The sequence below is a fragment of the Lolium rigidum genome, chromosome 4, assembly GCF_022539505.1.
Source record: "Lolium rigidum isolate FL_2022 chromosome 4, APGP_CSIRO_Lrig_0.1, whole genome shotgun sequence".
NCBI classification, from domain to species: Eukaryota; Viridiplantae; Streptophyta; class Magnoliopsida; order Poales; family Poaceae; genus Lolium; species Lolium rigidum.
In genome coordinates, this window is record NC_061511.1 from 38,001,819 (window position 1) to 38,073,907 (window position 72,089).

The following is a 72,089-nucleotide window of genomic DNA, read 5'->3' on the forward strand; positions in this document are numbered from 1 at the left end:
GGAGACTCCTTGTCTCACGTGTGTAAAGGTGGAGTGTGTGCACCGTGTGGGTCTCTTAGGCTATATTTCACAGAATACTTGTTCACTGAATTATGATTTGAGTTGGATGTCTCTATGAAATTGTGGTGTGTTAGTACCTCCTATGAATTCTCAAAGTGCAGCGTGGGGAGTTCATTAGTACTTTGGAATACATCATTAAGGTTTGCTTTTGCAACCCTACGCGGTGAATTAGTGTGCGTTATCCAACCAGAGAGTAGTTCAGAGTAGCATAATGAAGTGCTTATATTTATATTCCTTTATGATATCATTGTTGAGAGTGACCACTAGTGAAAGTATGATCCATAGGCCTTGGTTCCAAGCATCGAATCACCGTTTATTTACTATTTTACTGCATGTTTACTTGCTGCCATATTTATTTCAGAATGTTATTATCACTCATATTCATTCATCCATATCACTTGCATTTTACTATCTCTTCGCCGAACTAGTGCACCTATACACCTGACAAGTGTATTGGGTGTGTTGGGGACACACGAGACTTCTTGTATCGTAATTGCAGGGTTGCTTGAGAGGGATATCTTTGACCTCCACCTCTCTGAGTTCAATAAACCTTGGGTGTTCCACTTAAGGGAAATTTGTTGCTGTTCTACAAACTCTGCACTTGGCGGCCCAACACTGTCTACAAGAATAGAAGCGTGTGTAGACATCAGTGCGCATCCGGCATGATGCCAATAAGCTATTAGTCGCATGCCCTCATCCGGTCCGCTACCATTTTTTTTTTTTTGCAATTTTAAAAAAAGCTGGGGCCAGTGCCCAGCTGTCCACGTGATTTTACACAAAACACCCAAAAAACAAAAGCAATCGAGTCCATGTCACCTCTTTGTGGTGTTGACGAGATCTAGGAGAGGATCTAGTCGCCGATGCAGGGAATCGGTGGTGGCGGAGAACAGCGTCGGAGGTGGTCACCGTCGTCTGAGAGGAACAGGTCGTTGACGGTGGTAGAGCGGTGGCGGAGCAGGGAGTCGGAGGTGGGCGTCGAAGGTGGTCGTCGGAGAGGACGTGGTTACCATTGTCGGAGAGGAGGTCATCGTCATTCATTGCCGGAGAGGAGGTGGTCGCAGGAGGTGGTGGTCATCTTTGGGTAGAAGAGGAGTGAAAGAATGGGAAGAGGAGGAGGGAAAGCAGGGGAAGAGGAGGAGGGGAGAAGGTGGAGGAGAGAAAGAGGAGAGGAGGAGGGAAATAATGGGAAGAGGAGGAGGGATAAGGTGGAGAAGGGGTAGAGGAGGAAGGGAGAAGGTGGAGAGAGGTAAAAAAAATTAAAAAATCAGATTTTGATTTTTTAGCGAAATCTAAAACCTCAAAAAATTATGTTTTTCTTTTTGATTTTTGGGAATCTAAAAAATCGATAAACGCGTGGAGGCAGATGAAATTGGATGTAAAATTTTGCGAAGATACATTTTCATATAAAAAGATTTTTATCGGAGGTCATATGCAACCAGAAAAGTCGTTTTACCGAGACATGACCCTATTTTGCATAATATATCAAAATTCATGGTTTTTAATTTTCCTTAAAACTAGATGACATAACACATGGCCATCTAGAAGGATTTTATTTTTTTGAATTTTCTATCATTTTCTATGATTCTTTCAAAACTGAAAAAGCGATATTGATGCACGGGGTGCAAATCTTGAAACAAGTAGTAGGGTGCCCAAAATAGGGCACGCTACTACTAAGTTGATTAGTAAGCAGCGTGCCCAAAATAGGGCACGCGACTAGTATTTTGGCTCATTCATGTCCATCGGCCCAATATATTGGAAGCAGGTGGGCAAAGGCACACGCGATCGGTATGGAGATAGCAGCCATGTGCCCCGATTGCCGTGCACTGCGGGTACTTTCTGGACCCAAGTACAGCCGGGAGTTACCTACTAGTCACGTGCGCTACTCTCTGCTATGTTACCATTAATGAGCATTGCCCTATAACATTTTCCCTACTAGTGTTAAATAGATCTCTTCCCCACGAGCTCTACAAATCTTGACGAATCATGCTGCAGCGCTCCGCCTCGCATTCTTCCCCTGCCGAGCGCTACGGTTTCCTCTCTGCTGCCGCATCGCCATCTTGACGAAGCGAGCCTGCCCGCCGCCTCCGCCACTTTTCACTCCACCACACGAGCATGCTCACCACCTCTGTCGCCGCCACCTTGCCCTCTGCTTCTCTAACCCGAAGACCGCCACGCTAGCCTGCCCTTGCCTACGCTATTACATGCGTCCCCGCCCACCAAGATGGCAAGATCCAGTAGCAAAAATGCATCCTTAAGGCATGAGATGTATCCAGGAGTTCAGGTCTGTATATATTGAAGATCGGAGAATCCATTTTAGATCAATATAAAAGCGGGAGTGGTGTTTTCGAGCATACGCTTTCTTTATTTTGAAATGAATCTTAAATATGTTTTGAAATTTTTGAAAAGTTGAAAAAAAATTAGCACATGGTGATGCTATGCGCTCACAAAGTCATTTCATGAAAAAATAGACTTGTCGTGATGTGTTAAAAAGACAAAATTCGGTGCTAAAAGTAAGACTTTTCACATGATAATTTTTTTCTTTTTTACAAAGACCACAAATAGTATCGGTTTTCGTGAAACTTGACGAACACACATATATTGTGGAGATGTACAGGTAGATTATTTTGTCAAAATTTTTTAACACTTCAAAATATATTTTTTGGGTAGAGGGAGAATATGCACCCGGGAGCCGAATTGAGTTTCCCATATAAAACATACTAAAATACATTTATATATTTTGGCCTCAGTTGGGCTACTTATGCAATATTTTTAAATTAGTTTATATTTAGTATATTGCCCCAAATCAATTCAAGCAATGCCAGAAATGCACATAAAAGTAGTGTGTTCATTGTAGAACATCGCAAGCCATTTCACTATTTAAATGAAAATGAAGAAGTCATATTATCTTCTCTCTTGTGAAACATGTGTTTCTAAAATATTTAAAAAAATACAAGAATTCAAATAAAAAAAGTCAATAGCAAGAGGGCATATCAAAATATTACTCTGCCATAATTTGGGAAAATCATTTTAGTCCCTCTCTTTAATATTTTAGGTATGGTTTGATACTTATTTTAAATGTCACTAAGAATCCAAATAGTTGAAACAAAATACAAGCAACTTGGATAGTCATATTAATCCACTCAGGTAAAAGTTGCTTTAAGACGAGGTTGAGAAAAGTCAAACAAGTTTCGAAAAGTTTATTTTCCTTTGAAATTTTGAACAAAGCCAATCAACTGAATCAACTTATTTTACTAATTTAACATTTCAATTTTTTGGGATGCTACAGGTATATTGATTACCACCGGCGCACCAATATAGCCGTGCACCGGTGGTAAGTGGTGACATTTTTTCTTCGAGACGACCATGTATTATGTGTTCTAGTTGTTAGGAAAAATAGCAAACATGAATTTCAATAAATTATGCAAAATGATGGCATGTTTCGGTAAACGGCTTTTATGGTTGCATACGACCTACGATTTTTTCATATGAAAATGTATGTACGGAAAAAGTTATATCCGATTTCAACGACCTATGGTCATTTACCGATTTTTTATATTCCTCAAAATCAAAAAGGAAATAGGAGTCTTCTGATGTTTAAGATTTTGGTGCAAAAAAGTTTCAAAAAAAACTTACAGTCGGCGCATGAGCATAGTGGTGCGCCGGCTGTAACACCACTATAAATTGTAATCAGCCGGCGCCCTTCTCCTGCTCTTCCAATTTCCCCTCCCTCCTCTTTCACTTCTCCTCCTCCTCTTCCTCCCTCTGGCCATCTTCTCTTCTCCTCATCTTCCCCTTCTCCCTCCTCCTCTTCCACTTGTACCCCTTCTTCCCCCTAGATCCTCCATCATCTCCCTCCCTCCGGCGAGCACCTCCTCACCGGAGACCAACTCCTCGACCTCCCTCTCGGTGATCACCTCCTCTCACTCTAGCAACCACCGCCTCTTCCTCCTTCATATGACAACGACGACCACAACCACAGCGACGAACATGGTCACGACCTAGATCTCTACCTAGATATAGATCTAGATTGAGCTTTTTTTTGAATTTTGAAAAAAATACCGCCGGCACACCTGACTGGTGCGCCGGCAGTAACAAGGCTACCACCGGCACACCTGGCTGGTGCATCGGCGATAAACCGTTACCTCCGGTGTGCTAGCGCTGGCGTGCGTTGGTGCACTGACAATAGGCAATTAAGGTGTGCCAGCAATAAGGCTTTTCCTAGTAGTGATGTGTTGACTTGTGAACAAGAAAAAACATCCGGGGAATCTAATTACTAATGACAGTGGGAATAACATAGAGATCATCCATAAAGCACATACATTATCCATTAACAGAATCCAACTCGTGAATCTCAATATAGAAAAGAATACGGGTTGTGGTCAAACAAGAATTAGAAACATGGTACAAATAAATGAACGAAATGAATGGGCACACAAGAAAGGATGACTAGAACAGCACACCAAAGAGCACGATACTACGAAATATTGTTGTGACTAGTCCAGGGCGTCAAGATGGCCAGACCGTCAACCGGTGTAGGTAGGGCACTAGGTCTTGTTGATGAACGCGCACGTCTTCCTGATCTCGCCCTCGGCGCTGGTCTTCACCCCGATGTAGCCCATCTTCACCATGGCATCTTCGAAGTCATGGTACCACACGATTGGGCCTAAGAACTTGCCACTCAAAAATTGACGGTTACCGGCATAGAACTCCACCAGGTCCTCGGTCTGCGAGGACGTGGTGAGCGACGCGTCGGAGTTGAAGAGCACATCGCGGCTCATGACGTTCTTGTAGTACTGGTTGTCCAACCTGTCGGGGGTCACAGCATCCTGCGGCACGTTTACGCTGCTGCCGGCGCTGCAGGTCGCGGTCAGCTGCCCGGCGAGCTTGGGTTCCATGGCGGTGCTGGAGTTGGCGGCCGGCGGGAGGCGGTCGGGGAAGGAGGAGCAGGCTGAGCGTCCGATGGAGTGCGCGCCAGAAAGCACGACCATTTCGTTCTGGTTGAGCCCCTTGGCGGCGAACATGGCCGTCGTCAGGGCGAGGTCGCCGAAGGGCGGCGGCAGGTTCTGGAAGGTGTCGTTGGCGCGCGATACTTTCCCGTCGTACCGGCCGGCCGGCACACGGTAGTTGATCCTGCCGTAGCTCAGGCTGTAGCTGGCGTCGCGGCCGGCGAAGGCGACGATGTCGGCGCACGAGACGATGCCTGGGCAGTGCTTCTCGAGTTTAGCCTTTGCCTCCTCAATCAGTTCGAAGCCACGCAGGCTGAGGTTGGGGACAGCCGTCCTCTCCGTGTCCGTGCCGCTGAGCAGGACGGAGCCGTCGCAGCCCTGAAGAGAACCATGACAGCAGGGGCAACATTTGTGAGCTAGCTACTCTAATTACCTTACATTTCATGCACAAACTATATATACGAAGAATACCGCAAGAAATGAATACCTCAACGAAGCAGTCGTGGAAGAAGAGGCGTATAAGCCCGGCCTTCTCGCCGGGGGTGGCTTTCTCCACGACCTTCCTCACGATGTCCTCCGCCCGAGGGCACTTGTCCTTGTCGGCATAGTAGCCGACCTTAAGGCCAGGGGCAGGGCTGAGTGGAGGGCAAGCCGGTGGGAGCGGATAGGGCACACTGGGATTCGGGGGTGGAAAGCCGTAGCCGGCATAGATTGGAAATTCGCAGGACACGGCGCCGAGCAAGGAGAAGAGCACGGCGAGAAGGGCAAGCTTGGCCATCTTCCTAGCTTCCTGCTCGGGTCTTGGGGTTTGCTCGAGAGAAGATGGGATGAAGCAAACTTGCTGTTTTGCATGTGTATTTATAGCCGTACCCCGGCCAGGTGAACTTTTGCAGCGGATGTTAGAGTTTGGTGGTAAGTCAACTTGCCAGCTGAGAACCGTGGTGCATGCGAACACAAACAAACAGGCCGATGAGCGTGCATCGCGGCGGCGCCAGCTTCATTGCTCCTCCATTATACATACTTCGACTACCTGTCCAGGCTCGATTTGAGTACATGCCTTGCGTTGACACTCGAACACGTATTACAAAAGAATGGTGTGCATGGACCTGCATGGAACCTAAACATGTGCAACTAACGGCTGGTGCATTACGACAGGAAGTTTCCCGGCCATGCATACATGTGGAACTAACTACCTGTTGGTGCATTACGACAGAAAGTTCCTGTGCAGAGAAAATGCGTACGTAGAAGATGCACCCAATTATCGTCCAAACAAATGAAACCAGCGCGCCGCCCTCGCCAGAGCACGTCAAATCCAGCGCGACTGCTCGACGAGTCATTCAGAGGAGACTCCACAAGTGAAAATTGCCGACTCTGCGTTATTTTACTGCAAGGCTCCTTAACATTTCCTCTGCGTAAGAAGGGAAAAAGGATACAGCAATTGGCACAACACCAAACTCGCCACAATGGTTCCCCCTCTCCAAGCAAGTGATCCCAAAGTGCGAAGAAGAAATCCTAACATGCGGACATTGGCAGGTTCGCACTGGTCATTAGACCAAAGATCAAGGTCTTCAGGCTAAGGAGAGTCAGAGAGGTAACCAAAAGCGATAAAGAATAATACCGGAAAGAGCCGGTCAGCACAGATTTTCCACGCGAAAGAAAAGGAACATAAATCCTAGCCGCAGTAGCACGGAGCACATTATTGATTCTCACATGGAAATCATCAAGATTTTGAGGATTGAGTAGAAGAACAGAGAGTGGGGTGAAAGGGGAATTTTCTGGACCTTGCCCGATCCATCTCTCATCTCTTCCATATATAATTTGTACATTTTACATTAAAAACCTTTAACAACTATTTTATTCCAACCCACACCAACACTCCCCCTCAAGATGGGGCGAACACATCAAATAGACCCATCTTGTTACAGAAGATAGAGAACAATTTATCCGGCAGACCTTTTGTTAGAACATCTGCTATCTGATTTGCTGAAGTCACATATGGCATACAAACTACCCCTCTATCCAATTTTTCCTTGATAAAATGGCGATCAACTTCAACATGTTTAGTACGATCGTGTTGTACTGGATTATTTGCAATATCAATTGCTGCTTTGTTATCGCAGTAAAGCATCAAAGGCTTACTCTGACACAACCTCAATTCCGATAGCAGAATATGCAACCATAATAGCTCGCATAGACCATGTGCCATGGATCTGAACTCAGCCTCGGCAGTTGATCTAGCTACCACATTTTGTTTTTTACTTCGCCAAGAGACTAAGTTTCCCCCAACAAATACACAATAGCCAGAAGTGGATCGCCGATCATCTAGAGAACCAGCCCAATCCGCATCTGTATAGCATTCAATTTGTAAATTACCTTGCTTCATATAGAGAAGACCTTTTCCCGGGCACCCTTTAAGGTACCGTAGGATTCTATTAACAGCATCCATATGAGCCGTTCTCGGATTATGCATGAATTGACTCACAACGCTCACAGCAAATGCAATATCAGGACGAGTGTGGGAAAGATAAATTAACTTTCCCACAAGTCTTTGGTAGCGTTCTCTATTAACCGGATTCCCCACATCACTACTTAATCTGTGATTTTGTTCAATGGGAGTAGCTGCTGGTTTTGAACCATACATGCCACTTTCCTTGAGCAAGTCTAAGATATACTTTCTTTGTGTTAAAAATATACCTTTTGGACCACGCAAGACTTCTATGCCAAGGAAGTACCTCAAGTGTCCCAGATCCTTCACTTCAAACTCTTGCGCGAGATGATGCTTCAATCCAGAAATTTCTTTGTTATCATTGCCTCGTAATCACAATATCATCAACGTAGACTATCAAAATTGCAACCTTTTTATTAGCATGTTTATAGAATAATGTATGGTCCGCGTTGCTCTGTCGATAGCCTCTTTTCTGCATAGCTTGTCTGAAACGATCAAACCACGCCCTCGGTGATTGTTTCAACCCATACAAGGAACGATGTAGGCGTAGTACTTTTCCTGTATTATGGCTGGACTCAAAGCCAGGTGGGATTTGCATATAGACCTCTTCGTGAAGGTCACCATGAAGAAATGCATTTTTTACATCCATCTGGTAGATGCTCCAATCAAAATTAACTGCACAAGATATGAGAGTCCTCACAGAGTTCATCTTTGCCACAGGTGCAAAGGTTTCCTCATAGTCTATACCATACGTCTGTGTGTACCCTTTGGCTACAAGGCGTGCTTTGTATCTGTCTACCGTACCCTCTGGTGTATGTTTAATAGTAAACACCCATTTGCATCCTACCGGCTGCTTACCTGGCGGTAGATCCACAAGCTCCCAAGTTTTATTTTTCTCCAATGCTCTCATCTCATCCAACATCGCTTCCTTCCATTTTGGGTCTTCTAAGGCTACTTTCCAGTCATTTGGTATGTAAATAGGATCTAGAGAAGCAATAAAAGTTTGGAGAGATGGACTACAATATTCATAGGAGATATAATTGGCTATATCATATTTGTAGTCTTTAAGATATCCTGGTGTGTTTCGAGTTCTAGATGATTTTCGCAAGGCAATAGGTAAACTATCTACAGAGGTAGAAAGTTGATTATCACTGGGCCCAGAAGTGCTAGTAGGAGCTACAGAGTTAGAAGGGATAGTACTGGTACCTGGGTCCTCATGCATTTCGGATTCCTCACCATGAGATGGAAGCGATAAGTGTCCTGTAGCATCACCCTCATCTCCACAACAAGAGTTATCATCTCTAACACCATCATTTTCCTCCCCCTGATTTTGAGAGTTATTAGTAGACGGGGAATTAGCTGAAGTGGGAGCAAGAACAAGGACAGGACCTTCACTCCCCCTTTCTTGCTGCTCATCAAGTGGAGACAAGGAAATACCAGACCCAACATTTGACCCATAATACGGTTCATTTTCACGGAAAGTTACATCCATGCTCACAAAAAAACGATGCTCCGAAGGGCACCAACACCTATAGCCCTTTTTTGAGGGAGAATAACCCATAAACACGCATTTAAGAGCACGCGGATCTAATTTTCCAACCGAATTTCTATAATCATGCACAAAACAAACACTCCCAAAGATCTTCGGAGGAACCACAAATTCATTAGAATTCAAAAGACACTCGGCAGGAGTTTTGTAGTCCAGAACACGAAGAGGCATGCGATTTATCAAGTAAGTGGCAGTCTTAACTGCCTCACCCCAAAGGAATTTGGGAACATTCATTGTAAACATCAATGAACGTGCAACTTCAAGCAAATGTCTGTTTTTACGTTCAGCAACACCATTTTGCTCTGGTGTATTAACACATGACGTTTGATGTTCAATACCATTCGAAACAAGAAATGATTCAAACTCGTGATTAACATATTCAGTACCGTTGTCTGTTCGTAAAATTTTAACAGTAGCTGCATGCTGATTTTTAATAAGGGCACACAAGTCTTTGAAAACAGACAACACATCGCTCTTATGCTTCAAAAGATAAAGCCAAGTGTATCGACTAAAGCAATCAATAAAGGTCACAAACCAGCGATGTCCAGAAACTGAGTGAACCTCACAAGGTCCCCAAACATCAGAGTGAATTCTTTCAAATGGTTTTTTACTTCTAAGGCCAATACTAGGATAGGACCCCCTAGTATGTTTAGCTAGTTCACAAGCATCACATACCAAATCCTCTTTAGGACATAACTTAAATAAAGCGGGATAAACACGGGATAAAATAGCAAAAGAAGGATGTCCAAGCCTGCGGTGTTGCAGCAATAACTCTTGACAGGAAGGCAAACATGATGCAAGAGCCACTTCATCACTTCCATCATCAAGATGATAAAGTCCTTCATGCTCGGTCCCAGTCCCCAAGATTTTCCGAGTCCCTAGCTCCTGAAAAGCACAAGAAGTAGGATCAAACCAACTTCTACAGTTGCGAGATTTATTAAGAGAACTAACGGATAATAGGTTAACCGGTAACTTGGGTACATGTAGAACATGAGATAAAGACAATGACTTGGTGCACTGGATGGATCCACACCCCGCAATAGGTACCATGGATCCATCTGCTACACGGACTTTGTCTTTACCTGAACAAGGTGTATAAGAGATAAACAGGTCTGAAGCCCCTGTCATATGGTTTGTGGCTCCGGTATCAATAATCCAAGGTTTTGATTTGGTGGTGGTGTTGGCTTGATAAAGTTTCATACCTTGATAAGAAGTCGAAATGAGACCGGAATCAACCTTAGAGTTGCCCTGTGAGGAAGCTGAGCTTTCTGAGAGTTTAAGCTTGGAGTTGAACTCCTCAAGAGCTCGTACATCTACCACTGGTGGCTCCCGCAGAGATGCGATGTGGTTAGCTTGCCTTCTATTCACACTTTGAACTCCCCCTGGCCGAGTTTTTCCTTTTTCCCACCAAGAGGGGTATCCATGCAGCTCAAAACATACATCCTTTGTGTGTCCATTTCTTTTACAGTGATCACAAAAGAACTTGCTTTTTTCTATCTTGCCAAAGGGCCTGGGAGTACGGCGGTATTGCATAGATAAAGCCGCACGATCATCTCCACATTTCAGATCATCCTCCTTAGGTTGACCCAACCGAGTTTCTTCCTCAAGTATACTAGAAATGATATTATCGAGACTAGGCCATTCCGGTTCAGAAAATATGAGTTGTCGCCGAAGGTTAAGCTCCTGGTTTAGTCCATCTAGAAATAGCTTGCCCACTATTGTCTCAAACCATTTATGATGAATGGCTAAGTCCTTCTTGTCAACTGGTTGAAAAGGATGATAGTAGTGCAGGTCCCTGTATAGCCGTTTCAATTCACCGGCATATTCTGTTATAGACTTTGTACCTTGATTTAGATGAGTTAACTCCTCCATGATGCGGGTTGCCTGCATTTTGTTTGACTTCCCAGCGAATTGCTTCTCCAAGGCGGTCCACACCTCAGATACTCTTGACATTATTTCGACTTGCTGTCGCACTATTGGTTCCATGCTTCCCAATAGCCAAACTAGAACTCTATCATTGATCATTTTTGGGTGAGTATCACCGCTTTTCTGCTCCTCTTCATCATCAAGTAGGTTCTCATAACCATGGGAACTCAGTATCAGTCGAGCATGGCGTGCCCAACTGACATAATTACTTGGACCTGACAACTTCACTGGATTTGGTTCCAGAGCATACCTGACTGTCTCTGGTACTGCTTTAAGCTGTTGTTGTTCAAGCAATTTACTGAAAATTTCATACATCTTATCTATGCTTGAATCCCCTGACTTGTCCTTAGATTGTTCTGCCATTTTTCAATGCAAAGAACACACGCCAAGAAAGTTGGGCAAGTGCTGGATTACTGCAGCACACTACTCTAAATCAACTTGGATTCTTCTTTGTTTGTAGTGGATACCTCACAGCATGAGAATGGCAGCCAAAAACAGAACTTGAAAATAAGCTAGCTGTTTGCGTGTGAAGTACCAGGGAGATGGACGGTGGACTTGGGAAGAAATTGATCTCGTTGCCACCACTTGATCTTGCTCCGGCGGACTGCAGCAGGGATCAAGAGAGGGACTAGGAGATACTGCACCACCACGCACGACCTCAAACTCCAGACTCCAGACTCCAGCGACACAGCACCTTGTCGGCGGCCAATCTTTGCTCAAGATTGCGGGGAGAACACTCAGGAACTGTCCCGCTCTGATACCATATTGATTCTCACATGGAAATCATCAAGATTTTGAGGATTGAGTAGAAGAACAGAGAGTGGGGTGAAAGGGGAATTTTCTGGATCTTGCCCGATCCATCTCTCATCTCTTCCATATATAATTTGTACATTTTACATTAAAAACCTTTAACAACTATTTTATTCCAACCCACACCAACACACATCTACACAAAAAATGCCAAACGCATCGCCAAATGATTGGCGCAAATTGCCATCTACAGTTGCCCAAAACTCTCTGGTAAAAGCAAACTTTTGTAACTTTTAAAATGGTAATAATACAATCATCATAGGGGTTACATTACATGATACACAGCACGGTGGCAGCTTAATAAGACATCTACACATTTAACTGCGGAGGACAGGGGCAGAATTTAATTCACGAGCAACGAAGTTGGAACGTATATATCGATCTCATCCAAGGATGGGCGGTCGCACAGCTTCAAGCTGTGTTCATTTGCCAGATGCAAGAGACAGATGAAATAAAGGTGTGGCGAGATGTCGGTTGTTGTTACATCTGGGTTACTGCACGGAAGATCATGCAGTACCTTCGTCAGGCACAGGGATGGTTCCGTGCCCTCTCTTTCCTGCTGGACCAACCAGGAAAATGAAGTTAAAACAATTCTGTGCCCAAAGACAGGATAACAATTCTGACGAATCAGCAAAGCCTGCTGCAATGAAGGAAATTATATTACCAGTGACAAATGTAATATAATGTGCACACGTGATCATGCTTTTACACAGCTTTTTGCACACGTGTTCTATTTCCCTTAATGAAATGTACGTGTGTTCTAACATGTTACTCCCTCCATCCACAAATAAGTGTACTTATACCTCTTGTCTTAAGTCAAATGTTTTAAAGCTTGACCAACTTTATAGGAAAAAGTGACAACATTTATGGCACCAATTTAGTATCACTAGGATCATCTTAGAAATCCATGCAGAATATGTTATATATGTTGCTACTTTTTTAAATAAAGTTGGTCAGAGTTTTAAAACTTGACTTAGGACAAGAATTAGAAGTATACTTATTTGAGGACAGAGGGAGTATGTAACTAGGGTTATTTTGCTCTCAAAAAGAACTAGGATTATTTTGAAGCAATTTAAATGATGTAAGGTGATATTTCAGTATGCAACTTTCTAAGTATTATGTGCATATAAACATAGGTTGGTCAATCTAAGTTCCTTTTTTCAAAGTCGCATGGTTGGTTGGAACTCAAATTCCTCAACGTTTTTTTAAGTGAACTTTCCAAGGCAAATGAAAGATATGTGGCACTTGAAAGTATGTAAAACCATGACAAACTTATTTTCATTGTAGTTCTACAGGTATCTAAATTTCTGTACTTAAATGTTGAACCCACCCAAATCAGTTTGCAACATCCACTGGTGAGCGGTAAAATAATGCAGGGGTATTACTTGGTACAGAAAGCCAGAAACAAAAAGAATATCCTCTCTTGTTTAGAAATATAAAAGATACATACATGTCAATGCTAAAGCTCAGATCCAAACTGTCACCTAAGTCAAAGAACTTGGTTTCAGAAAACTCTTTTGGACCAAGAAAGTCAGTAAATGGTGATAGCATGGTGGGGATAGCATGGTTGTTACTTAGGGTGTGTTTGGTAGCCCGGCTCGGTCCAACTCGGCACTGCCAGACTCATACGGAAAAGAGCTCTCAGCCAGGCCGGGTTGCGAAGCTAGAATCGAGCTTCGCGGGTCGACCGAGCTGACCTCGTCCCGCAAATGACTGTAGCAGCGGCCCGCAGCACCCCCAGACCCCCAACCCCCACCTATTTTCCATTCCATTTGCACCCTCCGGAGCTCCCGTGGCCACCCTCCGCCTCTCCCGTCGCCACCCTCATCCCGCGTCCCCAGCCACCTGCGCCGCCGCCTCCTCCGAGCAGCATCAACGGCCGCGCCGGCGCCCTCATCATCACGCGACAGCCGACCTCCAGATCCCCCGTCGGCCGAGGCCGAGCTGAGGCTACTCGCGACGGCCGCCTTCTGCCTCTCCAATCGGCCGCCCTCCTCCCGTGTCCTCAGCAACCCGCGCCGCGTCGACCAGCAACGGCCGCGCCGCTGACGACCAGCAACGGCTGCGCCACCACCGAGCAGCAGCGGCGGCACGGAGCAGCAGCAACGGGCGCCCTCTTGATCTCCCACGGAGCAGCAGCAACGGGCACACCACCGCCCGCTGGCGCGCCGCCCACCGTCTGCCACCTCGCGCCTCCGGCGCTCCACCGCCCACTGCCGTGTTCTTCCAGATAGAGGGACCCGATTGATTTTTTTAATTTTATTTTGGGTCTTTTGTGTAAAATTTTGGACTGGTCTGTAATTTCTAATGTTTTGAGCCAATCTCAACCCAGAGATGCTGCCAAACAATGTATTGGCTCAGATTCTCTCAACACAAGCAGGCTACCAAACACACCACAAAATCTCAAGACAGCTTGTATAGGTGAGATATCTCAAGTGGGAGAGTAAATTCGAGGTGATACGGGCTACCAAACACACCCTTAGTATACATTAGATTACAGCACCACAGTGGGGTTGCTAGAAAATGGCATCATGCTAATCGAAGAGAAAAGGGTTGTAATCATGACAGGCACTTGTCATCAATAAAACTGACAGGAATTGTTGTGGTACGCAAATACTTCCAAAAGGGGATGTCACAGCTAATCTGTATACAAAAATGACAAGTAATCATAGTATTTTATGACCGTAATCGAAGTTTATGGCTTACCAGATCATCAGTCTCAGCAGATGTATGAATGTGATTCCAGAGCACCTCCTTTAAGGCATGAACATCGACTTGTTTCGATACCTTGTCATATTTTATATCTATCTTATTGACCTATGATTCAGAAAGGAAATAGACATCAGCTCAGATCTGCAAACACAGGCCCAAAAGTACCAGACATGAATAATCATTGATTTGTGAAAGTGAAAATATCAAAATACAATTGAATGATACAGAAAATATGTCCATACTAAGAACAATCTGGGACTGTATCTAAAGAACAAGAGGAAAACATGGACAACATCAGCACAGGTTCGTGTTTTACTATATAGACACATAACATGTCATTTTCTTGTCTAGGGGACTATTAAGCAGCACAAAGCAAAGCTTATGCGCAGGTTCATTATGAGGTGAACAAGTTAGCTCATCAGGATCATAGATAAATCATCCCAATTCCTTAAATGGGATCATTTGGCCTTCAACCCACCTCCTCTTTTGCACAACGCAAGTCCACTAAGTGTTGTTTTACAATGCAAGACGTGAGGAAAAGTAGCATAGATGCCACAATTGTTTCACTTCCTGCCCCTGCTTTAATGCAGTATAAGGGACCAAATGGTTCTTATATGTGAAATAGGGTGGTCCAATATAATATATATTTTCTTCAATTATGTGCCCCTTTGTTTAGTGCATACTATGGCATGGACATATATTATGAAATCGAGTACTTCAGTAACGTCTGGCTGCAGTTTACACTTCTGTGTATATACTCTAATTCAAACAACATGCATCTACCAACACACAAATCAGATCCAGATTCAGATTCAATCCACACCAAGAAATAAGAAAGAAGATTTTAATGGTGCATAGTACTCCTTCCATCCGAAGAAACATGTCTGAGATTTGTTAATCAGATGTATCTAGATACTGTTTAATGTCCAGATACATCTAAATTTAGACAAATCTTCGACATGTTTCATGGGGCAGAGGGAGTACTAAATATTGCAGCATGAAAACACTGTTCATTTCAGATTTGTTAGAGTATAGACTTAATGGTTAGTGCACAAAGTGGACCAAGTCACCGTCTTGCACCTCAAACAATTAATTGAAGTGAAATGGAACTGCATAGCTTGAAGGTTCAAGCCATGAAGCAAACTTCCAACAGTTTATTTCAATATTGGTTGTTCTATATGTATTCACCTTTGATCATTATAATAGTGAAGTTGTAACATAATAATATGCAAAGCTACACAAGCATTGCATACAGTAGAATCATAAAGCTGAATCTTATAAACAAACAAGTCAGACAGCCAATGATAGTACTAAGCAGGTTCAAGCCATGAAGCAAACTTCCAACAGATTATTTCAATATTGTTTGGTCTAGATGTATTCACCTTTGATCATTATATTACAGTAAAGTTATATCATATAATAAGGCAAGCTATCATTCGCAAAAAAAAAAAAAAAAAAAAAAAAAAAAAGCAAGCTACACAAGCATTATATACAGTAGAATCATAAAGCTGCATCTTATGAACAAACAAGTCAGACAGCCAATGATAGTATTGCTCAGTCGAGATCAGAAACAAAATATTGGAAACCACTATCTACCAATTATTAAGTCTATAGTAGTGCAACAAATTTAAGATCCTTGTTAAAATATTAAGCCTGAGTGAAAGGTGCTGTTATTGCATTGCTCATCAATAATCATGAAGGTAGGAGGGCTGTATATAGCCATATCAACTGAACTTTCTTCATATGCACATAGAAAGATAAAAAGACAGAAGCACATCCCAATATAGTATACAAAAACGAATGTCTTAAAAGCAGAGAGGAACAAGGATGAACACCTGTCTTGGTTTAGCAATAAGATTTACTGACTCTACTACATCACTAGCCGCATTTCCTTCATCAAGATGATCATTGCACAAATTATCATCATCCCAAGGTCCAGATGCCATAAAGTCATCATTGTTGTCCCTTGAATCATCTACAAGGATGGGGCAAAGGTGCCATGGTTACCATCATATCAAAAAGAGATAGGTGAGCATTGTTTTAGCAGAATCATATCAACAGGAATATAGGCAGTCCACAGTTGGCACTCTGAAGACATAACCTAGTATGAGACCTAGCTCTGTTGACATTACAGTGGATTATGATAATGCCATTCATCTATCCAGCTTTTGCCTATTTTACCTTCTTAGCCAAGTTTTTTACCTCTGCTCCGGCAGCAGATTATAGTTCAGCACAGCACAGTTCGTCAACTGCAAACAGAGCCCTAGTTCTAATAGGATCCTACCTAAAATCTGTCATTGTCTAAGAGATTAAATCTTGCTTGGATTATGCTAAATAAAAGATTAAAACCTAAAATCAAAACCAGTGATTTCAGACTGAAACATAAATAATACAATATGATCGACAGCACAGTTTATTTAGGGAACAACTTGAACTTGAAAAGATATCAGAAACAAAAAGGAACTAGAGGAAAGCAACACAAATAGTGAAAATTAAAGCTAATATATTTTTTTAGAACAGCAATGTCTACCAAGGACCTCTAACAAATACCAGGAAGGGAAATACTCAATTTAAATAAATAAAGCGAGAATGTAGCAAAATTTACCAAGTGGTTTTCTTCTTTTCCGAGCCAGGCACTATAAAAAGATCAATAAGTTATTACAATAAACCTTAGATCCATATTAAGAATATTTTTCATGAAAAGTTAGAATTACCAGAACATCTGGAAGAAGAAATAATTTAACAAGACTTTCAGGTTGGTAATGACAATCCACTGGAAGTTTATTGTTGCAGCTACCCTTATTTGCAGGCAGCAGCAAAGATTTCGGGTTCTTGGGAGGTGCAAACACATTTTCCATCTCATATTCCAATGCATTGGTGAAATCGATATCAGGTTCCTCTTTGCCTCGTTTTTTCTTTGTCTTTTTTGCTACATCCAAATCACCAGATGAAGTCCGGGCAGTCTCGAGATCTAGATGAAGGTAAACTCCAACATTAAGCAAGCCAGTCTGAAATGGAACAACAAAAGAAAACAGGACTAGCTGCACAGATTTACCTTTAGCTTTTCGATATTTCCAATGCTCAGGTCCAGCCCAAGCATTTGTTTTTGACGAAAAGCCCATGCCAAGTGACAATAGATCTGTAATTTTCTCGAACCTTCGGTCTACATCAGGACCATCGGGGTCTTGAAAAGTGTACTCATCGGTTCCCTGATACACCAATACAGTCAAGACAACCAGAGAATCAGGTTTGGAGCTCTAAGGTTGTAACAAACTTTAAATGTTTTTCAACAGAATAATTGCCTCTGCACAACCCTAAGGCCATCTACAATGCAAGGTGTTTAGAAAAGTAAACAAGTTTTAAATTAGGCACCACAGCTTATTTATGCAAGGAAAGTGCTTAATTAGGCACCTCCACTGTAGAAATATGCACTGGTGCTTGAGAAAAGAACTGGTTTATATTGTAAGCACCTTGCACTGTAGATGGCCTGGAAGTGGGTATTTTCACCAGAAGAGGAATAATCATTTGTAGGCATAAGATTTAACAACAAAAGAAATGCTTGTGTGCAAGCTACAAAATATATGAATCAATAAGTCTACTGGATGACAATGGACTTAGCTCACATATTTTCAAATGCTCTTTCTGTTTCAAAATACTAGATGCCTCGTTAGAGTTGGGAAACAATAATTAACAGTTTGAGTGAGATGTACATATTCCCATTCAATTATCGCCATGTCCATCTCTATTCTCTACCAAGGAATTAAATTACCCTGTGTCATCTTAAAAGCAACACATGCAATGCAAGTAGAAGAAACTAAAATGGAATCTAGTTTGAAACCGAGGACGTACATAACACACAAGTAGACAACAGATGTTCCCCTCAGAAATGTAGCTATGTTCTGTATGTAATTTTGTCAAGTTTACAAGTACCTCTTCGTAGTTTGTTGAGTTGAAATTCATCGAATTGCCGTTTTCATCATATGCAACATCCTGATCATTGCCGCCACCAAAATCCCATGTTTCACAATCAGATCGCATGTTGTCATCATTCTCGCTGTTATTACTGTCAACCATCTGATCTTCCATCACTGGCATTTGCCCGGAAGATGCATCATGTGATGGCCTTTTATTTTCTTCATCAAACTGAGCCACAATATCCCTCAAGGTAGGAGAGATATCATTGCACAGAGGCATGTGAACTATCATTTGCTCAATTTGTTCTATCAAAAAAGTAGCAACTTAGTGAAAAACGCATTGGGAGCAAGATGTAAAGATCATTCACAGCAGAATGACAGACTGATATTACCTTTAGCAAATGAAAGTTCAATCACCTCAGCCTTCTCTTGGATATCAGATAAGATAAATTTGTCTGGTGCTTCAAACGAATCAAAAAGCACACGGCAACTGCCATACACTCCAAGATTGTACAATAAGAGACCCTTCGCTCCACCTTCATCAAACTGAGCCGTGGTCTGGTGGTATAAAGGATCCACCGTGAAGGCAACTAGAAGTGCAAATAAAAGATCTTATGATTTCAGCCCAATGATCAAATAAATATGACCTATAGAAGCACAAAGAGAAAAGGCTTGGAACATACCATCAAACTTCTTCACATTAAGAGCCTCAAAAGAGGACTCCAATGTCGAAGCAGGTGAAATCTGCACAGACAAAACATCGTAAGCAAAATAACAAATAAGTAAAATAAAAGAAATTCAATAATCAGCTCAAAGATATGTACCCTCTTATCCGCATCCTTTTTGTTGATGCCTTCCTGTGCAGGCTCTGCATCGCCACCCTCTCCCAAATCTTCAATGACAATTACCGAATCAGGACATTGGGATGTAGAAATGTAACTTATATTTTCAACATTTAATTGTGAACATGAAGTTAAAATTTTACGGTAAGCAGCTAAGGAATTCCCCAAATACTGCCGTGAGAATATAAAGGCAACAAGATGTACAAAATTCAACCAATGCCGTTCTCGGAAGGTTGATACCCATCTAAAGTGCACACTCCTTGTAAACCAGTGTAATATAGTAATGTAAAGCTGAGCAATTTCCCAAGAAAATGGTAACGTGACACTATTTTATTGCCTTTGGACAAGAAAAAAAGATGAGCTAAAATCCTGACACTGCAGTTTTTTAATAGAAAACTTAAAAGATGTTTCTATTTTCCTTTGGATTTAGAACACGGTCTTCTTCAGTAAACCCCAAAATCCTTGGATTGCAACTTACTTCTGAGTTTCGTTTTACGATGTCTAGTGGTTTACAGTATAAAAGGGACAAATTACACTCCAAATTAGTTGTAAGATATTAGCAATGATAGTGGGTACGTACCAGCCTCTTCCCCCTTCCTGCACGGTTGATCCCACCGAGCACCTTGTATGCCTCAGAGTGCACCGAATCCACACGCAGCGAATATATCTTCACACCCGCCTCCAGCGTGCAGCTAGCCTGGAACGAAAACCATGATTTTTTTTCCCCAAACATATTTTAGAAGAAAAGAAGAATAAATCTCCTCCCGATTTGATAAAGACTGGAAATGGAACATCTCAGCACACAACGCACTTTCTGGAAGTTAGTCTCGTCGTCATCCTCTTCCCCCGCCTGGATGATCTCGCTGAGGTGGTCGATGAGCCCCAGCTCCCACGTGTTCTTCTGGTTGATTTTCTGCCAAATTTCGCGGAGGAGAGAAAAAACACAAGTTTAGTAAGAGCGAGGGAACGACCTAGGGTTTTGAAGGTGGGGAATACGTACGTACGTTCTCCGAGGCGAGCTTGATGCAGTTATGTAATAGGTCCATGACCTCGTCCCGGTTGAGGAGGTTGGGGTGTGGGGCCTTGGGCGCTAGCGTGGCGGCGAGGGAGCGCCGGCGTACGGAGGCCGCGCGGGCCATAGCGCGCGCGCGGGCGCGCTCTTGCTGGTCGTCATTGGAGCCGAGCGGGAACGCCGGCGGCGGCGACTGCAGCAGCAGCAGCCGCGAACCGGCCGCCGTCCCACGGCCGAGAGGCGGGGTCGGCGCCGGCGGGGGGGCGGTAGCAGCGGCGTCCTCGGCTGGCGGCATCTCGGGATGGACGGCGGCAAGGGAAAGGGGATCGGACTTGGGGAAATTGCTGCTTCGCGTGGAGTGGGTTGCGGTTGCCCTGGCGCTGGCGGGGGTGATTTCAAATTTTTGGGGATGCCGCTAAAAGAGCCCATCTCACGGGGCCACCCGTCCCACCCGGCAAGTCACTCGTGGGCGGAGGAAGCACTGTCAGCATGTTGTTCTATCACACGTTTAAACACATTGCTAGGCAAAGTGGATCTGCATTGGTCTTCCGCCGGTATCACCTATATCGTAGGGTGATTTGCGTGGGCATTGACTTTTCTAGATCTAATGTGGAAACATTCCGAGGGGATTCCTGCCCATATATATCTGAAAGCCGTGGTTCATTCTGGTCTTGACGTCAGATCAGTTTCTTTGTTGCCGATATCGCCGATGAAGACGTGGATACCGCCGATTGGGATGATCATGTAACAGGTGGGGCTTCTCCTAGCCGGAACCCAAGACTCGTCATTGGGGACGATGGGAACGTTGCCGGCGTAGAGGACGCACCCGATGGCGACAGTGTCGCCGGTGCCTGGGAAGGTGGACCACGCACGGATCCGCCCTCCAAGCGCCTCTTGCCCTACGGTGGGTACCAACTATCATTGTGTGAATGACGAGTATGCCATGGAGGGTACCTCACGGCATGGAGAGAGAGGTGGGCGAAAGGCGGGAATCTACACTGATGGTGCGACACAAGTTACCCAGCTTCAGATCTCGCAACGGTGGCAAAACCCTGCGTCTTTGCTACAATTCACTATAAGGGCAACAAGTGGGCGATTACAATGAGAGGATTGGTTCTGCTTCAAGGGCTCCCTGGATCCGACTTATAAAGGCGCCAAGATCTAGGGTTTACAAGGAGTAGTCCATGTTGGGCTCTAATAGCGCTATCCTAACTAGGTACACAACTTGAGGTACACGTAAGGATCTAGATAACCAATGTCGGTACAGAACCAACTAACTATGTCGATGCGGATCCGGGTAGAGCCAATCCATGAAGTATATCCACAATAGGTGGTGTGCTCCAAAGGGTGGCAAACGGAATATCGTCGGTCTCGAGCTCTGGGTGACAGGGGAGTAGGAGAGGATAGATACGCTAGAGAGGACATGGGACGGGTGCTCAGCTGCGGGGTTAGCGGTGGCTAGCGAGATGTGTGTGAGAGAGCATGGGGTGAAAGAGGAGCGGGGATTTCACGAGGGTTTGTTAATTTCAGACGGGCCTAGTTGTCGGTGCTCAGAGGTGCGATGAAGAAATTGACGGGCCGGTTGCTTGGCAGGAAATAGAACACCAAAATTCTTATTAGGTAGTAGAGACTCGGCGGATTGATGGTCAAGGAATTCCTTGAATTTTGCACGGGGTAGCCTGGATAGACTAAGTAATGCGTGTTTTTGAATTTTCTATTGGTTCCGCTTATCATGTCATGTGAAATACATGACTCAGTCGGAAGAGGTCTAACCGTTGATGAGAGATCTCGCTCAGCTGACTAAATCTAGTCGTCAACTCGCCCCACGGTGGGCGCAAATGTCGTGGTTCTTTGATGACATTTGTCATTGAAGATGGCGTGAAGAGAGTAGGGTGAGTCGACATTGGAGAATCATGCCTAGATTTGGGCCTTTTTGGATGGGTGGGTCACCTTAGGTATGGCTGTGGTGCCCCGGACGGACCGAGGAGCGGGTACTCGTGTTAGGAGAGGCGTAAACTATGGTGTGCCTGCTGCGGTACGGGGGTGGGTCATTACGGGCCTGATTTGGCCCCAGTCGGGCCTGTGTGGGCCTAGTGTGTCCTTGCTGCTGCATCCGGTCACATATTGTCAACGGCGATGGAGGTCATTCCCTGCCGCATGCTACTAATGTCGTCCCTCGCCGGAGTCCCTTCTTCTCGATCTTGCCAGCCTCACAACATGGGCCATGGTGAGATGACAAAGGTGATTGGAAGACTGTGCTAACGTGTGGTGGTGGGTGGCAAGTTTTTTTGGTGCGCTTCAGATCATCCGGGGGTGTGGTTTTTTGAGTTTGGGACAAATTGTTGCCGTCTCAATAATGGCGTGTTGATGCTTGCGGGTATCGATATTCCTTCGTGAAGGCCGTGGTGTGTACCACTTCCCCGCTCCCCATACCATACCAGATGAAACCTTAGGATCAGTTCGGGCAGCTGCGTAGTTGTTGTTGCTACATGTCTTTGAGGTGATGCTCGTGACGTAGTGGTTCATGGTGCTAGGAACGTGGTGGGAATTTTCCCGGAGGGCAAAACAATTGCTAGCCATCTTCGTTTTCGTCGATCTAGCGATGTTGACGTTGTTTCTTTTCCATTTTCTCTCTTTATTTCTTTTGGGCTTGCTGTTGGAGATATGCCCAAGAGGTAATAATAAATTAGTTATTGTTATATCTTAGTGTTCATGATAAATGTTTGCATCCCATGCTATAATTGTATTAACCGAAACATTGATACATGTGTGTTATGTAAACAACAAGGAGTCCCTAGTAAGCCTCTTGTATAACTAGCTTGTTGATTAATGGATGATCATGGTTTCGTGATCATGAACATTGGATGTTATTAATAACAAGGTTATGTCATTAGGTGAATGATATAATGGACACACACCCAAATAAGCGTAGCATGAGATCAAGTCATTAAGTTCAACTTGCTATAAGCTTTCGATACATAGTTACCTAGTCCTTCGACCATGAGATCATGTAAATCACTTACACCGGAAGGGTACTTTGATTACATCAAACGCCATTGCGTAAATGGGTGGTTATAAAGATGGGATTAAGTATTCGGAAAGTGTGAGTTGAGGCATATGGATCAACGAGTGGGATTTGTCCATCCCGATGACGGATAGATATACTCTGGGCCCTCTCGGTGGAATGTCGTCTGATTAGCTTGCAAGCATGTGATTGGATCACAAGAGATGACATACCACGGTAACGAGTAAAGAGTACTTGTCGGTAACGAGGTTGAACAAGGTATGGAGATACCGATGATCGAACCTCGGACAAGTAAAGTATCGCGTGACAAAGGGAATCGGTATCGTATGTAAATGGTTCAATCGATCACTAAGTTATCGTTGAATATGTGGGAGCCATTATGGATCTCCAGATCCCGCTATTGGTTATTGGTCGGAGATGAGTCTCGACCATGTCTGCATAGTTCACGAACCGTAGGGTGACGCGCTTAAGGTTCGATGTCGCATAAGTAGATTCGGAATATGAGATGGAGACCGAAGTTTGTTCGGAGTCTCGGATGGGATCCGGGACATCACGAGGAGGTCCGGAATGGTCCGGAGAATAAGATTCATATATGGGAAGTCATTTTCAGGGTTACCGGAAAAGTTCAGGATTTTTCGGTATTGTACCGGAGGCTCTAGAAGGTTCCGGAGGGTACCATAGTGGGGCCCACCTATCCCGGACGACCAACATGGACCGGAGGGGTCGCATAGGCCCACATGGGCCATGCACACCAGCCCCCAAAGGCCCATGTGGCTGTACCAAGTGGATAAGATCAAATCCCTTGAAAATAGGGACTTAACTTGGGGGGAAGTTCCCCCCTTGTTTTGGCCGACCCAAAGGCTTGGAGGAGGGGCCAAGGCAGCCCCCCACGCCTATATAAGAGGGAGGGGAGGGCTGGGGCGCAGCACATCATCCCCCCAAGCCCTAGCCGCCCCTCTCTCCCTCCTCCTTCTTGCGCAGGCTTGGCGAAGCCCTGCAGGAATTTCTCCTCCACCTCCACCACCACGCCGTTGTGCTGCTGGGATTCCGAGGGGATCTACCACACCTCCGCTGCCCGCTGGAACGGGGAGAGGACGGGCTTCATCGACACCGTACGCACGACCGAGTACGGAAGTGCTGCCGGATTGCAGCACGGGATGATCGACTACATCAACAACGAGATCTAATCTCGTAGGCTTTGGAAATCTTCGAGGGTTAGTCTCACATGATCTTCTCGTTGCTTCGATCTTGGTAGATTAGATCTTGGGTGTTCCATAGATTAGATCTTGGATTTATTCGTCTTGCGGTAGGAAAATTTTTGTTTTCTATGCTACGAACCCCATCAGTGGTATCAGAGCCATGTCTATGCATAGATCTGTTGCACGAGTAGAACACAATGGTTTTGTGGGCGTTGATGCTTTTGTTGCTTTAGTTTGTGTACTTTGCATCTTGCGGGATGGTGGGATGAAGCGGCCCGGGCTAACTTTACATGACCGCGTCTCATGAGACTTGCTCCACGCTTGACATGCAACTTGTATTGCATAAGTGGCTTTGCGGGTGTCTGTCTCTCCCACCATAGTGAAGATCCAATTTACTCTTTCTATTGACAACACTAGTATCACCGTTGTGGTTCATGTTCGTAGGTAGATTGGATCTTACTCGAAAACCCTAAACCACGTAAAATATGCAAACCAAATTAGAGGCGTCTAACTTGTTTTTGCGGGGTTTGGTGATGTGATATGGCCATGATGTGATGATGATTATATTTGATGTATGAGATGTTCATTATTGTATTATGGCAACCGGCAGGAGCCTAATGGTTGTCTTTAAATTTGTTAAGACCTGCGTGTCTATTCATCATGTAATAGCTTTATTTCAAGTAGTTGTTATAGTAGCTATAAGTGATGGACAACCATGAAGCGGTGCCATGGACCTTGGTGCAATGCTGGTGATGATGGAGATCATGCTCATGTGCTTTGGAGATGGAGATCAAAAGCACAAGAAGAAATGCCATATCATATCACATATTATGAATTGCATGTGATGTTAATCCTTTATGCATCTTATCTTGCTTAGATCGCGACGGTAGCATTATAAGATGATCCCTCACATTAATATCAAGATAATAAAGTGTTCTCCCCTCGTATGCACCGTTGCTACAGTTCGTCGTCTCGAAACATCTCGTGATGATCGGATGTGATAGATTCTACGTTCACATACAACGGGTGTAAGACATGTTGCACACGCGGAAATACTTGGGTTTGCTTGGCGAGCCTAGCATGTACAGACATGGCCTCGGGACACAAGAAACCGAAAGGTTGAACACGAGTCATATGGATGATATGATCAACATGTTGATGTTCACCATTGAAGCTACATCATCTCACGTGATGATCGGTTTTGGTGTAGTGGATTTGGATCGTGTACCACTTAACAACCATGAGGGATGTTGTATTAAGTGGGAGTTCATTAGTAATTAGATTAAAACATGAACTAATTATCATGAACATAGTCTGAATAGTATTTTGAATTAAAGTTTGTAGAATTGGCATCCGTTTTCTACCATGCGCTAGTCTTGTAATTGAGATAGAAATACTGTTAAGTCTGACAAGTAACTTTACGGACTGGTACCGTATTGTTAAAGAATCAAGATATGATTAAGTCCTAATGCAAACTTTTAGTAAACCTCACATTGATGATTCAAAGAGCAATGGTTTCAATTAGTACAAAATCATCTTGTCTCCATGAAACTTGAAGTTCAAATCCGTTTGAAAAGTAAGGAGCTGAAAATTTTGTTTTCAGAAATAAGCGAGGTATGAGATATATGTGATATCTAAGACCTTATTGCAAGATGATAGAATATAATCTAGTGAGACTACATAAACTCATAAGTTTTATGGGAATGTACGAAGGTTGAAGACGCCACGCGTCCCAATCCTCCAACTAAGTTGGGCACTAACGATATTCGCATATCCATGAAGTGATCGTCCTTAGTATGCACCGTTGCTAAGACTCGTCGTTTCGAAGCATCACGTGATGATCGGGTGTGATAGATTCTACGTGTGCATACAACGGGTGCAAGCCAGATTTGCACATGCGAATACTGAGGTTAAACTTTACGAGCCTAGCATGTACAGACATGGTCTCGGAAAGTCGTCATGATATGATGGATAAAATTATGAGTGAAATTGTTCATCATATTACAAAGTTACTAATAGTGAAGTCTGGAACACTTGTCATATGATGATCAACTTCAAAGTAAGAACCTCAAGGTTATTGATATTTGACCAATGGACCTAGAAGTTATTGAAGGTGAAGTGTTTTCTGAGAATGGGGAAAGCTAAAAGAGAAACCACAAAGATATTTTGGCAGAAAGAAAGAAAAAGACTAGAAAGTCTAGCTCATGTGTATATAGATGATATACATGTTATGGATGTATTCCTTGTTTGGTCACATAATAAAATTCTTGGGTATTTGTACCAGATTGGTTGGTATGAGATGTCATACAATACAACGCAATACAAGAAGACGATGGCCTAAGTGATCGATAAGGAATGTGGTAATAATGCACGTCTGGAACATAATAAAGTGTTATTATGTTTGTCGTTGGCATTCTACCTAGCCCTTAGAGTTTATAATAAAGAACTTAATAAATTGTTATTTTGCTCTGGTCAAATGAAAACAATGAGTTGTTCAAATTATGACATTGCTCCATGTACGATGGATAAGTTATTATAAATCTTAATGGTGAAACACACATACATAACACCGACGCTAAAATGCCATAAGGCAAATGATTTGAACTCCACTCATTAGTGGAACCGCCATTTAGGTCATGTTAGAAAGGAACGCATGAAGGAACTCCATTTGAATGGAATTTTGGAGTCATATGATTTTTGAATCATTTGGCGCTTGCAAATCTCTTCTAAAAGGAAATGACTTAAATACCGTTCATAGGCCAAGAGTTGAACGGGCAACTAACTTAGTGGAAACATACATAGTGATGTATATGGTTCATTGGGCATAGTTGTGTGCGGGAGATTCTTCTACTTCATGAAAACTTCTAACAATGAATTGAGTATATATATGTGGATATATTTCGATAAGGAAGAAGTTTGAGACATTTGAATAGATTCAAATAAATTTCAGCATGAAGTGGAAATCATCGTAATAGAAAAGTCAAATATCTATGATTGGATCATAGTGGAAATATTTGAATTACGAGTTTTAGCGAACATCTAAGAGAGTTATGAAATCGTTCTACAACCTCACGTTTCTTGGAGTATCATAGTGATGATGAAGTATCCGAGAGACATATCCAAACCTTGTTGGATCAAAGATGAGATAAAATATTGATGCCATTATATTTTTATGGATTATGCTTTAGAGACTACCGCTTTTACACTGAATAGAGCATCATCATGATCCGTTGAGATGACACCATACAAGTTATGGCATGGGTATAAACCCTAATAGTCCTTTCTTAAAATTTTGGTATAAGTAAATGAGTTTACAACCAAAACCGGATGAATGTCTTTGTTGGTTATCCCAAGAGAATGGATTGGGAATTCTTCCCACTATGAAGTAAAAGACAAAAGTGTTTGTTAATGTTACTTGCTTATTTCCAAGAAATTGTTTTCTAGCGAAGTATTTGAGTGGGAGGACAATAGAACTTGATAAGGTTTATGAACCCGAGCGTAATGATCGGAGTAGCGCAGCATCGGAATTGGTTCCGAAGCGGCCGCGACGATCATGGCTCCCATGACTACAAAGTGTTTTAGCCATGGAGATCGAAGTACACATTGAACCTTGTAGGTATGGTTTACTTTGTGATCAAATAAATGATTTGTGGACAAAGGATTGTTTTTGAACAATGATAAACCAACTACATACAAAGAAGTTATGATGGGCCCTGACTCCGTTAAAATGGCTATGCGCCGTGAAATCCAAGATAGATGAATACTTTTTGAAGGTAAATGGATCTATAAAATAGATGGACTTGGATGGAATATCCTTAAAGAAGCTTGACTTATCGAAAAGTTGTTTACGACAAAGTTCAAAGAGTTGACTACGATAAGATTAGATCTTCTGTGGCAATGCTTAAAGTCTATGTGGATTATTCTAGTAATCGCTACATATTTCTTTTATGAGATATGATAGTAGGATGGCAGAAATACATTCCTTGCCAGAAGTGTGTATGAAGGATGTATACTAGATACAACCAAGAGTTTTTGCTAGTCCGTGGAATACTAGATAGGTATACAAACTTCAATTGGATGAAGTGAGTATCACGGAGTTGGAATCTTCACCGAATGAAATAGTCAAAGAGTTTTTGATTTCATTAGAAACGATGAAGATGCTTGCATTTGCAAGAAATTAAGTGGGAGCGCTGAGACATATTTATAATACTTTATGTAGATGACATATCGTTGATTATAAATAATGTAATTATATAATTGATTAAAAAAGGTTTCATTGAGAATTAATTTCAATGAAAGGATATGGACTGAAACATATTTAGTGTCAAGATCTATGAAGATAGATTGAAACACATAATAAGTTTAAGTCGAAGTACATAGAATGAATATTGAAGTAGTTCAATATAAAAATGTTAAGAAGGTGTTCTTTTCCATGTGAAGGTTTAACAAGACTTGAGTGTATTTGACACTCAATGAGTAAAAACACATGAGTGATTTTAGATCACGAATAATATGTACAAAGTCAGGTGTCCTGTGCTCTAAAGTGTTACGAGCATATACCAGAATGATTCATGTAATGATCATTGGACAACAGTAAGAATATCCCTGAGTGCTTTAGAAGAACCAAGGATATATATATTTTTATATGGGTAATGACAAACAAATCGCTGTAAAGTGTTGCACCGATATTAGTTTGGTCACATATAAAAGTAAAATTTCAATCTCAAATAGGCTAAGTGTTGTTTAAAAGGTAGCACAATGAGCTAGAAGAAGTCTATGCTAGATTTAGATCAGTTCTAAATATTGTGACGGATTCTACAAACGAAGGCAGAGTATGTCATTGTTTTGACAATGACTGAGGATGTTAAGTCGAGGAGTTCTTTGAGAACTTGGTGCAGTTCCGATAGTGTCCGAACTTTGAAGCTATATTGTGTATGACAATATTAGTGACTTATTTTCAGACCGCGGAATTAAGGTTCCACCAGAGGACTAAGCATATATGCCGACTCATTTGGAAAATGAGTGATGCGTTGAGACGCAAATGAATTGCACAATACATACGTTTCTGAACAGTCAGATCCATTGACTAAAACCTCTCCCGTGAGCAAAACATGATAAGCACCAGAAGGCCAAGGTGTTATATCTTTATAAATGTAAACTAGATTATTGACTCTAGTGCAAGTGGGAGACTGTTGGAGATATGCCCAAGAGGCAATAATAAATTAGTTATTGTTATATCTTAGTGTTCATGATAAATGTTTGCATCCCATGCTATAATTGTATTAACCGAAACATTGATACATGTGTGTTATGTAAACAACAAGGAGTCCCTAGTAAGCCTCTTGTATAACTAGCTTGTTGATTAATGGATGATCATGGTTTCGTGATCATGAACATTGGATGTTATTAATAACAAGGTTATGTCATTAGGTGAATGATATAATGGACACACACCCAAATAAGCGTAGCATGAGATCAAGTCATTAAGTTCAACTTGCTATAAGCTTTCGATACATAGTTACCTAGTCCTTCGACCATGAGATCATGTAAATCACTTACACCGGAAGGGTACTTTGATTACATCAAACGCCATTGCGTAAATGGGTGGTTATAAAGATGGGATTAAGTATTCGGAAAGTGTGAGTTGAGGCATATGGATCAACAGTGGGATTTGTCCATCCCGATGACGGATAGATATACTCTGGGCCCTCTCGGTGGAATGTCGTCTGATTAGCTTGCAAGCATGTGATTGGATCACAAGAGATGACATACCACGGTAACGAGTAAAGAGTACTTGTCGGTAACGAGGTTGAACAAGGTATGGAGATACCGATGATCGAACCTCGGACAAGTAAAGTATCGCGTGACAAAGGGAATCGGTATCGTATGTAAATGGTTCAATCGATCACTAAGTTATCGTTGAATATGTGGGAGCCATTATGGATCTCCAGATCCCGCTATTGGTTATTGGTCGGAGATGAGTCTCGACCATGTCTGCATAGTTCACGAACCGTAGGGTGACGCGCTTAAGGTTCGATGTCGCATAAGTAGATTCGGAATATGAGATGGAGACCGAAGTTTGTTCGGAGTCTCGGATGGGATCCGGGACATCACGAGGAGGTCCGGAATGGTCCGGAGAATAAGATTCATATATGGGAAGTCATTTTCGGGGTTACCGGAAAAGTTCGGGATTTTTCGGTATTGTACCGGAGGTTCTAGAAGGTTCCGGAGGGTACCATAGTGGGGCCCACCTATCCCGGACGACCAACATGGACCGGAGGGGTCGCATAGGCCCACATGGGCCATGCACACCAGCCCCCAAGGCCCATGTGGCTGTACCAAGTGGATAAGATCAAATCCCTTGAAAATAGGGACTTAACTTGGGGGGAAGTTCCCCCCTTGTTTTGGCCGACCCAAAGGCTTGGAGGAGGGGCCAAGGCAGCCCCCCCCCACGCCTATATAAGAGGGAGGGGAGGGCTGGGGCGCAGCACATCATCCCCCCAAGCCCTAGCCGCCCCTCTCTCCCTCCTCCTTCCTGCGCAGGCTTGGCGAAGCCCTGCAGGAATTTCTCCTCCACCTCCACCACCACGCCGTTGTGCTGCCGGGATTCCGAGGGGATCTACCACACCTCCGCTGCCCGCGGGAACGGGGAGAGGACGGGCTTCATCGACACCGTACGCACGACCGAGTACGGAAGTGCTGCCGGATTGCAGCACAGGATGATCGACTACATCAACAACGAGATCTAATCTCGTAGGCTTTGGAAATCTTCGAGGGTTAGTCTCACATGATCTTCTCGTTGCTTCGATCTTGGTAGATTAGATCTTGGGTGTTCCATAGATTAGATCTTGGATTTATTCGTCTTGCGGTAGGAAAATTTTTGTTTTCTATGCTACGAACCCCATCACTTGCTTGTGCTCTAGCCCAGTTGACTTGTTTCGAGGAGGAATATAGGCCTTAAGGTGATTCACAATGTGAAGATACCTGCCCTTTTGGTGAAAATAAGCCTAAGAATGGGTCGAGGACCTCCCTTGCTAATTTTTTAAACTTTTTTCAATAAAAGCGTTAATCTCATTATGAGGTTTCCCAATAATTTTTAATATTATTCAATTTTTTTCAATAATAACCTTTAATTGAATGTTTTTATATGAATATTTATGTTACTTGAAATATTTTTCAGCTATGAATATTTATGTTATTTATATGAATTTTAAAATTTATTTGGATAATTTTTGTAATATATAAAAATAAAAGACAAACTAAATAAAAATAAAAAACAAAGAGAATAAATTGAACATTCTAAACATATATACACATGAAAAAATAAAACTGAAAAGAACCAAACTGAAATTGAAAAAATGAGAGAAACAAAAAAAAAACCCTAAAGGAACCAAAGCCGAACCACAGCGAATAAGCGTAAAAACAAGCGGTAATCCACATTTGAACATGGGAGAATATGCTCCTGCTATATAGGAAAAATATTTTCAAATGTAAAAAAAAATCTAAAAACAAAATTGGTGCTTATAAGTCGAGATTATACGTGTGCACGTTAAGTTTCGCGAAAAAACTAACATTTTTGTGTCCTGTGTAAAAAAGACAAAGAAATATCTTGTGAAAAGTTTTTTTAAGCACCAAATTTTGTATTTTTTTTCCACGCGACACTTTCTAAGCACATATGATGTCGAGATGTACACCTCAATTTTTTTCGAAACTTTTTTGACATTTTCAACTGCGCTAAAAAAACATTTAAGAGCCAAAACGCCTCGTCCACAAGCAAGCGGAAACCTCGTCCGGTGAAAAGAGCTAAGAAACAGAAGGAATTTGGGCCCACGCAAATGTGCACCGCATTGAGCGGCAAATAGAAAAGACCAGCGATTCTGGTCTTGTTTCCTTCAGAGCCTGGCTGTGGCAGTAGTGAATGAGCCAGGCCACGTAGTTTCGCAGTGGAATATTGTAAGTGTGCATTTTCAGATTTGTAGCACTGGCCGGCGGAGATAAAGGAGACAGCGTCCCAATTTTCACTTTTTGCTACTTCTAGCTATGTTGGACGTCAGCTCTGGCTAGTACAGCCACCTGACGGTTTATGTATTCCGAATGATGTTATCTCTACTATCTATACTACTTAATCTATATCTATATCTATACTACTTAAAAAGACTAAAGTGGTTCCTTATTCTGCCATCCTCTCTCAATACGTCAATTTTGGTCGTCGTCGTCTCCGGTTCCGCTCGCGCCAACATGGGCCGCACCAACTTGGGCCGGGACAGGATCACCTGGGGAAAAATCCACCTCCGCTCCACAAACAAGGACCGCACCCCCTAATCACTCGACCTGCCCTCAGCCGCCGCCGCCGCCGCCCTGCCCTCTGCTGCGCTCAGCCGTCGCCGCCGCCGCCCTGCCGTCAGCCGTCGCCGCCGCCGCCCTGCCGTCAGCCGTCGCCGCTGCCACCCTGCCCTCAGCCGTCGCCGCCGCCGCCCTGCCCTGCCCTCCGCTGCGCTTCAGATCACCACACGGACCAACACTGTCGCCGCCGCACTACTCCTCCTGGTTCCTCCATCAACAAACCCTATCCAGATCTACCCCTAGCTGGAATTCGCGTTGTTGCGCGGAGGGGAAATAAATGGTAGTTTTCTCTCGCATGGATCAACGCCAGGGTTGTCGACCCCATGATGCCCGTGGTCTGAGGTAGGCTAGGCAGTTTGCTTGGTTCTGATTGAACCCTATTTTGAGATGTTACAGCAATCTAACGCTTTTGTGATGCCATTGCATGTGGCGCTGAGCAGAAAACTGGTCTTCTCTGCCGCGCTCAGCCTCACCATCAACATCATCCCGATCTGTGGTATGGGGGTGCTGTCGATTGTGTCTCCATACAGTGGCATACCCAGAATTTTTTTAGAGCCTGGGTACAAAGTCTCGTCTAGCGAGCAAGACAAAGAGAAGGACAGATCGACTTGAATCAATTTCATCTCTGTCTAGGTTCCTCAATGTGAGCAGTCGTCAAGTATAGGCTATGGAACAATTGTGGACCAATTGTTGCTGCTAGGGAACAGCCGAACAGGTCCAAGTTCACCCATTTAAAGTCACAGATAAGACTACTATGTAAGTAGAGAGCTTGCTCGAGTCAGAACATTAGCCATAAAAGACCCAGTTATATATGTCGCCAGGGACCGCAACCTAGATAAGTGTGAAACCGCTGCAAAAAAACCTACACCAATTACTATCCTAGGAGCGGTCAAAATGTTGCAGTAAGTTCTGTTCAGGTTTGTTCTATACTGAATTTATTTTTCAGCATAGAAAGTTTTGAATTTTAATTCTTTTTTCTTCCAACAGTATATTCATGCAATATCACACCTTTCCTAATTCGGATAAGAAGAGTCAGGTAATTTGTATGGTAGCATTCTTGTTGCATCGCTGAACTGCTGGTGAGATTCTGTATTATATACCATGTGCTTGTAGTATGGTCGCACCATTGATTCTGGCTTAAAGATTCCTGCAAGGCTCTCTGGTTATGTTTTTTTGTTGAGGTAATCTTGTTTAATGGTCACACAAAAGTGTGAGAGGTAATTGTTCCATATGCTCATACTGTGAGATGTATTGTTCTTCTCATGATTTTCCAGCAAATTTAAAATTGAGGCTTAGTGCTCAAAATAACAATATTTATTTTAGCTTGTGATATTATGTGTTCTCCGGAGAATGGAATTAGAACTGACATCAGATAGACTTGTTAAATGTTTGTACCAAACAAAAGATGGTATGTAACTCTACAAACTAGCAGTTCAGCATACATGCTTTATAAATATATTCATATCTGTTGCAAAAAGGAGGAACACCATTAAACCTTCTACTGTAGTAGTCCCAAACTTAGGAGAAGGTGACAAATAGTTTTTTACCTCGCAGGTTCACATGCTGGGAACTACGTTGGGTGTGTTTATCATCAACATTGGTCTCGAGTCGGTTCACCCATATTCAGAACGAATCAACTGATATTTTCTCTTGTGCCTATTTTCTCTTGTGCCTCTTCTTGTGCTGGAATCTAGATCCAAAGGTATTCATGCTACATATTTGATCAAGAATATTAGCTTATGTATATCAGGCTGTAGCTTTTTTTCTTCTACCCAGATCTGAAATGACTCGATTTGACAAGTGCGAAATCTTCATCGAACATATGCTCATTGAAATGTTTTTTTGGTGTTGTCTGGCCGATGCGAATTTGATGATTTTTCTTATTGATAGACAGTGATTGGCAAGGAGGATGGAACGACCCTCGCTACCTTCACATATCAAAATTTCCAAGTCAACACTCAGTTATATCATTATCCAGAAGATTAGTGAGATTTAAGCCAAGGGTGCCACCATCTCAACTGGTGAGCATCCATGTTCATATACTCACTGTAATTCAATGCGAAAATATATGTTCATATATTTTGTTCAATTGTTCCTTACAAATTTAGCAAAATTTTTATTTGATCACTTGTTGAGAAAGAGAAAGATAAAATAAGTTTATGTTGTTATATATATTGTCATATGGTACAACATTTATATTTTATCTATTCAAGAATCATGTGTACCTTCACTGTAACACACAAGCAAATGTCAACCAGGACGGCTATCTATATGGGATCACTGTCTCATGTGGTTGCGCAGAAACCTATTTTCGTTATGCAGCACATACACTATTTAATAGGGAAATAGCAGGCTCACTTTATTCTAAAATCTTGTGAAATTCAGATTTCCCTGAAGTTACGCCACATGTTATTCATTCCCCATACCACCTTAGGCTCGAAGGTGGAGAACATAGCAGATTTGTAGTTTACCATTTGTTAGAGATTCAGAAACCTACCGGAACATTGTTAGCAAAATCAATATGGGAATGTAAATACCACTTCAGGCACTTGATTGTCTTTCATTGTATAATTGGAGGTTATGGCTTGCCCTTCTGGTACTTCATTCATGAAATTTTGCGCAAGGTCGCTTTTAATAACATTTCTTGACTGGATGATCTAGATATCCTCTATTATACGCTGATTATTGCCTGTAGCTTGTTTGAATGAGGGAGGTTAAATAATACCTGTTAAAGGCCAGTCGACCAAGGATCTAATCCAACTACTAGAGGGTGTGTACATGCAAGATGTAAGTCTACGTTTCATGTTGTTTGTAAGGGTCTTGCTTCTGGTTCTATATTCGTAATGTCCAATGTGATATCATGTTACAACATGTTGTTTGTTCTCTGTTATAGTTTTGTCCCTTAGGTTGCTCGTGTGTCCAAGGCCCAAAAACCTACTGATACGGTACTGATTGTGATTTATCATCTTAATTACATGATATTCTCCTTATTTAAATGGATACAAAATTTCAGCTGCGGTGCACACTTATAAGTTCATAGTGATGAATGACTAATAGATTATCGTCGTTTGGAATTTTCTATCCTGGACGTCTCTCTCCCCCTCTCTGCAAGAAGGTCATGTAAGAGAAGACTGCGAGTTTTTGCTTCCAGTACTAATAACATTTTATTTGTGAGAAGAGGAGCCAGGCAAAGACAAAGTATGAAACATGCCTTTTCATTTCATCATCATGATAACATACCTTTTCATTTCATAATTATGTTAACATACCTTCTAGGAGTATTTAAGTATACTTATTACTCTTGGCTACACACCGAGTTGGCTTTATTTGGATGACTGGTTCTTAGTTAAAAATTCATTTTCTTTGCATAATATGTTATATTATAAACAAAATGGTGTTGTTTATGAAAATAAAATGTTTCTCTATTTTAAAATATAGTTTTGGTTATGTTGGGCTATCTACTATGGAATTTCCTTGATGGAGCAAAATGTGTTGCAGGCCGTTATTGTCAAGAGTCTGTATACAACATGCCTTTGTGATCAAGCCACGAAAATCATGGGGTCTAAATTATCATCTAAAATGGAAGAAGTCATGATTGGATATAGTAGGCAGGTACTCCCCATGATGCATCATTGTTATGTGGATCAATTGCACTCATATTTTCTCAAGAGATCGGTCTGTTTTTTTTATGTATGTTGAGTTAATTGCTTAAGCTGCACTTGATAATTTTGGTACAATATAGTTCCTTTGCTATGTGGTACGGAATTGTACTATCAATGTTGAGTTAATTTATGACATGGTCAGTTCACCTCTGTTTTGTTTAGTTATTGTACTTCATGTTACTTCTTACTGCTATGGCCATTTGATTGATTGAGCAGAAAACAAAATGGGCAGATAAGATTTCAGTAGAAGATTAAAACAGAGAAAATCGGTAGCAAACACCTCATGTGGCTTGGCCTGAATGAACAGGGAAACTAGCTGACAACCCATTTGCTATTCACTCTGTGGTGATTGATGCACACAACCCATTTTTATTTACTTGATTGAAATTATTCTTGTAGATCACCTAATTGATAAATTTAAAAAAGCGTGCTTCGGAATCTAGATTGCAAGGCACCGTGCTGCATTCAGGGATCATGAATCTTAACTAAAAATTTCTAGGTAGTAAACTGGAATTGTATAGAAGTTGTTTTGTCTTTAAGCACCAATTCCATATATAGACATTTTCTTTTCTTATTCATGATAGAAATTTTCATTTGAACTTTTGGTTAGGTAATCCTGTATTGTAGACTTGCAGTTGGAGAATACATATATTGTTATGCTTTGTCCGCCCTTCTTTGTATTTAAAAGGCATAAATTTGTATTTAGACTATAGATTATTTGTACTAAATGTTTTAGGTAAAAGAAGAGAAATGATTGAAGCCCCCTTAGTGCACTCTGAAGGAAAGCAAATATTCAGACCTACAATATAACTCTTGCTTGACACATGCAGTATAGTTAAATGGAGATATGAGATAACAGAAGATCATTATATTTTGAAAATGTCTAGCATCAATGAAAAAAAAAGCTAAATCTCCAGCGTTGATTTTTAAGAATAATATTTGCGACCATCGGTGTAAAATGCTGCAAATATGCATACTCAATTCATGACACGTGGGAATGGCAATACACGTACAGTCAATTCGGTTTGAGATGAACTCTGAACAATCAATTTTTATGTTGAGGGGAATTATTCATATAGATGATGATGCTCACTGCAATCTATTGTTTTAATGGTATTAATATACATATATGCAGAGTTATTCGGAAGTTCCTTTAATCAGGTGAGTTTTTCAGAAAAAGAGGACATGTTGTGGAGTAGCCCCTTCATTAGATGTATATTATCTTAAGTAGTAAATAAACCACAAATTTTTTACATCCTCTTTTCTAAAAATATGTACTTCCAGCAATTATACATTTAGGCTCCTTTACATGTTCATGCAGAGCTTCATAGAAAGGTATTCCTGCTGGCACATGTAGAACTAATGTATTTGTTTATGCTTTTTTGCTAGATCGACATGAAAGTTGACAAAGCTAGGTGCCCTATGAAGAATATAATTACGAGATTGATCTTAATTGACCGAGCGGGGGTGGTTGCTTGTATGTTGATTTGACCAAGATGGTGAGGTGTTTGGCCAGATCGACGAGCTGATGTGGTCGTGTGACAGCTAAGGGAGCATGAGGACATCAGGCCGCGCATACTTATGCTCCGCTTGTGCCCTGGACCATGGTGATCAATCAGTCGGTCGGATGGACAGATGGACGGTCGAAGAGCTAGGAAGAGTTTGCAGTGCCCGGCTTGGACTCTTTCTTTTTTCTACAAGGTTTGTTTTCAACGAAGTCTTTATAAGCTATCACTGAAGCTACTCTTGTGTAGTTCTACGTAGGAATGGATAATCTAGCTGTTGTGTGGCTTCTTATAAAACCTCCGACGCTGGTTTATGTACTGGTTCATCAGCTTAATATAAATGTTTAAATTTATATGCCTCTCTTTAGTCTGCCCTTATGAGAGGTGCTCCAAGAAGTTGCACCAACATGAAAAGTAAGTTGTTGGCATTGGTCAAGAACTACATGACATGGGACTACGATAGATACAGAAATACTTTGTGTAGGACATCCTACATTCAGTACCCACAAAAGCTCAACAAATGATTCTGAAACTAAAATTTCTGAAAATTAAGAAGTACAAGTGAAATGCTTTGTCTTCTGCAATTTACTATATCAGCAACATGTTTTCAGCAAATAATGGTATTTATTTAAGAAAGGCAGACAATGTATAAGCTAAAAAAAGCATACCCCATAAACTGTTACGAAGCGCCTGCAACTAGATAGGTTCCTTTGAGAACTGATTTGTGATACTGTTCAGAAAGTAAAATAGCAGTTCCATGCCATTTTCTCCTTAGTTCTGCCTCAGATTGATATTTCTAATGATTCAAGATGCTTTGATGTGAGCTTCCAGAAGATATAAATTGGCCCTAATTCTCATTTACTAGATCAAAGAAATGAACGACCACCACACCTGCAACTCCCAGGGAGGCTAAAGCCGTTCCACCGCCAACAGATGGCGGCCGGTCAATCTTGGCGGTTCGATCTGGGCCGCGCTAGGATGGCATCCCACACTAGCCTTGTCGACTCCTCGCCGATGCCGTCCCATCACACACCCTACAGCCAGGCCTGTTGGTCGCCTCGGTGCGTTGCCCCCGCCGCTGACAGGCGGCCGCCGACCATTCTTGGCAGTGCACTCGGGAGCGCCTAAGAACATATCCAAGCAGCGGAGGGGGACAAAGAGTAGAGGCGGCCAGCAATTAGGAGGTCATGGCTATGGTGAAGAGGGAGAGCAAAGAGGATTGTGTTCTGGAGCAATTGGAGTGGGTTTCTTTTCTGACTTGGCTACTGGATTGATTCAGACAAGGAAGATTGAGAGGAGCACGTGGACACGGTGTGTGGGTTTCTTTCCTGGAAATGCTTCACATGGATAGAATGGTACGATTTCTGTACGATCATACACACGAGCGGACTTCGCATGATCCGGCCAAGTTTGGTAACTGTGGGGATTGACAAGAAGCAAGAGAGGCGTATAAGAACGAAGAGAGAGAAATAGGTCCATTACATACTCATTAAACTAAATGAAAATATTATATATTCAAAAAAATTATGCTCCCTTCCCAAAAATATTAGTACTGCTACTAGGTATGGGGTAAGACCTGCCAACATAAAGCTATTTCTTTTACTTCGGTATCCACCATTTTTTTAGTCAACAATCTTTGTTGGATGTCATAGAATGTAGATCACTCAAATTAAATCCTAGAGACAGAGAATGAACCAAGTTTGAAGTACATACAGGTGGCTCTAACCATCGTTACAAGTTTGAATTAATTACAAGTAGGTGAAACAAGGAACTTGAGGGCTTGCCTTTTTAGAATTAATCATGTTCGTCATGAATAGGAGAAAATATGATCACCCTGGTCGATGGTGGCACATAAGAGAAGTGTAATCGTAAATAATTCGCTCAAGATTTGAGCTTTTGTTTATCCCGATGCAACGCACGGGCATTTTAACTAGTACTACTACTTAAAAGATACGAACGTGTTCCGTCATCAGACGGTACGTTGTTTCGTCGTCCAACTCCCTTCCTGCGATTCTCCGCAAAACCAAAACCAACGGGAAAAAAAACGCGAGGAAACAACTCCTGTAATTCCGTTGCTCGCCTCCTTACCCCGCCGCCCTCGTGGTCAAGCAGGCCTGCAGTCCGGACACCGCTCCCGGGAATCAATCCCCATCTGCACTTAGGAATCCTCCTCCGCCGCCGACGCATGGAGAACAGGGGTACAAGTTGTAGGCTGTTGCGGTGAAGGAGGAGGCTGGGGAGTACTCGGAGTATGGCGCGTGCACGCGCTGTCGAAGACGTATCGATGCGTCTCCCTGTCCAGCGGCGACGAGCGGATCGGCGAGGCGGCGACGACGGCGACCACGCGCTCAAGGACCCGTGTCCCTGCCTCTATCGACCTCGTCCGAGTTGCCACGCCCCAGCGCCACCTCCTCCTCCAACGCCGGCGGTCGAGGAGGAGCGCTCAGACATACTCCCAACACGGTTAGCTCTCGACTCATAATTATTATCAGGTAATTATCTCTGGAAATCACACGCAAACTGCTCCCTCCAGCGTCATCCCTCTCATGCGTGCACTCCTCCACCTGGTCTGTTCATGAGTCGACTGCACTGGACCGGGATCCATGCTCTTAGACCCCCCTTCAGTTAATCGCAGTTTCAAACTTCACTCATTTTTCATTGATGCATTTTATGCCCGGTTCCATCTTCATCCAGAATTGTATGTTTAGAAAACACGGCTTTGTAATTCGATCAGTAATTGTGTAAAGAGCCATTGGTAAATTGCATGCTATGTTAAGTTATTGTTATTTAGGTATGGTGTTTGTAGGTTGTAGTCAGACCAATTATTATTTAGACAATTTGTTCAATTTTAAGAGCATGCAGGTTATTCCTAGCGATGCATCATTTGAATCCTCTCAAATTCTGAAGGTATTCATTGTTATGCCCTGCCTTAACTATTCACTCTAGATCATTCTAGCATAGTGAGATAGCTTCCCTTAGACGTTGAGAAGATTTACAAGTTGGAAGACTTAGTATGCTTAAGGTAACAATTCTGTTATTATTGCGTGATAGATGCTGCGCGTGTTCTCCAGATAAAATTCAGTTTGTTTGTGACTTGACATAACTGATAATATCATTACATGTGGTGCTGAGATAGATTAAGTCATGTGTATGAATGTTATTCGTAGCCTCGCAGGGTTCTAGCACAGTTGAAAAATATACCAAAAGTAATTTAGCTACCAGAGGCCTGGGTAAAGAAATAAAGATTAAGGTAGATGCCTTCTGAATGGGCAGCTACCTAAGTTCCATACCGGCCTAACCCTCCCCGACCTAATCCTCCCCCAGGTGGCGGCGCCGCGCCACTCCGGGGAGCCCCTCCTCACCGGCCCTCCGGTCCCCTCCAGCCCCTCCCTCCCCTCGCCGCCGCCGGAGGTATCGTCGGGCAAAGCCCGCGTGGCATGGCGACGGCGGGGGTTTCAGCTGGTCGCGACCCTGGGGGTGGGGGCGGCGCTCCTGATCCCTTTTGTGGTGGTGGTGGTGCGCGGCGTAGGTGGCCGGAAGGCGAGGCGGCGGTGGCGTGGCCAGATCTTGGCCCTTGGGGCTTGGAGGCGGCCGTGTCTACTGCGCCTTCTCCTCCGCGCGATGGGCTGCTCCGCCCACATCACATGGGAGCCGGGGTGGCGGCCCCGGGCATGGCGGCGGCGACCTCCTCTCCGAAGGTGGACGGCCTCGGTGGGATCTGGGGTTGGGGATCTTGGGAGCCCACACAGATCTCCGGCGGTGAAGATACAGTTGATGACGATCTTAGGTGATGGGGCAGCCGGTGAAAACCGCGCTTCGCTCTCGGTCTTGGCGGACGATGGCGGCGTCGCTTGGCGTCGTTACCTTGTCAAAGGCATCGCCTTTGCTTGTCTCGTCACTACACTCGGCGAGTTGGAGATGTGCGACTGCCGGTGAAAATCGTGCTCCGACCCTGGTCATGGCGAGTGATGGCGACATTATGCGTCATTACCTTCTTGAAGGCATTGCCGTCGCAACCTGCATCTGCCCACTCGTGTTGCTCCGGGGGAAACCCTAGATCTGGGTCTCCCGGATCGGACGATGGCGGCGCTACCTGCGTCGTTCTACCTCATTGATGGCGCATGTTGGAGCAGCTGCTGGATGTTGGCGGATGTTGGTGGAGTGGTATTCATCTACCACATTGATGGCGCTGAGTCTCGGTGGCATGGTGCTGCAGGGTATCGACGACGTATGCGGGATGATGTATGCGTGCAGGATGGTGGAGCGTCTGGCGTCATGGTGGCATCGACGACATGTCTTACAAGGTTAATGTGATGATCTCTCTTGAAGATGGGGTCGAGGAAGACGGCAGTAGCAACTTCTGTGGCGTGTGCGTTGGCGTGCGTTGAGAGTCTGCTTGACTTGATGTGCTTCTCACCTGCTATTGGGTGGTTTGGGAAAACATTTAGTTTTTTAGATGATGTGAGTTGGTGTATTGTCACCCCTTCATCCCAATGTTGGTTTAGCGAGGTTGGCTTCGAGGTTGATCTTTTGTATTACTCTTATAAGGTGTTGTGAATAATCTAATAAAAAAGCCGTGTGTATTCCTTGAATGCAGAAGCTGGGATGATATTTACCCATTTCGAAAAAAGGTAGATGCCTTCTTGAAGGTGACTGCTAAGATTGCTCTCGGCTTGTATGCCCATTGCCCACAACCATTCTGAAGCTATTACGATGGCTTTGTTCAGGCTATGAAGCTGCTGAATTATAGCCTTAATTGAAAGGATTTAATTTGGCCATTGTAATTTTTCACAACCCAGATACATTACAGAGTGAGAGTCTTATAATGGTGACGGATGCATCGTCATAGGATAAAAGTTTATAATACAATTCACAAGCGATAGGTTTAATATTGATAACTCTCTCAGGTGCTAATAAAAAACTTATCACTTGTAATAGTTCCCTACCTGAATATTTTCATTAAAACATGTCAAGTTCTTTGCCGTAATTTTTCATGCAGACAAATCGGAATAACATGGATGAAATACTGCTTTCTCTGTCCGACATGTCAAGTTCTTTGTGGTAAACTGTCATGCAGACAAATCAGAATACTATGGATGAAACAGTGATTTCTCTGACCGTTCCACTAATATTAATATCATTACGGAGTTCAATCTTACAAGTTACAAGATCATATTTTATCCTTATCAATATATGTAATTTTAAGGGGTATACAATGTTCATTACTTGCTACTCTTTCTGTCTGTTTCACCAATGTATGTCTCATTCTGATTCCTTCTTAGTGCAAGCGCGATGCTGAGAAGGATGACAACGTAGTTGAGTATCAACAACGAGTAAAAGGTAAAGTGTCGTCGGCTACCCGGCGAGTTCACCAGAGGGGAGTTCAGCTGCGAAGATTCAAGTATTGGGAAATGTACCCATCCGATGAAATAATGGTGCTAAATAGCATGTGGTTTCTTGAAAGTAAAAACACATTCGTTTTGTATTCGGCAAGAGAGTTGATAGACAATCTGAGAGGGAGGAATATATCAACATGAGAGAACAAAAAAGTAATATCTAAATTAATGGTTTTATACATCTTATTATTCTCCAGTGGCAACGCCACGGGCATCTTACTAGTAATTCAATAAAGTGCTATGCTTGCCCGAAAAAAAAGAGCAGTGGCCGGCGGAGAGTTGTCCTTAAGGTAGACAGTGTGTTAACAATTAACACATCTCAATTTGTGGTCAATTCTTATAGGCCAGAGCATTGAACGAAATATATTGTTTGAGATATAAAGAATTCAAATTTCCAAGTTCAACTAGTTACAACAAAATTCCAAGGCAGAACGTTTCACCAAAACATGCTGGTTCTCCCTCTGTTTGCAAAATGCAAGAGAGAGATGGATAAAGATGTGACTCGTAAAAAAAAATCAAACAGGAAATGTGATCGCTAATGATAGTGATAATGACATAGATGTCATCCACAGACTGAAAAGTCATGATATATTTGTAAAAGATGATATAGTAGCCCCAGATGTCTACCACTTCCTGTGTAATGTCCATATCCAATCTAGAATAGAAAGGCTCGAACGCGGTGAACTTCATGTGCCTAGAACTTTCTGTTGAGCAAGGAAAACGACATCCTCCAACTTGAATAGCCATGTTCAGTTATATAAACCTTAACAGAAAAAATATGCACTTAACCTGTCAACAGGTATCCTGTTTCAGATCGAAGTTAGCAACTGGATGAATAACCAAAACTATGTTGAAAGCAATTTCCCCAAATATGATGTCTCTCGGGCCCAAATTTTGGTTCGCTGCGAACAAAAACGGCTGCTGTTCAGAGACAAAACGACGGAGTCAAAAGATGGCGCTCACCGGTGCACTTGTTCAAAGAAGACCAGATAATCGCACCTCATCTTGCACCAGCTCCGGATGCACGCATGCTCAACCACCGAAACAGACACGCATGGCAGGATTAGGGGACAGCTTAATCATTGCACCTCTTAACAGATGCTCCAAGATAATTATAGAAAAAAATTCAGAATCATTCCAGTTCAGTGGTTGCATTGCAGGTGTATATGGACCATGCCTGAAAGGAGCATTTCTTGGTTGGTTGGTTGATTAACAGAATGAAAGCTGCAGCAGAACAAGAACAAATTTGATAGGCCTTTAACAGAAGAGCATTCCACCGTGGTTGATTGACAGATTACCTTCTCAGCTGCATCGAAGGAGCAGTATAAAAGATGGTAAAAAATGGACAAATTCAGCTGCGGTAACTTGCTATGGCTTACTTACACAAGGACATGATGAAATGAATATGGATAGATGAAATGAACATGGATCTGTCAACTTTCAAACAACAAAGAACATCCAGTGAATCTCATCACTAATAACAAAGAAATCATCCACAAAGTCGTGGTCTTTTTGCAAGAGATAGATGGTACTAACTTAAGAAGCTGGAGACTCACCTTTGGCTACTTTCCAAAAGAAAAAAAGCTGGGGACTGAAATAGAAAATATCCATGACAAGGAAGTTCTATTGACCCCTTCAACATCCCAAACATCAGGCCACATTGAATTGAATGAATCAAAGACAAGACAATCAAACATATAATTTGATAACAGAACAATCCATCAACTAAGTGCCAAGAGACAGTAAAAGATGGACGAATTCAGCTGCTGCAACTTGCTAACATCAGGACAGTGATGTGGGGTGATTGGTAAGTACAACAACAGTGGCATACATTTCAGGATAATAAGCAAAATATCTTGTTTCAGATATGTGATCAAGAGAAACAATTAATATGCTAAAAGATCTGCAGACAATAAGAACATCTAAATTTCGTCTGGGCAGATGAAATGAATATGGATGTGTTGACTTGTGAGCAATACAGAACATGCAGGGAATCCAACGAACCTTGAAATTATCCGCAGACATGGTATTTTTTAAGAGAAATGACACCCCCTCCATTCCATAATCTTTCTTAGTTGGGATTTGGGAACTGGAGCAGAACATGAGGGCACATTGAATTGAATTGAATTGAATCAAGGACAATCAAACATATCATTTGCTACCAACAAAACACTTCATGGTCTCCGTGGCAAATGCTCAATCTTGGAATCACAGTGGATATGTTCTTCCCTGCAACTAATATAGCAGATGCTGCTGCTTCCTATGTACAACACCAATTCTGTTCTACAAATCGTCGTGTGTCTTTCTTCTAATAAGTACATAAAACCAGATGAAACAGAAGCAATCAACAACCTTTCCCGCGGCGCGGCACCGTTTTGGACTATCTCTGCACCATGGCGTCGGCGTGGCCATCTTCCAACCTCCAGCTCATGCTCCGGCTCCTCGAGCCCTGGCTGAACACGGCGGAATGATCCGACCCCTCATTTATCTCATCGGGCCTCATTTGCGCAGAGGAGGCCTGAGAGCTCGACGAACTCCCACGGCCAAAGCACGCAAACATGTTGCGGAAAACGCGTCTGATGGCGCTGGTCTCCGTTGATCGGCTCTGCCGCGAGCCCCACGAGATCCTCCGGGGAGCGCCGCCATTGTTGAAACCGCCGTCCATCTCCGTGTACACGACCGGGAGCTCCCTCTCCTCGGGCCGCCTCCCGCCTGCGAACCTCCCCACGGCAAACCCGCCTCCCGGCAGCCTCCAGATGGTGAGCCCGACCGTCGTCTCCTCCTCGGTCGGGTGAGAGCGAGCTGGGTCGGTGGGCATGGAGTCGGTGGGCATCTCGTGGCGGCAGACAGGGCAGGAGTTGCGGAGCTGCAGCCAGGGCAGGATGCATCCCTCGTGGTAGATGTGCTTGCAGGGCATCTCCCGGGCCTCGGCGCCGACCTCGAAGGGCTCCTTGCAGACGGCGCAGTGGCAGTCGGCGCGGACGTGGGCGGCGGCGATGGGGACCGTGGGCATGGAGTCCACGGCCGCCTTGGAGGCCGGCGGGGTCTCGCGGGCGCGCGTCACGGCGCCCGCCTCGATCTGGGCGAGCTGGCCGAGCAGCCGCTCGAAGCCGGACCCCATGAGGAAGTCGGACATGGTCTCGGGCAGCGGGCGCAGGCCCGAGCCCGCCCCGTCGTCGTAGAAGAGCTCGAAGCTGCTGCCGGCGAGCGCGGCGTCGGCGTCGGCGTCGCCCGCCGCGGAGCGGCGCAGCACGATGACCGGGTTGAACGGCGCGGCGGAGGAGGCGGAGGCGGTGGAGGAGGCGTTGCGGCGGCTGCGGCGGAGGCGCAGGTCGTTGGCGTGGTGCGCGCGCGGGCGGCGGAGGTAGGGGTTGGAGGTGGCGCGGGTTGGAGGCGGCGCCGTCATCTCCTCGAGGAACCCGCCGCCGCAGCCCGGGCACGCGACGTCCGGCGCCGCCGCGGCGCGCACGAAGCGGTCGCAGCTGTAGCACCAGTAGGAGGCCGGCGCCGCGGTGGCGGCGGGGGAGGTGTCCATGGACTGACCGACGGGGTCAGATCTGGCCGGGAGAAGCAGCCGCAAGAAGGGAACTTTCTTGCTCCGCCTTGTCCAGGCGGTCGGGTCAGAGCGCCGCGACAGACGGATCCGGCGACCTGCTCGTCGACAGATCCCGATGCAGCAGCTGCGGTGGCGGCGGCGGGGGCGGCGGAGGAGGAGAGGGGGGAGGAAAGGTGAGAGCTTTGGGGCCGGCGGGGAAAGGAATGGAGGAGATGGTGGGTGGGAGCGAGAGGTTTTAACCGGCAAAGAAAGAAATCAATCAAAGCGCGTGGAAACGGAAATGGCGAGGAAAGCGTAGTATTAATTGGGGAATGAGAATGGCGTGTCTCCACTATCCCATCGGATCCGACGCGACGGCTTCCTCTACTCTCCTTCTTGGTTTTGTTTGCTTTCATCGCCATTTGGTGTGGTTTCACACGCTAATCTGCCGGCCGGCCGGGTCTACGAGCACACACGCAATTCCTGGCGAATTCGTACACAAGAAGAGTAGATGTCCGACTCGTTTTTTCGGTGGAAAGGTTTTCTTGTCTGCTCCTTGTTAAACCAGCACGGCACACGTACAAGGAAAAACCTGCCGGGGTTAAGCAACTATGTCGTACAGAAGAACGATCAGTCACAGAAGATTTTATTCTTTTGTATCACTGAAAGACAATCGGAAGCAATGGTGATCTTCGAAAAACCCTCACCAAGAGCAAACAAGAGGGGGGCATCACCGATATCTCCTCGCAATATATATACGTTGCAACATACATTTCCGGTTGCACATGTAGACAGAAAATGCTCCGAAGAGTTGTGATTCTTGTTAGGCTAGGAGTTGCATCTAAAATAGGGAGGCATCGCAAATATCCATGTCCAATTTTTTTAATAGGGGGTGGGTCCAGAAGAGCCGAGAGCTTGATTCATAACCGGTTGAGGTACGGCTTACAGAAAGAGCTCTCATAAACGAGAAATGCAATCTGGTCCAACTCCTTCTCCAGCGTAGCAAGGCTCGTTGTAGTCAAGCTCTATGTCATCAAGGACATAACCACTTGGTGCATGGAGCTGGGAGCTAACTACGCCAATACCATGGGGCCTCCTAAGTGGCTTTATAGCCTGGAGGTTTTAGAAGACTTGAAGCAGACGGCCGGAAGAGAGAACCGTCTACGTCACTTGAGGTTGGAGGGGCCACCTTTCGACCATACAGAACGCCGACGAAAACAACGTTGTGAGGAACCTCCCGCGAGAGGCAGACATGCTCCCCTGCTGCATATGCAGAAGCCAACGGGTGAAGCCCACATAACTCATCCTTCCTCGTCACCATGACGAGCGTGAGAGGAGTAGCAGCTACTCCAACATTGGCCGCCTGATCCACAAAATGCAGGTTTATTTTGGAGATCTTTGTTTCCCCCCGGCGCCACGCATGCGGCTTCGACTGCCGGAGCACTGCGAGGTAGAGGAGAGAAACGAGTCACCACTAGATCCAACTGTAAGGATCTGACGCCTCCCTCCCGGCAAAGACGCCATACGCCATAGAGGACAAACTATTAACCCTAAAACTACTCTATCTACTCCGGCTGGCTATTCCAGGCGAGAGTGCATCGGAGTGGCCCAACCGATGGTGGTTGACTCTAAAAGTACCGTTGACGTGTAAGGGAGTGGGGGGAGTAAATGTTGAACTATTTTTTCATTTGTCCAATTAAGTACCAGATTGCGGTTGAGAGTGGTTCAATCCTTGCATCATATAACCGGTGATTGCATTTTTTATGTTGACGACATTATTGCATCATCATTTCCCTTCCAGCGTATCACGAAAAAGAAACTCATCACGTTTCAGCAACGCCATGAAGCAACAAAGCTATGTACATTATATGTGTGCAAGAAATCTCCATCAGTGAGAACAAACCATTGAGAGGGAAAATTTATATGCTCAACATGAATGCAATATTTACGGTAGACAACCCGAGTGATTGCAGCATGCCACCATTTTTCTTGCACACACAAGAATGTGTAGCATGTCGTTATTAAAAGTGCAATCGTATATGGACAAACCTTCATTTCAGAGCACTCGCTTCCGATGAATCTGGCCCAACGGATCCCTATTGGCACCTCATGTGCAGCATGTCGTTATTAAAAATGCAATCTTAAATGGATAAAACTTCATTTCACAACACCGACCCTCGCCACCCTGAGCTCGCTGGCGATGAATCTGGCTCAACAGATCCCTATCGGCACCTCACAGGGCCACCTCGGATCCATTTCCCTCGGTCCGCCGAATCTCTCGAGGCTCGAGCTCTGTATCCTCATGTTTATGAACCATTCTCGTTTTCTTTGCAACAAAGTGGAAGGTGGATGTTTGCACCTGTCAAGCAGCTGATGATTTTGACATATGTGCTTCAGGTTTGGGCCCTTTGAAGCTGGCAGTTCAAATTTCTGCCGCCCGTAGAAAGTTTGAAGGATGCTTGTCTTCTAGCAGTACACAACAAAAACAAAACAAAACCCTACACTATTTACAAGAACGCTCCATGTGGGGATGCTTGGGTTAATCCGCCGAATAAAGTGGCTTTCCCAAATCGAGACAGAGACAAAAGATTAAGAAATGGATAAGCATCCAGGTAGGATTAGGCAAAGCCAATTAGCAACACGCTAGAGTGGGAGGCAGGTAGCACCACCGGGAAGACGGAGGAGTCAAAGTCAAGGCGAGCACGCTACAAGTCCGGCCTGCCAACCGGCCGTCAGCGGCGATGACCGACGGCGACGCGCCGAGTGACGCGGCTGCCGCGGGATTATGGTTGCTAGATGACTTGAATACCCCTAGGTTTGGATGCTCCTTCTCTGAGTTGACCAGTCGTTTAACCTAAGCAAAAGAATTGGTGCTGGAGTAGTACTGTAAATCTCTGTACATCGATTAGGAAGTATATTATGCATGTGGTTTAACCGCCCATCAAGCCGCGGTGCCGGTGGTATCATCTCGTTTTTTGAGCTGGCATATCCAACGTTCAAAAGCTTGCTACACCTACGTGTTTAAACTTTACGTACTCCCTCCATTTAGAAGAAAAAAACTCAACTTGATCTAAATACATGCATATCTAAATCTATTTTACTATGTAGAATTGTAGATACATGCAAATCTAAAAAAAAGTTGATAAATCCTTTTTAATTGGAAAAAGTATTATAATTTTAAACTAAAACTCTGATACATATTATGAATCGGAGGAAACAATGTATCTTCTTTCTTCAATCATCACGTCCGTGCGGCCATCCAAAAGGATGTGATATGTTTCAGTTGTTGGCAAAGTTTATTTTCGCGTCACGATTTACTTTGAGAGTTGAAGCCTTTTGTGTGCCATTTATCGAAGTAATTTCTATTTTGTATTTCCTACTCCGCAAATGGTTTGAATAACGATTCGATGGCAGGTGTGCACATGTAGAAACACGGTCGGGATAGCATTTAGCAAAACATGAAGACAATGAAACATGAAGGAAAAAACTGAACAAATTTTTTAACACTAGAATAATTAAAGAATAAAATTGTTTCTTTCCCCATCTTAGAACGTCTTATATTAGTTGGTAACGGGCATAGCTTGTGCAAAAAAAGGGGTGTTTGGAAATTTGATGATGTAGTCTCTTTCTTCTATACTAGTTATCCTAGATTCAGATGTATCTATACATAATATGTATTTAGTTTATATTAGTTGTCAAATTTTTGAATGTCTGTATACATAATTTATGTTTAAATACATCCAAGTTAGCGACAACTAATCTTAAGAAGATTTTATCAGCCTTCGACAAGCTATCAGGTTTTAAAATTAACTTCCATAAAAATAAATTATTTTTGCTTTGGTGAGGCTCAAGACAAGGACACCCAGTATAGTAATATTTTTAGCTCTGAGATTGGTTAGTTTCCTATCAGGACGATTGGTCATCATTAACTCAGTACTAAGCAATATGGTTATTCAAGCTTCTGACTGAAGATGAGATTTGGCAAACCATCCAAAAGAGAAAGTATGTCGACTCAAAGGCTTTGTTCCAGGTATATTGGAAACTTGGGGCTCACACTTCTGGACTAGCCTTATGGTGGCATAAAAGTTTTTCTTTTTATATGGGTCTTTCTCTGTCAAGGGTGGATCTCAGATAAGGTTCGGGAAAGATAAGATGCTTGATAATGCCACTCTTCGCAAATAATATCCTGCAATATACAATATTGTGCGTCACAAATCAGATACTTTAGCAGAAGTGACGGAAACTTCACCTCTGAATGTGACGTCTAGACGAGATCTTGTTGGTCCAAGGCCAGCATCTTGGAAAGCTTTTCTTCAATATCTGGATATGGTCCAGTTAACGCATGGGACTGACGAGTTTCGTTGGAATCTACACGAAAGTGACAAATTCTCTGTGGGGTTCATGTATAGTGTTTTGATCCAACCTCAAATGCAAGTTGATAATAATATAAAAATTGGAAAATGAAGATACCACCGAAAACTAAGGTTTTTGCGTGGTATTTTCGTAGAGGGGTAATTCACACTAATGACAATCTTGCCAAATGTAACTGGCAAGAAGTAAAAAGTGTGTCTTTTGTCGTCACGACGAGACTATTAAAAGCTTATTCTTGTAGTGACAGTTTACTAGATTTATATATATGGTAAGTCATCTAAATAGGTTCTACCTTATACCCGATATGTAGCGTTATTAATAAATTTGACAACTAGCTAAATAGGACGGATCATAGGTTTAAAATAATTATTATGGTGGAAGCGCTTGCTAATATTTGATTATTGTGGCTATGTAGAAATAATAAGGTTTATAATGATAAAAAAGTCTATTTTGCAGGCTATTTACCGGTGCACTGCTTTGCTACGTTCATGGTCATCTCTTCAACGCTTGGAGAATTATGATCTATTTATAGAGGTATCTACATAGTTAGAGGATACAACAAGGGAATTTTCTGTTGGATAATTAGGCACAATTTCCATGATTAATTCCAGAATATAAAACATAATGACAGCAACTACTAACTACTAACATGTGAAACTCGAACATACTAGATGCATTAATCAACATGAGTAGCAGCAGCACAAACGGTAAAGCATCCATCGGTAAACAGATCGAGATATGCTGCACGTACCGATCTGGTGGTGGTGGCGGTGGAGGTGTAGCAGATGATGTCACAGCAGTAACGTTGTTGATGACAACGTTATTGACGATGGGGACGACGGGTCGAAGTAGACGGCGTTGAAGACGACGGTAGGCAGCACCGCCCGACTTGGACGCGAAGGCGACCCGTGATGAAGAGCTTGAGCGGTCGCGCGAGCGCTTCCCAAAACCTAGTCCGCCCTCTCCCATACAGGATCGCAAGGACGAGCGGTTCCGGAGACCTGCTCTCCCGTTCGCCGATGCACGTCGGCGCGCGGGATGGAGTAGGCTACGATGGCGGCGCAAGCAGAGAGAGGTGGAAACCCTAACTCGTGTATTGTAGCCGGGCAGGAGATTATATAGGCTCGGGAAACCCTAGGCAACGTGGGCCACGCCCACGTCGCACGAACGTTTCGAGTCGGTTACAGATAGCCCACGATCCGGGAGCGACCCGAACCGACTAACTGCGACGCGTCCGTCTAGGACTCTGTTCGTTTTCCTGAGCTGCAAAAAGTAAGGAAAGTCTCGGCTCAATCCACTCACCACGAGCGCGGCGCGCGTCGTGACGTGACGTGACGAGTCGAGACGAGCGAGGAGGAGGAGGAGCGCGCGTGTAGCACTCCTATTCTCACTCACTTACTAGTGGTGGAACAACCCACCTTATAAGGTGGTCTAACTTCCTCCCAACTTTCTATGTGGGACTAAACTTCCCACCTCTTGCCACTCCCTAGTGAGCTGCCACCAACTTGGGCTCAAACTCACAAGGCTGCCACTAAGTGTGCTTTGAGATTTATAGGGAAAATCTGAAATCTAGTATGGGCCACCAAATGTGGGCCCAATATTTCAACATTTTCTACCTTTTATAATCTACCGATTGGACCTCCACTATGTTAGACGTTCATATCAATTCAGAGTTGACCATGTGTATCCTGCCTTTTATATTTTAACTTATGTATCGTTGGATATCGGATGTTTGTACGAATGCGTGCATCTTAATTATATAGAGACCGGTTGTATTTCTTAAACTTTAACTAATAAAACACTCTTTATAAAAAAAAAATGTAACGAAGAAAGTAACAAATACTGAAAAAAATCGTATAACTCCCGTCCCAATTGGACATGAAAGAGTGTGCACGGAATTTTGACAAAGAAAGACAAATACTACCAAGCTTTGGACATGAAAGAGGTATAAGCATGTGCACATAATTTTGCTAAATTTAAAAAGTGCACATAATGCATGACGTGGACCCGGAGACACCACTCTCTCTCAACCACTTATCAAAGTTGTTACAACTATATGTTAGGTGGCTCGTGGCTGGCTAAGTTCTGAATCTTCTAAAGTGCCGTGATGTATTCCTAATGTTGCTAACGACGACCCGTTGTACTGACACGGCTTTGTACCGAACTATAAATCGCGATTGGTTGATTGTCCAGGCGGGTACGTAAACGAAAAGATGTGATCCTCTTTGTTTCATAAAATTTGTGTCAGATTTGTTCAAATTTAGATTTATCTAACACCATTTATTGACTAGATATATTCAAAATTAGATAAATTTAAGATAATATCTACGGAACAGAAGGAGTACTACTCTCTGTCCTATGAAGCATGTTTTAACTTATTTATTATCTAAATTTGTCTCATGGGATTGAGTATCTATATGAAGAAGCTCTTTTTTTATGGGAAAACGCTACCAATCCCCCGGACGATCGATCGTCCGGGTCGCCACACTGAAACAGCCACGCGCGGACGCGCCGCACTGAGTGGCCCCACGCCCGACCGCCCCATGCCCCCAGCGTCCTTATCTTCTTCGCCTCGTTCCTCTCCACACAGTTCCTCCTTTCCACAGCTACACTATCACATCGATTGATGCTCCCCACCAAATCAACGCCGGCGTCGGCGACCACTGAGAGCCTCGCCACCCTCTACTCCGGTGCCTCGGCCACCTCATCCCCTCCTTTTTCCATCCTTTCTCCATGGTCGATGCTGCCATCCGCGCCCGCTGTTGCTGCTTTCCGCGCCTGCCATGGCTACGGACTGTGCTGCTCACGGTTGTTGCCATCCGAGCGCCGTCGCCGTCGTTGCTGCCAACGGCGCCCTTGTTTCTTCCGTCCGCGCGCCGCTTGTTGCTGCCAGCGACAGGACCGAGGGAGCTGCTGCAGAGGTCACCCGCCTGGGATTCACCGCTGCCCTCCATCTCCGCGCCAGCGGGGCTCCATACTTCGCACAGCTCACCGAGGTGGTCGCCGCCATGGAATACGTTGTGGAGGTTGGCGGTGGGAGGTCGGCGTTGCTCCCTGTGGCAGACGCCGTTGCTCCCAGTGGCAGACATGCTTGCTACAAGGGGGTTGCGGCCGTGCTACAAATGGCGACGGGCTTTGCTACCATAGCGTGGCGGGCGCTGTTGCTCCCGGCGGTGGGCATACTTGCTACAAGGAGGTTCCGGCCTTGCTACAAAGCTTTGCTACCATGGCGCGGCGACGCTGCTACAAGTGACGACTGACCTTGCTACAAGTGGCGGCTGGTTTTGCTGCAAGGGCTGGCCGGCGTTGCTACCTTGGTGTGGCGGCGCTGCTACCAATGGCGAGGTCGCGTGGAGGCGTTGCTACCGAAGGGGTGCGGCGGTGCTACAAAGGGCCAACGGAGTTGCTGCTTTACCGGCGACGTCTCGTCGGGTTTCTCCGACGACCGCCGTGGTCGGCGGAGGAGATGCTCGGGGAGAAGATGTTGCATCAGTTCTCCGGCAAAGCCCTGGACAATGTTCTTTGGCGGCGCTCGCGACGTCTTCTCCGGCGACGCCCTTGTCGAGGTTCTCCGGCGACGCCCTTGACAAGGTTCTCCGCCAGCGCCGGCGACGCCCGCGACGGTTGCGGTGATGGTTGAAGCTCACGGGAGGAGCTGGGGCGAGGGAAAAGATTAGCAGCGCCATGTGCGGGGGAAACAGCTCGTTATCCTTTTTCTAGGGATTTTTTTTGTAAGAAAAATAACACGTGTCGCCTTCTCCACCCGGGGGATCGGGGATTTGATCCCCCGGGGGACGCTCAGCGCTGCCCTTTTTTATGCTACTCCCTCAATCCATAAATAAAAACATCTAATTATGGACAATAGAGTATTCTCTCAATCCATAAATATAGATGTTTGAGGTTTATCTAGACCTGAATGTATCTAGACACCAAATTTAGATAAATCTTAGATGTCTATTTATAGATAGAGGTAGGGTAACTTATTACTTAATCTAGAATGGCATTCTTTTGAAAATTAGACAATGTAAAACACTCACCGTTCACCCGGCCGATGGGAGCTTACTTTCCTCCACCACGTGAGCACAGCGTGTACCCTGTGGACCCCACGCACGAGACACCTTTTCCCTTCCCATCCTTATTCTCCAGCTCAGAGTCCCTCGCCATGGCTTCTGCAGAACAAAACGAGGAAGGCCTGATCTCCGTAGCATGTCTGGCTCCCGACGCCAACCACCCCACCTCCCTCGTCCATCCCTTACCGCCACCCAATCCCCGCGTCGTCGGCCTCGTATATAGTCTTCTACCTCGTCTGCTGCTGATTCTTCGAGGTATCCATGTCGCCGCCTCTATCGGTGTTGCCGAGGGCCAGTCCTCGGCGCAGCTTCGATGACCTCATGCCACCGCCCCTCCAGCCGCCGTCATGTTCCTACGCACAGACGCGGACCTTTGGCCATGGCTGCAGTGGTGTCTTCACAGGGCGACAGCGGATGCGATGTCCTCCGCCTCCTCGATGTGCATATCACCTTGGTTCTTCTCTTGAGCCTGGCCGATCAAGTTTTGGGTAGCAACAATGAAGGCCGTCACACCAATACACCACTGTGAACTCCATTTTTTTCTTGCGATGCTACATACGAACAGCAGTGGTGCTACTATAGGTTGACATCGGTGCTACTGTAGGCCGATGGCGATGCTATTTTTTGTCAATGTTGTTGCTACTATCTCTCACGTAGATCCTACAAACGGCATATAGAGATGCTACAAACGGTAGTCGGGTTGCTTCCAACGGTGATCCATGTTGCTATCAGTAAGATCATGTTTTTGCCACGCCACACACCTATGTTTTCCGTGCCACAAGCATTCTAGTTTTTCGTACAATAGTAAAAAAATTTGATGCTACGGGGTCTCCGGCGAAATCGGGTTTGCTATAATTGTTCAGTGTTTTTTCTACGGAAGTAGAAAACTTTTGATACGAGGTATCTGGCACGAGAGTCTCCAGTGAAATCGGGTTTGATACAATTGTAATGTATTTTTCCTACATTAGTAGGAAATTATTTCTGCGAGGTCTCTAGCCAGAGTCTCTTGCGAGAGTCTCTAACGAAATCGAGTTTGCTACATTTCTTTTGTGTTTTAGCTACAATAGTAGAAAATTGTTTCTACAAGGCCCTGGTGAAGTCGGTTTCGCTACAGTGGCATGCTTTTTTATTTTCTTCGGCGAAGTTGGTTTTGCCACTGTAGCACTAATTTTCTGTTGTGGGGTCTCCAACGAGGTCTATGTTTGTTCCTTTGTTTTTGTGTGAACCGTTTTGTGCTGCAATCGTGTTTAGTTTTTCTACATTTGCGGTTTATGGAAGCATATGTGTGAATTTGATAAAAAAAAAACAGGGGATAGATGTCGATTGGAGCACCTGGCTGATCGGGGATTTGATCCCTCGGAGGACACTCAGGGATCCCCTTACTCAAAGTAGATATGATTAATTTAGCATTTTCTATACACTGTGTTATAAATGTGAGATACTCCCCTCATTTACAATTAAGTGGACGTTTAGCTTAAAAATTTATCCATAAAAGAGTGTTTGTCTTTGTCCTGTGCACTTCAAAATAGAAAAAAGTGTTTCTCTCTCATCATGCCGGAAAAGATCCAATAACATTTAGGATGCGTTTGGTAGCCTGCATCCAAATCGCGGTCCAATTAGGCAGCGTTGGGTGGACAATGCCGAGTAAAAACATGTATTGGGACATTTTCTGCAGCCCATTTGGCAGCATGCGTGCACACACTTCATACATGGGTGATGAAAAGTTGTTTATTTGGTTGCATCTGCCCATGTTTCTTCTAACCACTTCTCCCAAGTGGTAGACATTACCACTACAATCACACACTAGCACCAGTTTAAAAGCAAGCACATGATAGTAAGCAAATTCGTCATCAAAAGCACCAGTTCATCATCATGAACAAGTAAATCAACAGTAGCAGCATCTCATCATCATCAGCAATTACATGATTATAAGCAAGTTGGACATCAAAAGCACTAGTTCATCATCATCATCAAAAGCGACATTTCTTCAACATAAGAAAGTTTAGATGGCATTACCACTGAAATAAACAATCCAACAGCATAACCAAGTCAATGATGCAGCACCAGTTAACCAACAATAGGCGGCGACATATCAGTGGAGGGGTATATACCACCTTCAACTTGGCCATAAGTTTTCGTCAAGTCCTAGCTAATGTTGGGGATGTATCACCACCTCCCAAAATATACAAGTTGTTCTTAAAAGAGCATCATTTTTCGTCAAGTCCGAGCATCACACACCAAAATAGTAGAGTAGCAAAGTAGAATCACAAATAGTAGATATTGCAAAGCCAGGTCCTCCCCTCATCTGTTGTCAACACAGCGTAACTCGCACAGTCGATTTTGTTATCATCAAGGTGGTTAATATCCTAGATGAGTAAGCGGGGATTGTAGAGGATCTTCAAAATAAAATGCTCAGGCGTGAATATTGTCTTCATCTGAGCATAGTTCATTGTGCTCCCTCAGGTGTTTCTAAGATCGATAATACAAGTGTTAGTCAAACACAGACACGGTCATGGTCATGGTCATCATGAATGAGTAAAACAGCAAAACATTAGGAAGCATTCTAACCTCAAGTAGTTCCTTCAACTTGTCTTTGTTCATCCTAAAGGTTGTGGTCTCATCACATCAGTTGACTCCTTCCAGAGCTTTAATCCTGCACAGAAAAAACAACCTCCTCTTCCACTTCCTCAGATGGTTGTAAACTTGAGTTGGGGAGACACTGTTTCCAGTGAAGTCAAAAACATCATCGCACACACTTTGTAGCTACACTTCCCTGAAGTTGTTCTCACCCCTAGAACTGATCCCGTCCGTGACCATCTCACAATGTCAGTTCGGACAAATAAGGACATAGAGGACTACCACACCGTTGGAATAGTGAACTAGCAAATGGATTGAACCGGGACTACTTTTACGGCTCATTGGGAGCAAAGAGATCCACCATGTTTCCCTACAATTCTCGATGAAACAATAAGCATGATTTTCCTACAAACAATAACCACTAAGTATTATTAACATTCACCAGCACCATAAGTAGTCCTACAAATTCACAGATCTATCATTTCTACAACACAACCGAACAACTCTATCACATATCTACCACTGTTCCAACACGAACGAACAAACCTACCACATATCTAACAACATCTACCACAAGTTGTCACATATGTACCTTAATCAACCAAAAATTGTCACAAGTCTACGGACATCTACCAAGAAGGATAGAGATTTCTTAAGGCCCATCCAACTCACGCAGCATAGTGGTCGAGGACGACGGATAAGGCGGCAGGCCAAGCATCATCGTGCTCGAAGGTGAAGCCAGCAGAACAAGCATCTCCGCGCTTGAAGGTGTAGCTGGCAGGACCTCTGTCTACTTGCTCGACGGTGGTGTTCGCAGGTATGCTATCGCCGTGCTCGATGTTGGAGATTCACTTGACATCGTCGCGGATCTAAAGCTAGACGACCTCGAATGGTGGGAAAATTTTGGTTTTGCGTGCACCAAGGCTGCCCGAGGAGAGACATCCAATTAAGGTGCTATCCTCTAGGCACCTCCGGGCGAGGTTCAAGGAGGCATGCATGCAACCAATAGAGCAGTTTTTTGCTCCCCCATCCTGGCCAGACCGCATGCAGGCTACCGAATGCTTCCTTAATAGATGGTTTCTTTATCTTCTACATTCACTTAGCTCATTGAAAGTGGAAGAATTAAATAGAATAGAGATGTGGGTTAGCAGATTTCCAATGCACTTTCTAATCCACTTAATCATTTTCCTGAAATTCCTATATGTTGAGTTTGCATCTTCAAAGCTGGCTGTTCAAATTCTTGTCTCCAGTGGTAATAATGTTGAAGCATGCATATTCACCTTTCCCACACAAAAAAACAATGCTACTCCCTCTGTCTCTATATTTGGGTAAAATATAGGCACAAATGTGTCTGAATTTATTAAACCTACCACAAAGTATTCAGGACGGGAGGGAGTACTCTTACAAAACTTCGATCTCCTAGTGTGATGCTTCGGTTGGTCCGCCAAAATACCAATCGAAATAACGCAAAATACCGTGTCTTCCCAAATCAAGACAAGGTGACAAAAAAGCCTTATCGGTACGTCCTGATAGCCGGCGGCTCCTAAAAAACTAACGCCACCTCCACCTTCCATAGATTGGTCCCCCCTCCTCTGGTCGGCTTCGCCGGTGTTAGGAGAGGTGGGGAACCCGATCTATGTGTGCGGCTTTTAATAAAAGTATGGTTTTGGAATTTGAATAGACTATGTTAGAATTGTGGTGGCCATCTTTTTTTTTGCCTCCGCCTCAACGGAGATGACATTGTCAGTAAGTGTTCTTTGGCACTTCTTTCAACGATAAGATCTCATTCGCAACGTTAGTGATGGTGTTGGAAGATTACAATTCTCTAGGTATAGACCTTTAGATCTTAATTCGCTGGATCGATTTTGGATCTTTTTTCATAGTTGTCGCGAGTATGATTATCCTTGCATTATTTATCCCGTCTGCCACATCCTCGACGATGGTGATTCGTACTCTCGGCTCTCCAGCATCCTGGACCAGGCTATTCGGTTATTTTTTCCTTACAATGTTAGTGCTCTTGCCGATGTTGATTGACTATTTTAATGGTTGCGCTCGTGCACTTACCTATGGCTTTGCTGCTTATTTTAAAATGATGGGAGAACCTTCCTTTTTATTTTCAGGTATATGATTTGGTATCTATTTGCTGGGTCTTCAAAGAAGTACAAGATTGTGTGATGGAAGGAAAAATAGTTTGAAGACCTCACAAAGATTTACTGATTTCTTTTAGGCTTTATTTTGTAAATTGTTAGAGTTAACTCGTGTGTCTACTTGTTAGTGTAAATATACGTATGTTGTATTGTTTGTGAAAAGAAGGCAAGGTGACATAAAAAAGAAGAAGTGGACAACCATCCAGTTGGGAATCAGGATTATTTTTTTTGAGAACCCGCAACAGCGTGCGTGTCATTGTATTAAGCTGACAAGAAACGCCAAGAATGGCTACAACACCACACATGCCTTTTGGCTTACAACACACTCCTACAACACCGACGCCCAAGCACACCTTGCCCAACCTCAACCCAAGAATGGCGAGGCGGCGGGGCATAGAGTCTCCAAACCGCGTCACAACCAACTCCAACAACACGACCAACTTCCCAAGCTGCGCCCAGACCAACGTACCACATCATACGCCTAGAAGATGAAGCGCACGATTGGCAGGGTGTGGCCAAAACTTGGGAATGGATCGACAAGCGCGTTGGTGATGGCGTACATTGCGCTCCAGAGACTCACACCTTGAGCAGTAGCAGACACCGGCGAGGCTACCATCACCGAGAGCCATCCCTCGCAGCCAAAACAGCGCCTTCAAGAAGGGGACGACGCTGCTGCGCCGCCGCTGCCCGGTCCGGCAAGTCAGACCTAGGGTTTCCCCTGGCGTCGAGGGTAGAAATGGTTAGGACCCAAAACCACGCCTCCAAGGAGGGAGATGGCACCCACAGGTGTCACCGTGGTCCGCAACGGAAGAACCGAGCAGGGTTTTCACCCGGGCCAAAGACCGCCCAACGGCAAGATGGGGACGCGCCAAATGCCGGCCTGAACCACCGTAGCAGGAGGCAATTAGGGGTCGACGGAGAAGGGCGAAACGCACCAAAAGCCACCGCAGCAGCCACCGCTCGCCGGACCGAGACCGAGATGGTCAGATCGGGGCAAGAGGCACACCGCCGCAACCGGAGCAACAGCTCCGTCCACCACCGACACTAGAGGACGGACGGCCACCACGACGACCGCCGACGAGATCCCAGCCCGCCGTCGCCTGGCCGGCCGCTGGCACCACCACGGAGCCCAGCAACCGACGCCGAAGGCGCCACCGCGCAAGCCCGCCACCATAGCCCAGATCTACAGGCCCGCACAGGCCCAGATGGGCTTAGCGGGCTGGAGCTCACAGCCATGGCAACGGGGGGGCCTCCACCGCAGGGAGGCCGCGCCACCCACCAGCCGACGCCATGGCGCGCTCACCATCGAGCTCCGCAGCGCCTCGCCGCCGAACGTCGCCGGGAACCATGCCGCCGCCGCCAGAGGAGCAAACGCCACCACCGCGCGAAGGAGAAGGCCCCCCACCGCTGCCGTCGCTGCCTGGGCTTCGCCCGGTGGGTCCTTCGGCGGCGGCGGAGGAGGAGGAGACAAGGTGAGGGGAGTCTGAGCGCCGGCGGCCGGGGTCGCCCCCCGTGTCGCCCAGAGCTAGGCGACGCGGGGGCTCTTTTCCGTGTCAAAACCGCTCCACCATAACCATGAATCAGGATTAGGCACGGCGATTAACACGCAAGGCACTGAGACAGCAGGTAGCGCCACCGGGAGAAGGGGGTTCAAAGTCAAGGCGAGCACGACTACAAAGGCCTGGCTGCCGGCCGTCGGCGGCGACAACCGACGGCGACGCGCCAAGTGACGCCAAACCTGCGTCGTCACCGCAGTTAATTGTGGCTGTCACCATCTCTGTGAACAAAGGAGGTCGCCACATGATCACTTGGAGAGCTCCAGCGCATTTGTGCCTGTTCCTTGAGTTGACGAGCCGATTAACTTAGCAAAATACCAGTATTAAGAAACTACGTGTACGGTTTATGTAGGAGAGTATAAACACATGTGCTTAACCACTAATCAGGCCGCACGGCCGGCGCAATGCCTGCTGCTTGCCTGTGGGCTGGTTTAAACAACTACATGAGTACTATTGCTGAAGCAGATAGCACCTTGGTTTTTGTGTTGCTGTATCCAACTGTTGCTGTATGCTTGTCTACATGTGTACGCTTGCAACCCATTCTGCAACTTGCGACTGATATCATCTTGGTTTCCTCGCTTCCTGTATCGTATCCATGTGTCTTGCTATATGGTACTCCCATATTGGTTTCAAATCGGCTCTTTCATTATGGCAGTATTCCAATGAAATCGGAAGTTTTCAAAGTTCTAGAGATCTGCATATTGTCAATCGCATGTGCAATCTAAAAGGAAAATATATTTTCTGGTCTCCAAGCTAGTGACAAAGTATATGTTTGGTGTAGTAACTTTGACACGTTCAAAACACCGAACGATGATTCAGATAGGTAGCTCTTCAACACCGCATATAGGGTCACCAACTCACCATTGGAGACGTTTTGCAGGCGTCATTTGGTTATCCTCGTGGCTGGATGACTCGGCGCCCCAATATATCGCCCCAAATGTTTATAAAGCATCTAGATTTAAGAAGCGTGTGGTTCATGTCGCCCTCGCTAACCTCAAGTGGGTCTTAGATTTATCTATGCAATTCACATGACAACTTTGCAAGTGCGCCCTTGAGATGGCACGACACATCCTGCTTGAGATGGCTGCCGTGTCTTCGCTCTCATGCCCTCATCTACTGAGCTCCGGCCACCACACAAGAATGCCTAAATCCACTCCGAAAGGGCTTAGGACTGTCATCCCACTTATTTCCTGGGAAATATGGTAGGAGACGAGCGCTCAAGCCTTGTTGTTGACCTCAACCACCCCTACGTTGGATCACGGTCCCTATGACGGGGGCCACTCCCATTCAACGAGGTTGCAGACACATAGGTGGCTGACCGCAACGTGTTTGGCGGAATGACCTCTGGTGTCAGCCCCTACGCATTATGGGAACCAAGGAATTGTAGGTTTTATGTGCATAACATGATCATAGTCTTATGTACGACTTGTGCTTGTGTGCACAAAATGATGATGTCACCATCTTGAATGAAATGATCCATGATGAAACTGTGGCAGCCTTTGTTGACACACGAAGTGAAAAATATGAATGGGAGCCCATCACAACCAATCAATGTTGAGACCGGTCAGAAGTTCACGAGAAGGAATAGGAGCTGAGGCCCAAACTTGTAAGAAACAAAAGATCATTTGGAGCACTCTCACCAAGGGCGGCCATGGAAGCATCATAGATGTAGATGGGTCGGCGCCCTCCTTGGCGGCGGTAGGGGAGGAGGGGGCACCGGGAACAAGAAGGCAAAGTCCACAAGGGATACGATGACATCACCGGAGATGGTGCAAGCATCGATTGGAAAGTGCCTCACCAACATCTCATCAAACTCGATCTTGAGATAACAAAAGAACGATGCAAGGTGGCAGCCTTGCTGAAGAAGCACGAGGACAAGATCGCGACTGAGAGGGAAAGATTTGCGGTGAATAAAAAGGAAGATGACTTCATGATCTTGACAGCCGATATGTTGAACATGGTCCAGAAGCGAAAGCGTGCTATTTGATATATCGTCAGCTCAACTTGCAGGAAATGAGTATGCTAGTGCGCCGATTGCGTCAGAAGAGCCAACACGGGTAGCAATGGAAGTGCCAACATCTTTCATTTGATTTCTATGCTACCTATGTGGTGTTGTCATATGTGTGGCCGGACTTGGTTGCATTTTGGTGGCCAAGACTTTGAACTTATGTATATTTTTATATGTGTTAGTTTGCGTAATTTGAAAAAAATGCAAAAACATGTCAAAAGAGAGTGGTGGGCACGAATCTCAAAGAATAAATGGACGGTGATGGAAACACCCACACCCATGCGTGGGTGTACAAAAGTATTTCCGCAAAACTTATTGGGGGCACCATATTGGCAGACTAGCTAGGTGCAGCCTCCCCCAATATGCCGACACAATAGGTCGGCGCTCCAACTAGCACAAATCCAACTCTACTGGTGGGCGGTGTATTGGGGGAACGAATGAAGATGCTCTAAGCATTACATAAAAAATTCCATTATTTTAAAAAAAAGTTCATTTTAAATCTTGAACTTGTAGAGGTTTGTTACAACAAATCATGCACTTTAAATCTCAGGAAATGGGCACTCTAAACTTGTAAATCCTGATTATAAACCCTAGGCATGTTTGGCAGATCGGGAAAGCGGCAATCACGACCGGAATTCCAAGGTACTTTCCCTGATAGTGGGGCCCACATCCTTTAGCTTTCTTCACCCCCGAACAGGGACTTGGATCGTCTTTCCTCACTCCGAGACTTGCATGTCCTTTGGGGTCCTGAAATCTGATAGATACCAAGGAGGGCTTGCCTGTTTCGCCGCAAAACCTACGTGTAAGGTCTTGCAGTGCCGCGTAAAAGAGCAAATTGAGAAACTAAAAAGAATAAGCCAGGTTTATCTGTATTGCACGAGTAGCCCAAGGTGACACTTTCCCCTTCTTCTTTTTTCCATCCCTGAAGTGAAATTTGCTTCATCACCCTATTCCTGCTTTATCTTAACTTCTCAAATCTTACAGGCTAGCATGCTCTGCTCCACCACAGTTGCTATATGTACAGAAGTTGGGAAAATCTGGAAGGATGTCAGGCACCTCAAATCTGGCATTTGCACACAAATTAGCTGCTCAGTGCTACTCGTTAGTCTTATGATTTCATTCATAGTCAATTCCCAATTCCTTTGTTTTTTCCGTCTAAAAAAATAATTCCTTTGTTTCCTTTTCTATAAAAGTACAGACATATAATATAATTCTTGTGCAGCTTCCATTTTCTAACAAGAACTATTAATTCCTTTGGCAGACTTGGTAGCGTTTTATTATATATTGGTTTACGGCACCCTTACATTCTGAATGGTGTATTACAGCTTGTGCAGAGTGTAAGGGCCATCTGAAGGCTAAAGTGACACCAGATGGCACTAGAGGTGAATATCTATTCTATTTTTAAATTTAATTTCATTAAAGAACCACATCAAGTAAACAATTTGCAAGCTGAAATGTGCAGATTAGTTTTCCTGTGTGGAAAATTTAAGGCGATAGAGTCTGCATTCTTCTTTCAGAACAGTAAGCAGACGTTGTGAATTCTGAATAATGGGGCACGCGGGTATGCAACGACATCAAATACAACAAACTGCCAGTTTCTGAAATGTTAGTAGCTTTCTGACCATTTCTCTGTTACAAGCTTTGTTTTTGTTTAGAAAATAATGCGGTTGCTTCTGTATGCCCATAAGCTTACTTTGTCTTTGCTTCTGAATCCTAACAGGGCTGCCTCAGTGCCAGGTACTGCTATGATCCTTCTGTCTTCGGCAGCATAATCGGAACCGCTCAATACAGGTTGCATTGGTCACGCTCAACCTCAAGCCCTAGATATACGATGCATGTAGCATAGAAGCTACACCTTAGCTAATGGTGTATTTCTCCTTTTTACAGAGTGATGCAAATGTAATTCTTCTATCTTGAAATTATGTCTGCATTTATCTTTCCTATGAACTCTGTACAGGTTCCCGCTAAGTTGTTTGAACCTTAGATTTCTTTGGTTTCATGCTGAATTACTCTGTAGGATTGGATGATTCCTGAAACCATGGGGGTCCAATCCTCCCGTTACAGAAGTTGCGTTCCGCCGGCAGGCAACATCCATCCACTGCAGCAGCACATATTAAGTGGCAGCTATCTTCTCAGCAATCCTGCCACCAGTTTTTGAAGTATTGACGATTTCACCGGCCGCCATTTTAAAAAGTTCAGAGATGTCACTTACACAAGACATTTCAAGTGCAGCCCTCGCTCCTCAGGCATGTTGACCAGGTGACCAGCAAGGCATGGTCGCATGGAGGCTCCAAGGCCGCGACGGTCACGACGTTCCCTGCAGGTGTTTGCGCCTTCATATCTGCACCTCCCGCTCGCTAACGGACAAGACTGAAGGCCGGCTCTGAGGGTACACACGCCAATCATGCTATCGGCTCGGTCCTCTCCATGATTCCAGTGTACATACCATCATAGATTTCCTGGCATGGATCATCAATCGCATAGATAAGCGTGTCCGTGAGGAGTATCTGGAACACCCTTCATAGTGCTTGCATGGATCTGAAATTCGGAATACCTCAAAGGGTACAGAAGGTATCCAGGAAAGAATCCATCTCTCTGCGCATGGAAGCCGAGCCAGCAGCAGAAGATGTAACACTGGACAGTTGGCCGTCGCCTGCAGCCCTCGCCGCTGGTCCATCCCAGCTTTAGAGAAGAAAAAAAATCAATACCCTCGAGAATTTATTGTCCTTTTGGGCCGAAGTTTTGGGCCTAGGCTAAGCTCGTGTGGTGTACGGCCTGGCCATTCTGTTTACTCGTTTCTCTCTCAAGCTCAAAACGAACTCAATTTGCAGGACATCCGCCTGCGCCTGTCCAGCTCCAGCTCCATCCACGGCTAGGCGCACGGCGTAAGGCAAACCTACCGCCGCCGCTACCCCAGCTCTCCCGCAGACCCAACGGATCAAGCCTCCCAGGTGACTGCTCGCGTCGCGTCCTCCCCGATCCATCTCCCTGCCCCCTTTTTTTGGTTGCGACGCCCGGATGGGATACTAGGTTGCCGCCCAGCTGTTTGTTGGATTGTCCGCGAGACTCGGCGATTATACTGATTATTACTACTATCGTAAAAAAAGATTTTACACGGAACTGTATGTATCGTAAATTGATTATCGAGATGTAGCTAAATTTTTTGTTGAAATTATTTACTAATTCAAATTATATTTTTTAGGTGGAGGGAGCTGGTATACCCGGAAGTTTTATCAGCCGAGAGCACACTTACCCTGCCGCCCGCCATGGTGATCTCCGCCCCTCTCTGCCACGGCTTCCTGCCCTTCTCTCCAGACGCCAAGGGATCCTCTGCGTGCTCCAGGAGGCGGAAGCTGGTCCTCGCCGCCGGCTGCCACTCCGGTCCAGTCGCTGCCGCGGCGACGGACGCGGCCCCGGTGGCCGATGCCGCCCGCGTCGCCAGGAGGAGGTAAAAGCTTGTTTTGTTTAGCCCAATGCTTTCTTGATTTGGTGCTACTACTGATTTTGGGCGTGAGGTTGCACAAACGCAGTTGAGCACAGATAAATCTGGATTGTTGTTCTGCACAACACTGGCCATGATCTATTTACAAGATATAGCTCTAAATAATATATGTAGCATCAGTCTTGCCGTCTGAATTGACACCTGAACTGAAGCTGTGAGCATTGACGTACGGTGTTCATCATGGTGGATGACACTCCCTGTATTCATTCCACAGATGCGAATGCTTTGATCTCCATCAGCAGATGGTTCCTTTCGCTGAATCGTGGGCTAGGCAGAAGTCCATTGTTAAGAGGAGGAAAGGGCTGGTAGACAGCGACGAGGATCACACGGACACCTTGATCGCCCTGCAACATCCACCCGTTTATACGTTGGGCACCGGCAGAAACGAGGAGTTCCTCCATTTCGATGTAGGATATTCTCCTTATGAGGTTCATCGTATTGACCGTGGCGGGGAGGTGACATATCATGGTCCTGGACAGGTACTCATTACAACCTCTGTTCACTAATATAAGACGACGATTTGGAAAGCTAGGAGTAGTGAAGTTTGATGTATCGTGTGTCTGAAAGTGTAACTCGCATAGTTCTACTTCAGTCTGGTGCTGTGTTTCTTGCATATCTGCCTACTGTTTCCAACTTTTTTTTCTGTTTCATGGTAGGCAGATCTTAAGCCTCAAATTAAAGTAAAGAATCACCCAACAGGGATTTCAGTGACATTTTTCTGTTAAAGGAACCTATGGATCCTTTGAAGGAAGAACAGTGATCATTAGCTTGTGATGTACCCGATTCTCTTGAATTTCTGTTCCCTTCTTGAATTTCAATTCTCCTGGAATTCCAGATCTTCTTGAATTTCTTTTGTAGCTTAACACTACATGTTTTTCTTACAGTCAATTATTTTTTGCTTCTTTAGCTTGTCATGTACCCGATTATCAATTTGCGGTATCACGAGTTGGATCTTCATTGGTACCTTAGGTCACTGGAAGACGTGATCATCCGTGCCCTTCACTCCGCATTTTCTATTAAGGCGTCAACAGTAAAAGGCCTCACTGGTGTCTGGATTGGTATGTTACCATCTTTTTGGATACCGCAAAGTGTTTTATCATGCCATCACTTATCTCTTTGTTAACTTAGCTTTCCTCTCCAGGGGATCAGAAAGTTGCAGCTATTGGAATCCATTGCTCACGATACATAGTATATCATGGCCTAGCTCTAAACGTCACAACCGACTTAGCCCCTTTTGAACGTATCGTTCCCTGTGGCATAAAGGACCGTCGCGTTGGGAGCATTAAGGACATATTACAGAGGAATTCCAATGGAAGGGAACTTAATGATGCAGAACTGATGGATATAGCTTACGAGTCCTTGATCAAAGAGTTTGCTGAGATTTTCCAGCTCTCTCTGGAACCCAGCACTGATTTGTACCTTCAGCCAAAGTAATAATGTTATCAATTAACTGTGGGGATACATTGCTAGAGTATCGGAACCACACTTCACCGAAGAAGTCGGGCACAAACACAAGCATATTGTAGCAGCGGCAGGCTAGCTTTATTCGAAACTGCAATCTCCTCCAGTCCAATATAGTTGCAGAACTAGCGATACGGGTGCATGAATTCAGGCCTTTGCGTCACCTGCAGATTCAGTCACAGGAAACGTTTCAGCAAACCTGAGAGTTGTTTGTGGCGCTGGGCAGAAGAGAATGATTGTTGCTAAGCATGCGGTGCGATTGGTCATTGAACCCACCACTGCAAACATCGTAAGAGCAAGAAGGGACTACCTTGAGTCCTTGACAGAACTTAAAGTTGTTCGGCCTTTCTTTGAAAGACTTCTTGAATTTGAATCGCCTTTCTAAGCCTCCTGATCCATATCTAGCCATTTTTTCCGTATTACAGTAAAATAACATTTAAACATTGCAGAAATTGGACTCCTTTGATACTGCAAATTTCAGTCCGAAGATGTGTACTTTTGGTTGACTAGTTATTCCTGGAAACTGAAAAAAACAATATTAGTATGATTCGCCTCTTCTGTCAATCTTTTCATCTCGTATTGTACTCTAATTGCTAGCCGTCAGGTAACGAGAGGGCGAATGTTTTCTGTAGCAGCATCACTTCGGCGTCCAAAATTGTAAAAATACGGGTCACGTGTTCTGGCGATGATCGCGAGAGATGTTTGTTTATCGTCAGGTAAGGCAAATGTTTGTTCAGAACTGTAGCAGTGTCACTTAGGTGCCCAAAAATAACAACAATGTGTGTCAGGCTGTATTGACGAACGATCGCGTGCGTCTGCACTCATGTGATCATACATGTCCTACATGGTCTGGCCGAATTTAATTCTTAAGGAGATTAACAATCCGATCATTCAAATGTGGGGTGCAGTTTAACTCATATAGAACGTTTACATCATTGTAAAAATCATTCTTAGAGCATCCCAGCCGTTCGACGCCCCCGGGCGAAAATTCGGATTTAACAAACGCCGGATTGGACGTAAAAAGGGCGTGGGGGGCAATATTTTCCCAACCGCACCCCCGGCTTTCGCCCATTAGCGGCGGTAGATTCAAAATAGTGTATTCCCGCTACACAAAATAATCGCCAATGTCCGGCGATCGGATCAGCCACATTCCGGCGATCGAAACTAGACGACTACAGGCTCATCAGCGGTCCCGTCCTGAGCAACGACGTCTGGCGCGGCATCGGGCGATGCAGGCGAGATGGCATGGGCTCTCCGGACGGATGAAAGGCCTAATCCGGACGAAAACGAGAAACCGGGGACGCGGCTCGGCCATTTTCATCCATCCGGATGGAAAAAAAAAACGTCCTGAGAGGCTCGTCGGGGAGACGGCTGGAGATACTCTTAAAACACTATCGTCTGTCGACAAGAGAGAGACTGAAAAAATTCTAGCACGAGGTTATTATATTCTAGCACGAGTCGCCAGCCAAGAACAAATGTTAGTCCGGAACTGTATCGGCATCACTCAGGCGACCAAATTGTTTATACAATACGGGTCACTTGTGTTGACAATGATTACGAGAGATGGATGTATAGAGGCCGTTGGCGTGTATCTACACTCATCTGGTCATCCCTGTCCTACATTTTAGACGGAAGGCTCGAATTGAGCCCGGCTTTGAATTAACAAAGCCATCAACCGGCTAGGAGTTACACCGAGAGTTATAACACACACGCGTCAAGCGCACACCACATATCACAACAAAGGACAACACATAGAGTAAAGCCGAAGCACCCTTTGATCCATGAAGAGGGAGCCTTGTCGTTTGTTGCACCGGAGCGATCGCGACCGTATCCACGCCAACGCACCTCCACCGCACCAAGAAATGCACACAAGGGGAACTCAACGACGGGCTGGCCATCTAGCAGAGCTTGAGGAACCAAAGGAGGGGGGGGGGGGGGTCTTGCGGCGACGCCTCCAAGAAGGTGAATGGCGCAAGAATGCGTCATACTCGACGGCAGAGACAGAAGACCTGCAAAGTTTTCACCTAGACCCGAGAACCACCACCCATGGAGCTCGGGCTAGGTCCAGACCAAACATACAACATCATCCCCTAGCGTTGGGATAGACACACCGGCAACAGCTGCGACCAGACGCCGACCTAGCCGAGCCCCCCAAGGCGCTAGGAAGGAAGTCAGCTACCGCAGCGAACCGTGTAAAAGTAGCCAAGCCGACGTTGCAATAGGGCTGCGACACCAGCAAGAGGACACACGGTGCTCCACAGGACACTGCTAGAGAAGCTTACACGAAGTGAGGCCTCCAAGGGGCAAACTGAGGCGGAGGGACGAAATCCATCATTTCAATCAGGGGGGCCATCGTCGGGACGCCTTCAACAAGGGAACGACACCCGCAGGTGACACCGTCACCGGCGCAGGCCAGAGCCATGCGCAACTTTCGCCGAGGTCCAAACCTAGATAGAAATTCCGGACGCCGTCGCGAGGACGCAGAATGAACAAGGCGGAGATCACAACCGCGCCTCCAACCTAAGTCGCGCTATGAGCTAGCCCCAGCTAGATTCATCCGCAGAAAACACGTGTTGGCTGACAGAATCCGACCAAACCCAGATCTAGACGTGGAATGGCTGTCCTACATGGAATGGCTAAACTCGATTTTTAAACGGAATTAACATCGTTCGCTGTCATTCAAATGCTGGTTAATGTATTTATTTATACCGCTATAAAAGTGACGGTGTTGACAGGACAGACAAACAAACACACAAAAAATGGCTAATTTCAGTGCTTCCAGTACTTTCACCGAGATACAATGCATGGCTAATTTCAGCGCTTCCAGTACGTCCAAAAATTGTAAGAATATCGGTTACGTGTGCTGACAGTCATCACGAGAGATGTTTGTTTATCGTCAGGTAACGAGGGTGAATTTTGTTCAGAACTGTAGCAGCATCACTTTGGCGTCCAAAAATTGCAAAATATTGGTCACGTGTGTTGACGATGATTGCGAGAGATCTACAGGGACGTGCCCTGCCCGCCGTTGGCGTGCGTTTGCTGCACTCATGTGATCATGCCTGTCGTACATGGCTGTTTGGCCGTAGTCGATTATTGAAGGAGATTAACAATCCGATCATTCAAATGTGGGGTGCGGTTTATGGCACACACACAACTAATGTGTTGGTCGTTGTAAATTATTAAGACATCAGTCTATAGCGAGTAAAAAAAAAGTGTGTGTGTGTGTCAATTGATAAGAGAGAGCTGAAAACCCTTACAGATGATGAGTGTGTGTTGACTCTCTTTTTTAAAAAATAATGTAATGATACATATTTTTTTTATAAAAGGGGTTATATTACTCCGAAGTTTAGTGTCAATGTTATTGACTGCAAATTGATTACGAGGATACTGCAGAATCCTTTTCAGCATGGTGTTCTGGAAGAAGAGGTTTATATGCACCAGCCTCCTGGATTTACTGTCGTGGATCATCCTAATCATCTATGTCGCCTGGTCAGATGCTCTACAACCTCAAGCAA

The 72,089-nt window shown here is 44.7% G+C and overlaps 3 protein-coding genes and 1 long non-coding RNA gene across 4 annotated transcripts; 1 reads left to right on the top strand and 3 right to left on the bottom strand.

The window, feature by feature from the left end:
• Positions 1 to 4,604: 4,604 nt before the first annotated feature.
• LOC124646925 (peroxidase 2-like) lies at positions 4,605 to 5,784 on the bottom strand. Its single transcript, XM_047186963.1, has 2 exons — positions 5,494 to 5,784; positions 4,605 to 5,384 (listed from the first exon to the last, which is right to left on the bottom strand). Exons 1-2 carry the CDS (start codon positions 5,782 to 5,784, stop codon positions 4,605 to 4,607), a joined length of 1,071 nt encoding a protein of 356 aa, XP_047042919.1.
• A 6,265-nt stretch (positions 5,785 to 12,049) lies between these two features.
• LOC124650125 (condensin complex subunit 2-like) lies at positions 12,050 to 20,512 on the bottom strand. Its single transcript, XM_047189685.1, has 13 exons — positions 20,210 to 20,512; positions 20,017 to 20,118; positions 19,782 to 19,902; positions 19,188 to 19,255; positions 19,047 to 19,107; positions 18,756 to 18,953; positions 18,380 to 18,669; positions 17,505 to 17,658; positions 17,164 to 17,420; positions 17,055 to 17,085; positions 16,285 to 16,424; positions 14,444 to 14,554; positions 12,050 to 12,293 (listed from the first exon to the last, which is right to left on the bottom strand). Exons 1-13 carry the CDS (start codon positions 20,510 to 20,512, stop codon positions 12,081 to 12,083), a joined length of 2,049 nt encoding a protein of 682 aa, XP_047045641.1. The 3' UTR covers positions 12,050 to 12,080.
• Positions 20,513 to 32,933: 12,421 nt separating this feature from the next.
• Positions 32,934 to 35,721, top strand: LOC124649048. The gene is made up of 4 exons (XR_006986517.1): positions 32,934 to 33,126; positions 33,225 to 33,701; positions 33,772 to 34,486; positions 34,675 to 35,721. It is a non-coding gene; the product is annotated as an uncharacterized LOC124649048 (long non-coding RNA).
• A 9,866-nt stretch (positions 35,722 to 45,587) lies between these two features.
• On the bottom strand, positions 45,588 to 47,084 carry LOC124708684 (E3 ubiquitin-protein ligase RDUF2-like). Its single transcript, XM_047240356.1, has one exon. The coding sequence runs from the start codon at positions 46,880 to 46,882 to the stop codon at positions 45,728 to 45,730; it is 1,155 nt and encodes a 384-aa protein (XP_047096312.1). The 5' UTR covers positions 46,883 to 47,084; the 3' UTR covers positions 45,588 to 45,727.
• Positions 47,085 to 72,089: the final 25,005 nt, after the last annotated feature.

Excerpts from the sequence above, each read along its gene's own strand:
- LOC124646925 (XM_047186963.1), bottom strand. The coding sequence starts at position 5,784 with ATGGCCAAGCTTGCCCTTCTCGCCGTGCTCTTCTCCTTGCTCGGCGCC. Across the intron at positions 5,385-5,493 it reads TCCACGACTGCTTCGTTGAG|GGCTGCGACGGCTCCGTCCT; the intron begins GTATTCATTTCT and ends GGTTCTCTTCAG.
- LOC124650125 (XM_047189685.1), bottom strand. The coding sequence starts at position 20,512 with ATGCCGCCAGCCGAGGACGCCGCTGCTACCGCCCCCCCGCCGGCGCCG. Across the intron at positions 19,903-20,016 it reads ACGAGACTAACTTCCAGAAA|GCTAGCTGCACGCTGGAGGC; the intron begins GTGCGTTGTGTG and ends TTTTCGTTCCAG. Across the intron at positions 19,256-19,781 it reads AAGGGGGAAGAGGCTGGTAC|ATTTGGGAGAGGGTGGCGAT; the intron begins GTACCCACTATC and ends TTGTCATTGAAG.
- LOC124708684 (XM_047240356.1), bottom strand. The coding sequence starts at position 46,882 with ATGGACACCTCCCCCGCCGCCACCGCGGCGCCGGCCTCCTACTGGTGC.